The sequence below is a fragment of the Maylandia zebra genome, linkage group LG16 (genome assembly GCF_041146795.1).
Source record: "Maylandia zebra isolate NMK-2024a linkage group LG16, Mzebra_GT3a, whole genome shotgun sequence".
Taxonomy (NCBI): Eukaryota; Metazoa; Chordata; class Actinopteri; order Cichliformes; family Cichlidae; genus Maylandia; species Maylandia zebra.
Genome location: NC_135182.1, coordinates 27,996,698 through 28,055,730, shown reverse-complemented (window position 1 = coordinate 28,055,730; position 59,033 = coordinate 27,996,698). Strand labels below are relative to the sequence as shown.

Sequence of the window (59,033 nt, the reverse complement as noted above, 5' to 3'; positions counted from 1 at the left end):
GCAACAATAACTAAGGGAGGATTCAGGGTCACCTGGTCCAGCCCTAACTATATGCTTTAGCAAAAAGGAAAGTTTTAAGCCTAATCTTAAAAGTAGAGATAGTGTCTGTCTCCCGAATCCAAACTGGAAGCTGGTTCCACAGAAGAGGGGCCTGAAAACTGAAGGCTCTCCCTCCGTTTCTACTTTTAAATACTCTAGGAACAACAAGTAGGCCTGCAGTGCAGGAGCGAAGTGCTCTAATAGAGTGATATGGTACTACAAGGTCATTAAGATAAAATGGGGCCTGATTATTTAAGACCTTGTACTCTACCACAGAGCGAGCAAACACCAAGTGACAGCGCCGACTACTTTGCGGATTTGACCTATCTCAGGTTATTTTTTAGAACATAACTCCTACAATAAACGAAGGACCACTGTACACCTTTATTTTGTTTTATGGGCTCTGGGTTACTCATGTTTAAAAGAATGATTAAGAGACCAAAGACGGCCATATATAATTGTGCAAAGGACATGTATTCTGTGGCTGCTGCCTCTTTGAAACTTTTCCTGCATGATGATGCTTGATGATTGTGAGTTCATTAAAACTTTAAAACCCACAAGGCTGTAAAAACTGGAGCCATGGTGTAATGGTATTTCATATTTCATTGTGATTTTCTTTTTTATATGCATGTGTTTTGAACGCTGACCCCATAAAACATAGACTATTGGTTAATTTTTTATCTTTCCGCCCAATTTTATTTGGCTTTTAAACCGTGGGCATAAAGGGCAGTGATCCAAGCTCACTCCATCTCTTTGTCACATCCATTTTCCTGGACAGGTGGTGAAACTGGACTTGTCTCACCTCAAGGACTCTAAGAAGCCCCAAAGTGTGTGCAAGTTTTAAGGATCTGCTGATATTCTTCTTCTGCAACAACAATGTCCACGCTGAAGCCAACCACCATGCTGCCAGCTATCTGTGACAATGCTGCCACAGCCTGCTCGGGCACAGACTGCCTTGTTCCTCCCAGTAACTTCAATGCCATCCTGGGAGTAGTGATGAGCACGGTGCTCACCATCATGCTCGCAATGGTCATGTTCGCCATGGGCTGCACAGTGGAGGCTGCAAAGCTGTGGGGCCACATTAAGAAGCCATGGGGCATTATCATTGGCTTCCTCTGCCAGTTTGGCATTATGCCTTTCACAGCTTTTGCCTTGTCACTGGCTTTTGGGGTCCAGGCTGTGCAGGCAGTGGTCATCATCATCATGGGCTGCTGTCCAGGTGGCTCAAACTCCAACATCATCTGCTACTGGTTGGATGGAGACATGGACCTCAGGTGAGACTTTGGGCAGGTTCATTGCTATTTTTTCTTTTTCCCTTAATGTTAAAGAGCAGACTTCTCTGAGCCTTTTTCAGCTGGTGGTTTCTCCCTGTTAAAAAAGGAACCTTCTTTTTTCCCTACTATCACCAAGTGCTGCTCTTAGAGGACCACTATGTTTACTCTATGATAACTATTTGTTTCTCTTGTGTATGTAAACTAAATAGAATATTTTCATGTTTTTTGGATCCCAGAACACTCTTAAGCTATTTTAAGGAAGACTTTCTTGTTGTGTAGCTACCTGGCAGGAGAACACAATAGAATTAATGTATTACAAGTTTTTATTGGTCTAGAGTTTTATTTACATTTATTCAATGTTAATGCACTATTTAAATAAAACAAATTGTGTTAGTGTGTTTAAGCACAGCTAGGGACAAATGCAGGAAACTCATCTGTGTCCAAATCCTTCGCTCCTCAGTCTCAGTATGACAGCCTGCTCCTCTCTCCTGGCCTTGGGGATGATGCCTCTCTGTCTTTTAATCTACACCAGTGTATGGACATCCAGTGACACCATCAAGATCCCGTATGACAGTATCGGTAAGGAAAGCTTTCAAAGAACTGAAACACCTTAAATAATTTCAAACAAGTGCTCTCAATAATGTGTATTATCAGGATGTAACTGTGAATGCTGTTCCTGCCTCTAAGGTAACCTTTTTATAATCTACTTTTTTGCATCCTCAGGTATCACACTGGCAGCCCTAATCATCCCGATCGGTGTGGGAATGTACGTAAAGCACAGGTGGCCTGAGATGGCAAAAAAGATCCTGAAGGTAGGAATGCTCTACAGTTTATTGAATATAATTCTACAGGTTTAATGTTTTCACTTATAACATCTTGTGCCTGTGTGACATGTTTCTTTTTAGAAATAGCATGTCTACGAGAATATTATTGTGCAGCTCAGTTAAGACCGCTGATTTGTCTCTGTTGTCCAAACTACACCGCCGGATGGAAAGATGTTGAAGGAACAATAGTAAAAGAAATACCAGTTTCAGCTTTAATATCGGACATAAAATTGCAGAATAAAATACATATGGCAGATAAACCTATACTACAAATAATGATATCAGCTTGGAAAGAAGTAATAAAAATTGGTGGTTTGGAAAATGCCTCTAAGGTTTTAAGATGGTGTGCATATGATTCAGATTTTACTCCAAATCAATATGATAATAGATTCAAAAACTGGATTTCAAAAGGTATAACCAATTATTATTCATTTGTCCATAAGGGTGCATTTCAAAGCTTTGAATCTTTAAGGAGTAAACATGACTTGGGATCTGATGATTTTTTTAGATATCTACAGATCAGAAATTATTTTAATCAAAACTTAAAAGTGAACCTAAACGAATTACAATTTGTAGAAACATTCTTATTACTAACCAAATCTGAAGTGCAAAGTAAAATTATTTCTAAATTATATAACAGCATCCGGCGGTGTAAAAACGACAGCACTCTGTATATTAAAGCGAAGTGGGAAAAGGAGGATAATTTGACAATTACAGAGAAGTGTTGGGCTCACGCATGCAAGATACAGTGAGCTACCACTGGGTCTAATGTTTGGCGTGAATTTTGCTGGAAAAGCATTATGAGATTTTTCATTACCCCTGCTCAACAAAGATATCGAGGAATTGGTGATAAATGTTGGAGATGTGGGGGAGATGGAGCTAACCATTTCCACATCTTTTGGGACTGTAAAGATATTCGCCAGTATTGGTCTCTAATCCATGATCATTTACGTGTTTTTTCATTTGTTTTTCCTTCAACTTTTGAGACCATGTTTTTGTGCAATGCACCAGTGGATAAACTGAATTCCAACGACAGAAGACTCCTGTATATCCTTCTGGCCGCAAGTAAAAAGCCTCTTACGAGAAGATGGCTTAAGCCTGAACCACCAACGATAGAAGACTGGATACATTCTGTACAAGAGATCTATACGATGGAAAAAGTGTCATTTTCTCTTAAACTTCAGAGGGATACCTTCTACGGAATATGGTCTAAATGGAACGACTATGTTAAGCATATGAGGTGTGATTTTGTGTATGATGTTACAACCCTGAGTTCTACGTAAACCTACCTGCCCTGCTGCCTCCTAACCCTAGGTTTTTTGTTTGTTTGTTTGTTTGTTTGTTTGTTGTTGTTTTGTTTTGTTTTTTGGGGGGGGTGTTTTTGTTTGTTTGTTTGTTTTGTTTTTTCAGAAAAGAAGAAGAAAAAAAAAAGAAATAGCATTTCCATCATACATACTGGGGGGATGTGATATTTCCATTTTACAGTGCCGAACCAGTTAAATCACCTGGACTGGGTTTTAATGGAGTGTTTATGTTGTGCACAGGTTGGATCCATTGTTGGCTTGGTTCTCATTATTATTATAGCTGTGATTGGAGGAGTCCTCTACCAGTCGTCCTGGACCATTGCTCCCTCCCTGTGGATAATTGGCACCATCTACCCCTTTATTGGATTGAGCCTTGGGTTCTTCCTGGCTCGCTTTGTGGGTCAACCCTGGTACAGGTGAGGTGACAGCAAAATGTTTCTGACACAGCTACATTCAAGTTTGACTTATTGATGAGGTTCGTCATTGTTCCTTTATTTGTTCAGATGTCGAACCATTGCACTGGAGACAGGTATCCAGAATGCCCAGTTGTGCAGCACTATCGTCCAACTGTCCTTCACCCCAGAGGAGCTGGAAAAGATGTTTGCCTTCCCCCTCATCTACAGCATCTTCCAGCTCGTGTCAGCACTCATTTTTGTGGGAGGTAAGACCTTAAAACAAACAACACATACATTGGCCATTTTCTCCTGCATCGCTTGACTTTTTTTTAGTTCTTGGTCAGTGAATGCAGCTTCCTTATTTTCCTTCTTTTCCTCCATTGTGATGTTTTTTTGCTGTGTCGAGTCAACAGATTGAGCCAGGTGCTGTGCCATATAAGGATTAAATATTTAACCCAAGTTTAAAGAGTAACAGAATTGCAGTGTGCTTCATGTTGTTTCAGTGGTTTGCCTGTGTCAGCTATAAAGTATCGTAATATCCATGTCAGCACATAGTTTGAATATTTTTTCCACCAGTTTCTTTCGGGAAAATTGGGAAAATGGATGACTTTACCTCACAGTCTTATTACTATTTCTTTGACCATTGAATTGTCTAACTGTGAAAGCAAATTACATAAAGGGGGATGCTGCTTAGAATTCAAGGGCACCAGTCAAGGTTAATTCAAGTGTTTCCCAAGAGGTGTCCAGGTGTGCCAGGGACTTTGTGTAAACCAAGCATCATTTTGTAACAGAAAAAAAAGTAATGTAAGAAATTGAATTTGACTATATTATTGACTGACGCATTTAAAGCTGTGATTGAGGAGAGCATTGGAGAATGGCGGAGAAGATGAAGAAAAGCACCCCCAAAATCACCTACAAAAGCTACCTGTCTTTAGAAACTTCCTCGCATGAAGTAATTAGCAGCAGCTTTACAACCTGAGACTCCTGAATGGCAATGACTTTTCACAACTTCCTGCAACAGTGTAAAATAACAGCTCAAATAGACGTTGAGAGGATTATAAGTGACATGAGAGGACGATATATATGTTATAGGGTTACCTAGGCAACTGATATCTGAAATATCCAGTAGCAACCAACTGTCAGGTAAAAAGCCTTATGGCTTTAGTTGGATCAGAGATGTTAATGGTCATTAGCCCAACTGTGGCATTTGTTGGCAGGAATTAACTAAACATTCTCCTGAGAGAAATACTGGCTTTTGTAAAACAGTGCTGGACTTGAACCAGAAGAAGCAGGAACAATGCACTCTCAATAAGAGGTATTGTTCAACACCGCTTTCTCGGGTCTGCTTACTGTGTCTCGCCATGCATGCAGACATCTTTAGCATTACTTTTTTTTTTTTTTTGCCTGTCCCATTTGGTTCTTTAGCCATCAGAATTGTTGTATGAAGACCAACGAGGATACCCAATGGATGCATCTTTAGCATTACTGCACTGAAGCTCTAACACCTATGAAAAACTTTAAGAAGTGCAACATCTTCATGAGTTTTTATGTCACCTAGGAGATCTTTTGTTTTGTGGTATTTTTTGCTTGCTGGTTTTTTTTTCATCCCTAACTTATTCCTTTCACTTCAGGTTAAAACAAACCTCCTGCACATTTACCAGTGACGAAATGGACCTTCCACAGTCCCACTAATGCCATACCCCAGTGCATCTCGGAACACATTCAAAGGACAGAATTTGCTTAAATTAGCAATTCCTGTGTGTTTGAGAAGATGGTGCTACTTAATGTCACAGACGTGAGAATAGGCTTGCATTAAAATAGGTTTTCGTGTGAAAATGTGCAGTGAGGGAATGAATGAAAGTTATAGTTCACATTGTCTAAAATGACATACAGGGCATCTTCTGCAGAATACCTTGAAATTTTGAATTCTGTCTGTCCTGTGCACCAAACATTTGAGAACCACTGGTTTACAGTGTATCGTAGATGCTCACTTATACTTGAAACTGAACAGAAAGGAAAACATGGGATGCTTCAAATTTTCTTGTTATGGCATCTTGCATAGAAGTCCTGTTTATTCCACTTTTAAAGGTTTTGTCCAAAGGTCTTTGCTCACTGGTTCTGAATCTATGGTTTGTTTCCTGTCCAGGCTTCCAGCTTTATAAAAGATTTTGTGGCGGCTCGTCTACAAACAGTGACGCTACATACTTGGAAGGTCAGAACGCTGATGTAGAAGAGCAAAAGCACTGCCCACAGGAAAATGGTGGCTTTGAGGGCGATGAGAGCAACAACACGGGTGTGAAGGATAAAAGCACTGACAAAAGCACTGCGCTGTGATATTGCAGCTCTGAAAACCAGAGACTTTGGATTGTTGGTATGAGCAATAACAACTGCATCAGTGATCACAGCATTTGGACTCTACTGTGAAGACACACTGCACTCTGCAGGCTGTATGTGCACCACACTAAACCATTTGGAAAAGTTTTAGCTGAACAGGGTTGCACAAATTTCTTCCCCGGGACAGTCAGTATCTAACTTCAAGTGGGAACGTGGTGGGGACCAACTGCTGAATTATGTGTTATTTACTTTTATTCATATCTAAATATTTAGAACCACTTTGCCTGTACATTGTTAGACATGTGTCTTAATCAGTGCTTCAGTGATTGTAAACAGGGTGTTTGGGGTTTTTTGTAAGGTGACAGCCATAATTTATTTCATATTAATGTTATTTCAATAGCAACAAGAACACAGTGATGACAACAAAGAACAAAATGTGATATAATGATGTAGTTACAGCTTAAGAGAAATCTATGTGAGATCCAGTCATGTCAATGTAAAGCTGTTAGCATGAATTAACTGTGTAACAGCTCCATAAAAGTAGCAGTAGTAGTTAAACAGATTTTTATTATTACTATTTTGGTTATTTATTGTTAATTATTATTTTATTATTAAAATTGGTCAGTAAATCCTGTGGTTAGTTGTTGAGTGAGGAAGTAGCTAAAAGCCAAGTGTGAATGATTGAAATAATAATTTAATAGTCATACATAAATGGTTAATAAGAATGTAATCAGTCTTTGAAAGTCTGGGGTTTCAGTGATCAGTTTTTCTGTCCATACTCAAGCATCAGACTTTGAAATCAACATATTCACACTTTAATGTATGAGTCTGCTGTACTGCAAAGGGACTTTGTTTAATGAAGCAATTACAGTTTAATTTCATTTACTTGGACATTTTTTTTAAATGATGAACACAAACAGTTTTTAATGAATACATTTCTGTTCTCAGTTGTGTAGTTATAAATAAAGATTATTTGCATGTTATTGTTTTTGTGCAGTTGTTCCAATGTCCTTTGTCTTATTTAAAAAAAAAAAAAAAAGACTAAAGCTTGTCTTTGACCGTAGTGTGGTAAAATGTGAACAGCTGCACGTAGTCTTGGTTCAAGGTCACAATCATAATGTTATGTAAATAAATAGTCACCAAGTAGTCATGCTAAATGACGGTGGATACTAAGAAGACTGTTGAACAACAAATGCAACCCATGGAAAACAATAAAGGACAAGATAATTATGGCTGGAGTTATTGGATTATGTCAAGTTTCATTCATAACAGTGGCACTGTGTCACCCCTGCCATCTAACACCTCAGTTGCTTCAAGCATAGGCTTAGCATCTACAAATTCAATTTTTCAATTCAATTTTATTTATATAGCGCCAAATCACAACAAAAGTCGCCTCAAGGCGCTTCATAGATACAGAGAAAAACCCAAAAATCATATGACCCCCTATGAGCAAGCACTTTGGCGACAGTGGGAAGGAAAAACTCTCTTTTAACAGGAAGAAACCTCCAGCAGACCAGGCTCAGGGAGGGGCGGGGCCATCTGGTGCGACCGGTTGGGGTGAGAGAAGGAAGACAGGATAAAAGACATGCTGTGGAAGAGAGGCAGAGGTTAATAACAGATATGATTCAATGCAGAGAGGTCTATTAACACATAGTGAGTGAGAAAGGTGACTGGAAAGGAAAAACTCAATGCATCATGGGAATCCCCCGGCAGCCTACGTCTATTGCAACAATAACTAAGGGAGGATTCAGGGTCACCTGGTCCAGCCCTAACTATATGCTTTAGCAAAAAGGAAAGTTTTAAGCCTAATCTTAAAAGTAGAGATAGTGTCTGTCTCCCGAATCCAAACTGGAAGCTGGTTCCACAGAAGAGGGGCCTGAAAACTGAAGGCTCTCCCTCCGTTTCTACTTTTAAATACTCTAGGAACAACAAGTAGGCCTGCAGTGCAGGAGCGAAGTGCTCTAATAGAGTGATATGGTACTACAAGGTCATTAAGATAAAATGGGGCCTGATTATTTAAGACCTTGTACTCTACCACAGAGCGAGCAAACACCAAGTGACAGCGCCGACTACTTTGCGGATTTGACCTATCTCAGGTTATTTTTTAGAACATAACTCCTACAATAAACGAAGGACCACTGTACACCTTTATTTTGTTTTATGGGCTCTGGGTTACTCATGTTTAAAAGAATGATTAAGAGACCAAAGACGGCCATATATAATTGTGCAAAGGACATGTATTCTGTGGCTGCTGCCTCTTTGAAACTTTTCCTGCATGATGATGCTTGATGATTGTGAGTTCATTAAAACTTTAAAACCCACAAGGCTGTAAAAACTGGAGCCATGGTGTAATGGTATTTCATATTTCATTGTGATTTTCTTTTTTATATGCATGTGTTTTGAACGCTGACCCCATAAAACATAGACTATTGGTTAATTTTTTATCTTTCCGCCCAATTTTATTTGGCTTTTAAACCGTGGGCATAAAGGGCAGTGATCCAAGCTCACTCCATCTCTTTGTCACATCCATTTTCCTGGACAGGTGGTGAAACTGGACTTGTCTCACCTCAAGGACTCTAAGAAGCCCCAAAGTGTGTGCAAGTTTTAAGGATCTGCTGATATTCTTCTTCTGCAACAACAATGTCCACGCTGAAGCCAACCACCATGCTGCCAGCTATCTGTGACAATGCTGCCACAGCCTGCTCGGGCACAGACTGCCTTGTTCCTCCCAGTAACTTCAATGCCATCCTGGGAGTAGTGATGAGCACGGTGCTCACCATCATGCTCGCAATGGTCATGTTCGCCATGGGCTGCACAGTGGAGGCTGCAAAGCTGTGGGGCCACATTAAGAAGCCATGGGGCATTATCATTGGCTTCCTCTGCCAGTTTGGCATTATGCCTTTCACAGCTTTTGCCTTGTCACTGGCTTTTGGGGTCCAGGCTGTGCAGGCAGTGGTCATCATCATCATGGGCTGCTGTCCAGGTGGCTCAAACTCCAACATCATCTGCTACTGGTTGGATGGAGACATGGACCTCAGGTGAGACTTTGGGCAGGTTCATTGCTATTTTTTCTTTTTCCCTTAATGTTAAAGAGCAGACTTCTCTGAGCCTTTTTCAGCTGGTGGTTTCTCCCTGTTAAAAAAGGAACCTTCTTTTTTCCCTACTATCACCAAGTGCTGCTCTTAGAGGACCACTATGTTTACTCTATGATAACTATTTGTTTCTCTTGTGTATGTAAACTAAATAGAATATTTTCATGTTTTTTGGATCCCAGAACACTCTTAAGCTATTTTAAGGAAGACTTTCTTGTTGTGTAGCTACCTGGCAGGAGAACACAATAGAATTAATGTATTACAAGTTTTTATTGGTCTAGAGTTTTATTTACATTTATTCAATGTTAATGCACTATTTAAATAAAACAAATTGTGTTAGTGTGTTTAAGCACAGCTAGGGACAAATGCAGGAAACTCATCTGTGTCCAAATCCTTCGCTCCTCAGTCTCAGTATGACAGCCTGCTCCTCTCTCCTGGCCTTGGGGATGATGCCTCTCTGTCTTTTAATCTACACCAGTGTATGGACATCCAGTGACACCATCAAGATCCCGTATGACAGTATCGGTAAGGAAAGCTTTCAAAGAACTGAAACACCTTAAATAATTTCAAACAAGTGCTCTCAATAATGTGTATTATCAGGATGTAACTGTGAATGCTGTTCCTGCCTCTAAGGTAACCTTTTTATAATCTACTTTTTTGCATCCTCAGGTATCACACTGGCAGCCCTAATCATCCCGATCGGTGTGGGAATGTACGTAAAGCACAGGTGGCCTGAGATGGCAAAAAAGATCCTGAAGGTAGGAATGCTCTACAGTTTATTGAATATAATTCTACAGGTTTAATGTTTTCACTTATAACATCTTGTGCCTGTGTGACATGTTTCTTTTTAGAAATAGCATGTCTACGAGAATATTATTGTGCAGCTCAGTTAAGACCGCTGATTTGTCTCTGTTGTCCAAACTACACCGCCGGATGGAAAGATGTTGAAGGAACAATAGTAAAAGAAATACCAGTTTCAGCTTTAATATCGGACATAAAATTGCAGAATAAAATACATATGGCAGATAAACCTATACTACAAATAATGATATCAGCTTGGAAAGAAGTAATAAAAATTGGTGGTTTGGAAAATGCCTCTAAGGTTTTAAGATGGTGTGCATATGATTCAGATTTTACTCCAAATCAATATGATAATAGATTCAAAAACTGGATTTCAAAAGGTATAACCAATTATTATTCATTTGTCCATAAGGGTGCATTTCAAAGCTTTGAATCTTTAAGGAGTAAACATGACTTGGGATCTGATGATTTTTTTAGATATCTACAGATCAGAAATTATTTTAATCAAAACTTAAAAGTGAACCTAAACGAATTACAATTTGTAGAAACATTCTTATTACTAACCAAATCTGAAGTGCAAAGTAAAATTATTTCTAAATTATATAACAGCATCCGGCGGTGTAAAAACGACAGCACTCTGTATATTAAAGCGAAGTGGGAAAAGGAGGATAATTTGACAATTACAGAGAAGTGTTGGGCTCACGCATGCAAGATACAGTGAGCTACCACTGGGTCTAATGTTTGGCGTGAATTTTGCTGGAAAAGCATTATGAGATTTTTCATTACCCCTGCTCAACAAAGATATCGAGGAATTGGTGATAAATGTTGGAGATGTGGGGGAGATGGAGCTAACCATTTCCACATCTTTTGGGACTGTAAAGATATTCGCCAGTATTGGTCTCTAATCCATGATCATTTACGTGTTTTTTCATTTGTTTTTCCTTCAACTTTTGAGACCATGTTTTTGTGCAATGCACCAGTGGATAAACTGAATTCCAACGACAGAAGACTCCTGTATATCCTTCTGGCCGCAAGTAAAAAGCCTCTTACGAGAAGATGGCTTAAGCCTGAACCACCAACGATAGAAGACTGGATACATTCTGTACAAGAGATCTATACGATGGAAAAAGTGTCATTTTCTCTTAAACTTCAGAGGGATACCTTCTACGGAATATGGTCTAAATGGAACGACTATGTTAAGCATATGAGGTGTGATTTTGTGTATGATGTTACAACCCTGAGTTCTACGTAAACCTACCTGCCCTGCTGCCTCCTAACCCTAGGTTTTTTGTTTGTTTGTTTGTTTGTTTGTTTGTTGTTGTTTTGTTTTGTTTTTTGGGGGGGGTGTTTTTGTTTGTTTGTTTGTTTTGTTTTTTCAGAAAAGAAGAAGAAAAAAAAAAGAAATAGCATTTCCATCATACATACTGGGGGGATGTGATATTTCCATTTTACAGTGCCGAACCAGTTAAATCACCTGGACTGGGTTTTAATGGAGTGTTTATGTTGTGCACAGGTTGGATCCATTGTTGGCTTGGTTCTCATTATTATTATAGCTGTGATTGGAGGAGTCCTCTACCAGTCGTCCTGGACCATTGCTCCCTCCCTGTGGATAATTGGCACCATCTACCCCTTTATTGGATTGAGCCTTGGGTTCTTCCTGGCTCGCTTTGTGGGTCAACCCTGGTACAGGTGAGGTGACAGCAAAATGTTTCTGACACAGCTACATTCAAGTTTGACTTATTGATGAGGTTCGTCATTGTTCCTTTATTTGTTCAGATGTCGAACCATTGCACTGGAGACAGGTATCCAGAATGCCCAGTTGTGCAGCACTATCGTCCAACTGTCCTTCACCCCAGAGGAGCTGGAAAAGATGTTTGCCTTCCCCCTCATCTACAGCATCTTCCAGCTCGTGTCAGCACTCATTTTTGTGGGAGGTAAGACCTTAAAACAAACAACACATACATTGGCCATTTTCTCCTGCATCGCTTGACTTTTTTTTAGTTCTTGGTCAGTGAATGCAGCTTCCTTATTTTCCTTCTTTTCCTCCATTGTGATGTTTTTTTGCTGTGTCGAGTCAACAGATTGAGCCAGGTGCTGTGCCATATAAGGATTAAATATTTAACCCAAGTTTAAAGAGTAACAGAATTGCAGTGTGCTTCATGTTGTTTCAGTGGTTTGCCTGTGTCAGCTATAAAGTATCGTAATATCCATGTCAGCACATAGTTTGAATATTTTTTCCACCAGTTTCTTTCGGGAAAATTGGGAAAATGGATGACTTTACCTCACAGTCTTATTACTATTTCTTTGACCATTGAATTGTCTAACTGTGAAAGCAAATTACATAAAGGGGGATGCTGCTTAGAATTCAAGGGCACCAGTCAAGGTTAATTCAAGTGTTTCCCAAGAGGTGTCCAGGTGTGCCAGGGACTTTGTGTAAACCAAGCATCATTTTGTAACAGAAAAAAAAGTAATGTAAGAAATTGAATTTGACTATATTATTGACTGACGCATTTAAAGCTGTGATTGAGGAGAGCATTGGAGAATGGCGGAGAAGATGAAGAAAAGCACCCCCAAAATCACCTACAAAAGCTACCTGTCTTTAGAAACTTCCTCGCATGAAGTAATTAGCAGCAGCTTTACAACCTGAGACTCCTGAATGGCAATGACTTTTCACAACTTCCTGCAACAGTGTAAAATAACAGCTCAAATAGACGTTGAGAGGATTATAAGTGACATGAGAGGACGATATATATGTTATAGGGTTACCTAGGCAACTGATATCTGAAATATCCAGTAGCAACCAACTGTCAGGTAAAAAGCCTTATGGCTTTAGTTGGATCAGAGATGTTAATGGTCATTAGCCCAACTGTGGCATTTGTTGGCAGGAATTAACTAAACATTCTCCTGAGAGAAATACTGGCTTTTGTAAAACAGTGCTGGACTTGAACCAGAAGAAGCAGGAACAATGCACTCTCAATAAGAGGTATTGTTCAACACCGCTTTCTCGGGTCTGCTTACTGTGTCTCGCCATGCATGCAGACATCTTTAGCATTACTTTTTTTTTTTTTTTGCCTGTCCCATTTGGTTCTTTAGCCATCAGAATTGTTGTATGAAGACCAACGAGGATACCCAATGGATGCATCTTTAGCATTACTGCACTGAAGCTCTAACACCTATGAAAAACTTTAAGAAGTGCAACATCTTCATGAGTTTTTATGTCACCTAGGAGATCTTTTGTTTTGTGGTATTTTTTGCTTGCTGGTTTTTTTTTCATCCCTAACTTATTCCTTTCACTTCAGGTTAAAACAAACCTCCTGCACATTTACCAGTGACGAAATGGACCTTCCACAGTCCCACTAATGCCATACCCCAGTGCATCTCGGAACACATTCAAAGGACAGAATTTGCTTAAATTAGCAATTCCTGTGTGTTTGAGAAGATGGTGCTACTTAATGTCACAGACGTGAGAATAGGCTTGCATTAAAATAGGTTTTCGTGTGAAAATGTGCAGTGAGGGAATGAATGAAAGTTATAGTTCACATTGTCTAAAATGACATACAGGGCATCTTCTGCAGAATACCTTGAAATTTTGAATTCTGTCTGTCCTGTGCACCAAACATTTGAGAACCACTGGTTTACAGTGTATCGTAGATGCTCACTTATACTTGAAACTGAACAGAAAGGAAAACATGGGATGCTTCAAATTTTCTTGTTATGGCATCTTGCATAGAAGTCCTGTTTATTCCACTTTTAAAGGTTTTGTCCAAAGGTCTTTGCTCACTGGTTCTGAATCTATGGTTTGTTTCCTGTCCAGGCTTCCAGCTTTATAAAAGATTTTGTGGCGGCTCGTCTACAAACAGTGACGCTACATACTTGGAAGGTCAGAACGCTGATGTAGAAGAGCAAAAGCACTGCCCACAGGAAAATGGTGGCTTTGAGGGCGATGAGAGCAACAACACGGGTGTGAAGGATAAAAGCACTGACAAAAGCACTGCGCTGTGATATTGCAGCTCTGAAAACCAGAGACTTTGGATTGTTGGTATGAGCAATAACAACTGCATCAGTGATCACAGCATTTGGACTCTACTGTGAAGACACACTGCACTCTGCAGGCTGTATGTGCACCACACTAAACCATTTGGAAAAGTTTTAGCTGAACAGGGTTGCACAAATTTCTTCCCCGGGACAGTCAGTATCTAACTTCAAGTGGGAACGTGGTGGGGACCAACTGCTGAATTATGTGTTATTTACTTTTATTCATATCTAAATATTTAGAACCACTTTGCCTGTACATTGTTAGACATGTGTCTTAATCAGTGCTTCAGTGATTGTAAACAGGGTGTTTGGGGTTTTTTGTAAGGTGACAGCCATAATTTATTTCATATTAATGTTATTTCAATAGCAACAAGAACACAGTGATGACAACAAAGAACAAAATGTGATATAATGATGTAGTTACAGCTTAAGAGAAATCTATGTGAGATCCAGTCATGTCAATGTAAAGCTGTTAGCATGAATTAACTGTGTAACAGCTCCATAAAAGTAGCAGTAGTAGTTAAACAGATTTTTATTATTACTATTTTGGTTATTTATTGTTAATTATTATTTTATTATTAAAATTGGTCAGTAAATCCTGTGGTTAGTTGTTGAGTGAGGAAGTAGCTAAAAGCCAAGTGTGAATGATTGAAATAATAATTTAATAGTCATACATAAATGGTTAATAAGAATGTAATCAGTCTTTGAAAGTCTGGGGTTTCAGTGATCAGTTTTTCTGTCCATACTCAAGCATCAGACTTTGAAATCAACATATTCACACTTTAATGTATGAGTCTGCTGTACTGCAAAGGGACTTTGTTTAATGAAGCAATTACAGTTTAATTTCATTTACTTGGACATTTTTTTTAAATGATGAACACAAACAGTTTTTAATGAATACATTTCTGTTCTCAGTTGTGTAGTTATAAATAAAGATTATTTGCATGTTATTGTTTTTGTGCAGTTGTTCCAATGTCCTTTGTCTTATTTAAAAAAAAAAAAAAGACTAAAGCTTGTCTTTGACCGTAGTGTGGTAAAATGTGAACAGCTGCACGTAGTCTTGGTTCAAGGTCACAATCATAATGTTATGTAAATAGTCACCAAGTTGAACAACAAATGCAACCCATGGAAAACAATAAAGGACAAGATAAGTATGGCTGGAGTTATTGGATTATGTCAAGTTTCATTCATAACAGTGGCACTGTGTCACCCCTGCCATCTAACACCTCAGTTGCTTCAAGCATAGGCTTAGCATCTACAAACATAATATTGGTAATGATGTAGCCATCAGAGATTAGGATTATCAGTCAAATTCAGGGAATTGTTGATGACACGTAAAATAACCTTCAACAAGGCAAAAGGTTAAGTTTAACAGGTCCCTGAATTAAACTTAACTTTCGAGGACCTGACACCTTTACCTTGTTGAAGGTTATTTTATGAGGGCATCCCCCAACTTACATGAAAACTAGTTGTCTAGACAGTGGCCTGCATGGGTTTCTGTGTTGGTCAACTATCCATCCATCCATCCATCTTCATCCGCTTTGTCCGGGGCCGAATTTTGGAGAAGAAGTCACAGTGTCTTTATCCAACTAATTCCACTCCTTTATCAAACACACTAAACCCTATAAACATTCACCACAGGTTTTTGTGAAATTAAAATCTGTAAGAATGCCACAGCAGAGCAACCGGACTGGGATCATTCTGCTGCAATGCTGGAGGCAACCCGTGAATTTGTTTGAATGGCATTCAAATCCTCCATTGACTCAGCAGCAACTTCAGGCAATTCTGACTGAAGAGTGGGCTGCCAACCCACAAAATTACATCTGGAGGTTGTGCCTCTATGTGTCTGAACAGGCATATTACAACAGTGATCAGTGAGGATAGGGTGCACACTAATAACTGATTGTGTATTTTTTTATTTTTGTAATCTGCAGGGTTGTCACTACAACAATATACAGTGCTTATTTTTCTTGTTTTGGTCCTCCTTCTGTTTGTTTTGTCACTGATTAAGTTAGGAAATTCAGTGGTCATTTGCCTGCTACACAAACTACACCAGAGAATTTATTCGTGGTGCATTATTAAATCCTTTGACTGTGTATTTGCTCTCTAAATAGTGTCAAAAACATCAGATAATGTCGGCTAGATCAGTAGAGACTGATTATTAGCTAAAGTTAGCTTTATCTAGTTTCCACCCAATGAACTGTTTTTATTTTGGTACTGTTCTGGTCGAATTGGGCTTCGTTGTTTATTTTAAATTGCCTTTAAGGAGAGTGAACTTAAATAGTGAAAACAGCCCAGACTTATTGGAAATGCACAATGATATACTTGTTTTTGAATCTTTCATCAAAGCTAGTTCCAGGGTTTCAAATGGCTGGAGTACCTTGCTAAGAATGCATCTTTCTGTTTTGTTTATCAGGTTTTTAGTAAGAATCTAAATAACAACATTTATGAAAGGCGGAGTTAGGAGTTGGCAGTGTTTACAGCAGATAAAAACAGCACATTTCAAAGTAAAAGTGAAAAAACGGGTGCCTACAGCATGTTGTGACCATCACCTGTATGTTAGGGAAGCAAAAAATACCTGATGAGACTGACGAGAGACCAGATGATGAGACCAGAGATGGAAAGTCAGAACAGTTGGCCTTCTGTGTGAAGGAGGGTGCAGTGAAGGAAAGGTTCATGGCCCAAATTTTGATGCTGCATCTACTGCAATTGAGAAACTACTGGTAGAGAAAGGAACTGATCAACTGAAAGTTGAGTCTGTGCAACATAGAATTACCACAGACTTGCAACAGTCATAGATTGGGGCATTTGGGGGTGTGCAATCCCATTTTAGAAAACAGTAACTTGAACTAATATACACTATATTTTCCCTTCATATCTGCTTTGCTATAAACTGTTTATTAGCATCTGGAAAAAATTCTGATAATCATGATTGAGTCGTTCCGTTTTTCACCCAAGAGCACGTGTATTATATTAAAACGGATTTTTTAAAATCATTCTTATACATCATAGTCACCTAATTAGGTTGCTTTTGAAAATAACATTGTAATGTGTATCTAAAATGAGGTTTCATATCTCATCATACGCAGTACATTTGTTTTTTGCCGTCACGGACGCGTGGCCAATCCAAACAAATTCTTTCACTTCCCAGACCTGCGGTGGGAATTTACGAGGTGAAATCGAACGCACCAGCAGCCCGTTAGCAGTAAAGCAACGACCAAAAAAGAGACACGGCAGCGGAGGACTGTGCGTAAGTAAAACATCATTTTAACGCCAAAACTGGCTGTTTTTTTTTTTTTTCACATGAAGTGACCTTTTTATAACTATTTTAGAGCTCAGAGGCTTTTCGGCACTGAAGCTCGGACCTGCTTTGGTTCCGTTTTGATCAAACAGACGAAAAAAAAGTTGATCTCATTTCCTCTTCTCGAGCGTTACCGTTATCATTCCTCTGATAGATTTTCCTCGGGGTTTAATATGTGGGAAACCAGTAAGTTATCTTACTTTAGCCAAGTGGCTTTCCTTCGATTACATAAACTACTGAAAGCACGCGGGGTGTCGCTGCTGGAGATGTGAGCGAGTTGTGGGTTCACGGGTCGCATTCCCCCTGATTAAACTGAAGTGTCTAAAGTCACGTTAGGAACGGTTGTACACATCAGACAACTTCACGTTAACAGCCGCCTTGTACAAAAAAGCGCCTGTTGCTACTTATCTAATGTTAAACGGTTAGAAAACACTTTTTGTCCTGAGTATACACCTAAGATAAAGAAAGAGGGCAGTTAGCGTAGCCTTAGTCACCCAGACAACTTCATGTCTTATTATCTGTAACAGTCCGAGAATTTCAGATTCGATAGGAGTGAAAACATCACTAATGTGGCTTCATGGGAATACAGCGGTTCCATTGTGTGTGCTTTATCTGATTGCACCAGCTTGGGAAAAGTAATATATTACACATTTACCCAGAGGATTGGCAGAGACTGGTTGATTTAAATCTTTACCTCATATTTTAAGTTCGGTACCATCTATAAAGTGCATTTCCTTGGAAAGAATATATTACTGAATTTCTGATTAACATCCTCCCTAACAAGTCAGCTACCAGAATACAATGATGACACTATGTTGGTCCAGTAACTCCACAGATCACTTCCACTGTACTGATGAATGTTTGTAAAGCAGTAATAGCTTACTGCATTTAAAAAGAGGCCATGCAGTCTCTTTTTAAATACTTTTTAATTTGACCCTTTTTTAAAAAAAATCCAAATTATTTGTAGGTGATTATATTAGCTTTTTTTTTTTTTGCAACAAGCTAACAGTTACTCTGTGTATAGTCCTGAAGTGGCCTCCACACAGTAGCATCCACACAGGAAGTGATTTGGTTGTTTCCTTCCCATAACATTGTCACTGGCTGTTGGTTGGTAGTGGATAGGATACCAGGCTCTGGTTGCTTAGGTAACACTTGTGTATTTACTCCCCTCGTGTGTCAGTCAATGATATCCTTTGCACTCATTGGTGGTCAGTTCAGTCAGTCAGGACTAAGAAAGGTTTAACTGCCATTAACTTTACTGATCTCTGGTTTCCAGTTTGATTGCAGTTGCTTCCATAGACTCCCGGTCCCACAGAAGTCTGTGGGAAACTAGCCCTGACTTTTGTAAGCACTTTTCAGATTTTGTATCAGGCGACACAGGATAAAATATTTATTTGATCAATTTTGGTCATTTCGTCACGAATTGGTTGCAAAACTCTTCAGTTTGATGCTTCATAACACAACTTGATGAACCTACACCAGAGGTGCCTCTGTCCATCTTTTGCACTGTGTTTTATACTGTATAGAGCAGTGGTCCCCAACCTTTTTTGCGCAATGAGCCGGTTTATGTCAGACAATATTTTCATGGACTGGCCTTTAAGGTGTCGTGGATAAATACAACAAAATAAAACGAGTACCGGTACCCAAAAAAAATTATTCATAACACACGGGAAAAGACCCAGGGAAACCAAAGTTAACAATAAATACCCTGTAAATCATACATTTCACACCGAGCCTCAACTCTTGTGGCCCAGTACCAAACAAAGTATCAAAGTTGTTTGGTACCAGTCCGTGGCCCGGGGGTTGGGGACCGCTGGTATAGAGGACACTCCTTTAAACTAATGGAGATAGTGGATCTGGAGCAGATGCCATGGAGAGTTCAGCAAGGTGATTCACAGGCCTCACTGCACGTACTGTCTGGACTGGACCCAGCTGCGCTCACCAGAAACTGGACTTCGGTATTGAGTTTGTACTGCTGCATGGGCTACAGCATAGAAGAGATCATTTTTTCCCTGATCATTAAACGTGTACATGGAGCAGTCTGAATGATCTAGCATCAAAAAACAATAGGAGGACATTTTTTTCTCTTGCTTTGATTTTAGATTGGAGCTTAAAGTGGCTAAGTTTAAAAAGATCTCCTTTTATCTTGTTCCAACTTTGTTTCAGCAAGTGTGCGTGTTTTATAAAGAGCGGCGTTTATGCAGGTGAGCAGCAGACTGAGTTAGTGGAGCTACGAGGTAAAAATGCAAAGAGGATGCAGATTTTTTTACCTGTTCAGCTGATAGCTGTCCACGTATGGTCACAAATTCTGGTCATCTGAATTTTTCATAGTTGCACATGAACATTTCTTCATGCTTGAAGTTTTTTTTTCTCATCAGTACTGTTGTGTTTTGTCTTTGGGCCCCACATGGTTCTTTACGAAGTATAAGGTGGTGCTTTAATAGGTGCATGTTAAACTCGACTGCGATTGGATGATTTATTGGGTCAATGGAGCAGATGGGCTAGCGCTAGTTAGAGTATGCTCACAGTTTCGAAACATTGCAGTTTCTTTAACAGCTCCATCCTGTTTCATTTGTTTGGCTGATATCTTCACATATTGTAAATTCATTAACACAAAGAAATCTATAAGACTTAAATAACCTATGTAAGACAGAAACCAACATAACAACATAGGAACAGTTTTGCTGTGCTATTTTCACCACAGGAGTTGATCATGGTGCTCAAACGTTATTTAAATTCCAGTGGGCAGCATTGCAGCAACCTGAGTTTTCTGCGACTCAGATTTCTGTAATAACATGATTACACATCCTGCTACAATAACAGTATTTGTTGACTGAGTGAGGTTCAGTCACTGCAGGAGAAAACCTCTTCACTGAAAAAATCCTACGACAAATCTGAAGTCTCAGAGTTGGTTAAAAACGACAGTAGAGGTTTTTTTTTAGAGTAACTTGTTGTAATATTTGTTGGAACTGTAATTGAAATCAAAATACACAGTTATTTGCACAGCCTTAATTCGAGCTGCTTCATTATAGCAAATGATTGCTTTCCATAATTGGACCTCGAAAACCACAGATTCTCTGACTGTCATCTCAGCCTGAGCCGTGAGTGAGTTTTGGCTTTTAGAAAACACTTGAACAGAGGTGCATTTGAATTGTAACAGAAAACAAACGAGTAATCACTTTATCCTAATTATCCTGTTTTATTTAGAATCACTGGAAGACAAAATGTAAAAAGGAATTCCGATTAACCTTTCAGTGCTAGTATAATCACATGCCTGAAATGTTAAATTTAAGAATAAACTGTATTTATGCCAAAAGCTGGAACTTCCTGTGTTATAGTATCCAAAATATTAAAGAATGCCTATCACAGATTAGCTCAAATAAAATAGAAAAGTTCAGTAAAATAAAATCCAATAAGGTAAAATTTACAATCAAGAAGGAGTTCATTTACACAGAAAAGGTTAAATAAGATTAAAAAAAAACAAGAGCGTCATAAACCAAAATCTATATTAAAAACAGAGCAGGTGCTTTGATTTGTAATAGAGGACAAAAAGAGAGCTTAAAAACAAAAAAGCCATTGTTTTAGCCTGAATATTTTCCTTTTCTGAATTGAAATTAAAATCTCATGAATAATCCAGTTATGTTCTAACCAATATATGAATGAATGATATGAATGTTAAGTTAAGGATGAGGTTGAGTGCTTTTGTTATCAAAAAAATGAAATAAAAACAAAAAAAATATAAGCATTTGTTGCTGTTAGGGGCTTAGTGAATCCAGCATGGTATGGTGATAGGATGTAACGTATGCAACAAGTCTGGTCATACTACTAAATATTTCACAATCAATTATTAGTGTCATTATAACAAAGTGGAAGCGATTGGGACAGACAGTAACTCAGCCATGTAGTGGTAGGCCACATAGAATCACAGAGCGGGGTGCTGAGGCGCAAAAGTCCACAAAGGTTGCTAACTTCCTGCATAGTCAGTTGCAACTGACCTCCAAAATAGCGATGGGAATTCCGGCTCTTTTTAGAGAGCCGGCTCTTTTGGCTCGGCTCACTAAAAAGAGCCGGCTCTTTTGGCTCCCAACTGGCTCTTCAGGTTGTTTTGTTGCTAGAAAGGTAGAAGCCTGGGGGATGCTAGTGTTAATTAATTTATTATCAACAACAATATAAAATTATGCACAAAAGGAATTACTAATGTTTTTTAAAAAATGTGGTTTTATTTATATATGTTTATATATAAATATATACGGTGGCCCCTAGAGACAAAGCACGTACAAACTCTGAAGCATGTACAAACTCCAAAACACATTTCTAGCGTTAACTGAACTTCCAAAACAAAGCTACCTAGATCACTTAAAGTACACAATTGAAAGCATATGTGTATTGTTTGTGTATTTATACACAGGCAGTCATATATATTCAAATAATTTAAAAAAATGTTAATTTACTTGGTACTTCGTGGCTTGTGTAACCACTAGGTAACAAAAGCTCAACACTGCCCCTAGCATCCTGGAGCACTTCCGTTGTGTTTTGTACATGTTTTGGAGTTTGTACGTGCAGACTGCAAACCAGGCTTTGTCATCCAACACAGCGTCTAACCTCACAAATGTGCTTCTGGAAAAATTGTCAGAAATTCCCATAAACATGCTCTTAAACATTATGGAAAGCCTTTCCAGGAAAGCTGAAGCTGTTATAGCAGCAGAGGGTGAGCTGACATCATATTAAACCCTGCGTATTAAGAATTAGATGTGACCCTGAAGTTCACAAGGCAGATGAGCCGATGCTTTAGGAAATATAGAAAAATATGGTGAAAAACAGCTGTTGCTCCATTTGATCCTAGATTTTAAGGACTGCATTCCTGAATATTGCTTTTTTTTCTCCATGAACAACAAAGTTATGGTCCCATTTATTCATGTGACTCTCAAGTATTTGGACAACACTTGGCTAGGTGTGTCACTTAAGTGTTGTGACCTCAGAGCTGTTTGCTCTTGTGACAGCCTGATAAGACAGCGGTCAAGTCCAAACAGAGGAATACTAATGGCTTTGTAAAACTGAGTATACTTCCTCACTTAGAGATGGAAAATTACTGCTCACAGTGAGAAAGAGCAACGCTATTAAAACTCAGCTTACATGTTATGTAAAAGCATCCTTAAATGAGTCACTGGTGCTGTTTAGTGACTTGTAGTAATATAACTGATATAACTAAAGCACCACTGCTTGTTCATGCGTATATTACACAGTAAACCGACCTTATATCCATCTGTGTTCTGGCATTTCACGGAATGATCGATTAGCTGATGAATGATAAAATAATAACAACAACAATAACAAAAGTCAGTAATTTCATTGTCCATTGGAAAAAGAACAGCCCTTAATATTTTTTTATGCTGTAAAACTAAATTACATTTAAAATGAGCCAGTAGTTCACGTTTTAAATTTTGGTCTTTTTTATATTTTCAACTTTTTGAAGGTGGCCTTGGGTTAGAATTCACAGGCTAGCTAGGCAATTTTTCTGTATTGAGTTTCCATGTTCTAAATGTGCCTGTTTTGGTTCTCTTTAGTACTCTAGCTTCGCTGTCTCTGCCACAACAAGTATTTAAATATATGTTTTTGAAATGCCAAACGATCATGTGTGTCATCAGCCATCCAGGACACCATCTATTAAAGCCAGAGAGAACATGCTGAGCGCAGTGTTTCCCATAGCTGTATTAGTTTTTATTTAAGCAGGAAGTGAAACTCTTGAAAAGAAGCTTTATTTCCCTAGAGTGCTATGGGTGTTGGCATGTTTCAGGATACTGGGAGTAACTCCACCTCCAAGAGAATATATGAAGAAGCCATCTGTCAGGGAGAACATGAGGCTATCTAGTTAGCATCAACTGGACTTTCAAAATAAGAGTGAGGAGGATTATTCATTAGTAAAATAGCTAGTAAATGTGGGAACACAGAGACAGACGGCCACTCATACTCACATCCAGCCCTACATGCACTTCTGAATCACTAGTTAACCTCACATGCATCGCTTTGGACTGTGGCAAGAAGCTGTAGTACCCAAGCCACTGGAGGAACATGCAAACTCCAACCAGTAAGTGTCATGGTTGGCTGTGTGGTAGGCGGGCAAGCAGGAGTGGTGGATCCAAAATGCAGGACTCAGACACAGAAGTTCAACTTAAAGCGCAGCTTTAATGCTGGAAAACCTCTAACTAAACTCACCAAAAGACAAACAAAAACACTGGTGGACTAAAACACTGAAGCACAAAACACTGAACTGGAAACAAAACACTGGCAACACTGAGGCAAAACACACAGCTTGTTGAGGGTACGACGCAACACTGACTCAGAGAAACACAGGGTCTAAATACACTGGGAAGTAACGAGGAGAATGAGACACAGAAGGAGAGCACAGCTGGGGGAAATTAGAACTGACGAGACAAGCAAAGCAGGACACATTCACATAAGTCACGGACCTTCAAAGTAAAACAGGAAGGATCACACAGAGACGCGAACTTGACACCGTGGAGACAGCAACTAAGAAACACAGAGACATAAACCATAAGGCAGAGGACTCTAAGAACCGAGAGACACAGAGGGGAACCCAAACATGCAGACACGGACTTACACAGAACAGAGGGCACATAGAGAAACATGAAGGGCAAGGGATAGAAACTAGAAACCATAGCATAACTCACACCAAGTACAATAATACAAAACCCACAAAGAACTAAAATGCTGGGTCAGGAGACCCAGGACCCTGACAGTACCCTCCCCCCAAGGGCTGGCTCCCGACAGCCCAACACAAGAAAACGAAAAAAAAAAAACAAAAAAAAAACGAAAACCGCCGAAAACAGAAAACAACCCGACCAGGGCGGGCGGCGGGGGTCCAGGAAGGAGGGCACGAAACAAAAACACAGAAGCATAAGAAAGCCCAAAAACAAAACACGAGTCCAAAACAGAAGAGTTCAGGGGGCCGGCCAGGGGGCCGACAGCACAGGAGGCCAAAACAGGTCAGGGGGCCGGCCGTGCGGAAGCCAACGGCGGCGACGACGAAGGAGACGACGGAGCCGGTCCGGGGGCCGGCCGCGCGGAAGGCAGCGGCGGCGACTCAGGCGATCCGGGCCAGGCGAAGCACAGGCTGAAGACACGGAGGCTGGGCCAGGCGAAGCACAGGCTGAAGACACGGAGGCTGGGCCAGGCGAGGCTGAAGACACGGAGGCTGGGCCAGGCGAGGCTGAAGACTCGGATGAAGCTGGACCAGACGAGGGTGAAGACTCGGATGAAGCTGGACCAGACGAGGGTGAAGACTCGGATGAAGCTGGACCAGACGAGGATGATGAAGCTGGACCAGACGAGGATGATGAAGCTGCAGCAGGAGGCTGGACGGGCTCCTCGGACCCTCCAGCGGAGACAGGAGACGAAGGCCGGAGCGGTCCCTCGGACCCTCCAGCGGAGACTAGAGACGAAGGCCGGAGCGGTCCCTCGGACCCTCCAGCGGAGACAGGAGACGAAGGCCGGAGCGGTCCCTCGGACCCTCCAGCGGAGACTAGAGACGAAAGCCGGAGCGGTCCCTCGGACCCTCCAGCAGAAGCCACCACTAAGCCAGCAGTCATGGAGTCCTCTGGCAAACACGAAGGCAACTGGCGATGCACTGAGCACTGGCTCTGCCCAGGCAACGCTGACATGGTGCAGTTCTCAGGTGGCTGCATAGACTTCAGGGATCCAGAATCAGCTGGGGACTGAGACCTAGCCTCTGGGGAAGCCCTGGAGCGGCAAACTGTGCCAATGGCGGCTGAACCATGAAAAGCACCTTGAGATGAAATTAAACTTTCTCCCTGCATGGAGTGAATGAGCGAAACCGGTGATACTGGAGCCAGAGCTACGGGTAGCGGGGGCACTGGAGCTACTGGGGCCTGCGCGACAGGCGGCACTGGAGCCACTGGAGACTGAGCTGAAACAGGCACTGGAGACTGAGCTGAAACAGGCACTGGAGACTGAGCTGAAACAGGCACTGGAGACTGAGCTGAAACAGGCACTGGAGACTGAGCTGAAACAGGCACTGGAGACTGAGCTGAGGGAGGCTGCGGGGCAGGTGACACTGGTGTACTGGGGTGAAGGCAACGAGGATGCAGTCCCTCTCTTAAGGGAGGATGGAATGATTTAGTGATAAGGCTTGATGGGAACAGATGCTGATGCTGAGAATACCAGGCAGCGAGGGCTTCCAGGAGGGTAGCTGACCCTTCCTTGCCTGGACCGCCCATGCCAAACAGTTCGAAGCACATCCTGGCTCTCAGAGCTGTTATTAGTTGTTTTAATCTGTTAATGTCCAAAAAACCAGCTGTGCAGAGGGTGGAAGACAAAAAGTTGTCGAAAAAGACCACCTGAAGGAGTCTCTTGGGGGTGTCCTCAGCGTGGATTACTTCCCGGCAGTAATTCCACAACTGCGCGAAATACTGAGACCGTGAGTCCGCAGGATCCATTTGATGGTTGCGTCGTTCTGTCATGGTTGGCTGTGTGGTAGGCGGGCAAGCAGGAGTGGTGGATCCAAAATGCAGGACTCAGACACAGAAGTTCAACTTAAAGCGCAGCTTTAATGCTGGAAAACCTCTTACTAACTAAACTCACCAAAAGACAAACAAAAACGCTGGTGGACTAAAACACTGAAGCACAAAACACTGAACTGGAAACAAAACACTGGCAACACGGAGGCAAAACACACACAGCTTGTTGAGGGTACGACGCAACACTGACTCAGAGAAACACAGGGTCTAAATACACTGGGAAGTAACGAGGAGAATGAGACACAGAAGGAGAGCACAGCTGGGGGAAATTAGAACTGACGAGACAAGCAAAGCAGGACACATTCACATAAGTCACGGACCTTCAAAGTAAAACAGGAAGGATCACACAGAGACGCGAACTTGACACCGTGGAGACAGCAACTAAGAAACACAGAGACATAAACCATAAGGCAGAGGACTCTAAGAACCGAGAGACACAGAGGGGAACCCAAACATGCAGACACGGACTTACACAGAACAGAGGGCACATAGAGAAACATGAAGGGCAAGGGATAGAAACTAGAAACCATAGCATAACTCACACCAAGTACAATAATACAAAACCCACAAAGAACTAAAACGCTGGGTCAGGAGACCCAGGACCCTGACAGTAAGGCCCCAAACAGCTGTTTGATTCAAATTCAGCACTGTAACTGAGTAACATTAAACTTCTTATAGGCTTGAAATTTCATATTTCAAAACTGCAGGAAATTACTGGATAAATGCTTCCCACAGTAGGGGTTCAGTCTGGATTTAGCCTGCTTTCTTTGTAGATGAGAAGCTTGAGTGTCAGTTTGAAGGTTTCAGCTTTGGCTCCTTGTTCAGATGCTGGGTGCTCTCAGTCGGTACTAAAAAGGTATCCAGTTGGTATCCGGGGCTATGGCTCCCCACGCCCTCTAGCAGATCATTACACGAAGGAACCTTTTAAATACAAGCGCGCTCATGCTCACAGGTGTACACACGGGTGCTCACAGACACAAACTACACCCTTTTTGGCTCCTACTTCTCCTCCTGTGTGCTGTCAATCCTACATGCTGCACAATAATAATTAATATTTAGTATTTACTGTTATATTCACATAGATCATCGCAATGATGTTGTTTATTATATTGCTCTCTCTTTTTTGCTTGTTTTCTCTTTTGTCTTTCTCAACAGGTGATCCAGGTGATTGATATATGTATTTTTTGTCTGTTTGTTTTGTTGGTTTTTGTTTTTTGCCCTTTATCATCATTCCTCTTCCCCGCTGTTTTTCTTTCCCTCGTTCTTTCTCCCTTTTATTTCCCCCAGTCATGTCTGTCCCGTGTGTAGTAAGCGAAAATAAAATAAAATAAACAATAAAAGCAAAGGTGAGTCAAATAGACCAATACGGCAAGGCCGGGATGGTCCATTTGGTCAAGTAATTCTGTTGGGCATCTTTCTTTGCCTTTAGATGATAATTCTGATGGCAAAAGAACCAAACGGGACAGGGGAAAAAAAAAAGGTATCCAGTTGTTTTGTGCGTCAGAACAGTTTTCCAAAGGCTGCTGTTGTCACTGGCCATCGGGTAAATGCAGAACAAACAGGATTCATTTGAGGAGTAAAGTTAATGTGCACTCAAACCAAATGTCTTCAGTAAATTAATTCAGGAGAAAAAAAATTGTTCATTTGATAAGAAGTTTATCATTCAACAAGGAAGAAGGAAGAAGAACGGTATAAAATTCTGTCAATGCCACAATGTGCATGTAAATAAAAGTTAATTTTGTCTTTCTCAGGACTCTGCAGGCAGTCGGAAAAAAGATGCAAATGAGGGAAAAGCTCTGATGGGTTCTAAAATGAAAGTTAAATTAGTGTAGTTGCGTGCAGGATCATAAGTACTAGAGTTTTTGGAAAGTTGAGTAAACTATGATTATATTATCGTGTTATATTATTATTATTACACTACAATTCTGGCTCTGTTTGAGGAGCGGTGCTCCAAAAAACTTGGTGTAGTCCCTCTGCTCTTTTAAGATATGAACTCGTGAATCTCCACTCATGTTCTGGTGATACAGACAGTTTTTAAAGCATTTATTGTGTAGTGGTTTGCACATTAGCTTAGAAAGTAAAAGGTTCCAGGGTCAGTTCCAGCCACAGACAGGTTAGGAAGGGCATCTGGCGTAAAACTGCCCAATCAAACATGTGGAGCTTGCTGTGGTGACCCCTCGTGAATACGGAAGCAGCTGTTGCTTGGGTTTTTCATTTGTCCTGTCTCCTGTAGTGCAGCCTTTGTTTCATCCACTTTGATCAGGGCCTGTTCACACGGACGGAGATGAAACTCATCGTTTTGCACCGTTTAACAACTTACAGCATCCAGGTGGAGTCAGTCAGCGGCTCTAGTATCTAAAAAATGTAAACTTTTAACAGAAAGAAGGCTATTTAGTCCTGCATATCATCGCACAATGAAGCTAAAAAGGTGCTACCAGTCTGTAACATTTGTTCTTGGCACTTTTTAGCCATGATAGTGGGTCCATATAACGCACGACTGTATACACTTACTTTCTTTTAGAAGATGTTCCAGTGAGAGTGAGGGCTGCCAGGTATGAGTCAGAACAACCCCTGTTTGTGGAAACAGCTCCCCCTGAGAAGCAGCCTGTCCCCATGCGACCGCTACAAGCACGCCTGCTGCAGCTACAATGCAAACGTCTACGTCCTGGGAGGCAGAGAGAACAGATGTCTGAGGGACTTCTGGAAATACAACGTGGGTAAGGGCCCCCATCCATTAATAGCCATGCATATATAAAGATGCAGATCTATATAAAGACGGATGACAGAATACTTCCTTAGAAGCGATATCCTTGTGGCTGGTTGCAGAATAGCCACTAGAAAGACCTCTTTTTAAGAATTACATATTAGGCAGAGTAGCCAAAAACCATGTTCAGGTACTCATTTACATAAAGCCCTCTCTTCAAATGACCAATTAGTCTACTACTTAAAACAGCACAAAAGAAACAGACAAATGTTATGACTTAACACTTTGATCTTCACTAAGATCTGTCCTTTCAGGTATGGTTATGATCACCTCCTGCTCTGCCCTGGTGAAGGCTACAATGCTTCAAATCTCCATCTTTTATATGCAGTCTTTTATTAAAAGATAGCACCAACTATTCCTATGGTATTTGGGCAACGCCTTTGTGCAGATGTAGAAAGTGTTGCAAGTTGTTCAAGTTTATATACACACTGTCATTCATGAAAAAAGATGCAACATTTATTCCACTTAAACTTTGCAAAGGATGTTTTTTGCTGCATTCTTATAAAACAGCCTCCTGTAATATTCTTTTTGTAATCATCAGTTAACAACACTGCTGTGTTCAATATTTCAGTGTCTGATGAATGGACCGAGTTGAGCTGCAGTGGTGAAGCGGCACCAGAGGAGCTAGAGGGACATTCTATGGTAGCTCACAAGGTACCTTCAATTTCTTTAATCATTGGACATAAAGCAGAGAGACCATCTTATGACAGCGGTGGGCATGCAGAGTATGTTTAACAGCTTTGAACTTTTCAGGGTTTCCTGTACGTGTTTGGAGGCCTGTTGGACTCTGCATACACCACATGCAGATGTGCTCTCTGGGTGTTTGACATCGGTGAGTTTCACTGCAGTGCAGCATGGGCTGGCAGCCAGTCACACTACTGTTGTAGTCAATTCTCAGGCTCAGCAGGTAAAACATGTTGCTGCATGTCGATCCTCCTAATCCCTGTAAAACGTTTCATTCCTCTGTGTCACTAAAGCTGAGAGAGAAACCTGAGAGGGTCTCCATGCTCATAACCTCACGACTCTAAAGACAATTAGAAACAACATAAGAAAAGGTGATTTACCCCAACACATATTTATCAAATGGAGGAAAACTGCAGCTGTGTTCATTTCCTGCTCTAACACTTCCTGTGTTCTTCACTTCAGCTCAGTTTTTATTCTGCTTGTTCCAACATAACCTAAATTCCATCTCATGCACAGTTTTTTTCAATTCTCACCACTTATTGTATATAAAATCATATCACATCTGTAAAAAGCCCCCGAAACGCCCACCCTCAAAATCAATTGGTTCTTTTGTTTTCATAAGAACTACAATATGTTTAATGAAGCAATTGTTTTACACAATTGTTACATTTTACCGAACTTGGATATTTTTAGAAGTATAAGCTCTTGAAGTTTTCGTTCCACTCCAAGTGTCACGATGTAAAGAAAAATCTAGTTTTTGTTCAGCATGATGGGATCTGTCATGACTTGCATAAAATGCAGCAGTTTCATTTCTTTGACATAGAGCAACAGAGACAAGCATTGAAAAAGTGCATTCTGGGTAAACTTTCAAGGTTAACATCCTTGGATGGATAGGTCAATGTAGCGATAGCTGTGGAGTGGAGAAACAACACTGGTGTTACCGCAATCTCAATAATAGTTAGGACAGATCACACTGATCAAAGCAAGTTATGGTCCTGAAGATGTTTTTCTAAGTTCGAATCTCAATTGAGTTGAAGGTCAAGGTCAGGGGTCAACTTCTCTTAAAATCACCTATGCTAGGAAGCGGACAGGTAGCACAGGTAGCTGGTGGTATTTTTAAATATGTTATTTATTAAAAATATTTTGCCTGGTTACATTTAAGCATTAAAAACGACAGGATTAGGTTTAAAACTGTCTTGGTTTAGGTTAAAATATAACATTTACCACGTCTTTTAAAGCCTCTCTACTTTGGCCAACTGGACAGTTTGTGTCCCTGTAACAATAGATTTCATAAGACTGGGCTGCACAACAGTGTGTGTCAGTGTATTTCAGAATTATTGCAGAAGTGCCTCTCCTCTTTGTATGTTAGCCTTTACTTACTTTTTTTTGTCTTGGAGTAAGGCTGACAGATGTTGTAAAGATATCATATCCATTTTATTGTACGTCACTCTTTTAGTTTAATTTTCTTGTGTCATTTGTGTTTCAGCAAAGCAGAAGTGGGTGCAGTGGCAGGGAAAGAGGAGCTTGCTTCAGGTACCGAGTGCTTTTCATATCTAAATGATAACATGTTCTCTGTCTATAGAAAACAATCAGATGGTTAGATCTCATTATCAGCTTATAACAGAAATAATTAACCGCTCAGTCCTCGTGTGCTGCCGTTTGTTTTGTGTCACGCAGTCACAACACTTGGAAGCACATCAGTGAACACTGTGCACAGTTCCTGCCATCCTTTGCTTGTTTTAGCTTGTATCAGCAGAACAGAAGTCACACACTACCCACATATTTGTTAGAACTTTAAAGGTCAAATAAATTGATTTGCAGTGTTTCCCCACAGAATGGATATAGCTAAGTAGGAAGAGGATCACCAAAGTAGGAAGAGAAAGGTTAGGGTTAGGTTGAAGAAGCCCAAATTTAATGCATTTTTTGTGACTGTTCAATCAAGGTCATAGAAGTAGCTTACCATCTATTCTAAATGTATTTCTCTCTCTTTCTGTGTGCAGACCCAAATGCCGACCAACAGGAAGGGCCACAGCACCGTGGTGCTCAGCTCTGCCATGCTCATGTACGGAGGATTCATTGACATGAAAGGCACCTCCCAGGATTTCTGGAGTTTGGACTTTAGTGAGTTTAAAACTGACAAAAGGGAGAATTCAGTCAGCTCCTTCCATATAAAACTAACCAAATCTTAAAATTCCCACCTCACACCCTCAAAATCAGCTGACCTTTTATGGTATTTGCCAGAGTTACTATCAAAAGATTAATTGTAGCTTTTGTTCAGCATGATTTTTCTATAAGCAACTTTGAGCATTAATATAATGGGATAGATCATAAGTTCAGTAAACTGCATCAGTTTAGTCCCACTTGATGCCAAGCTCATCTTCTAGCTGTGATTCCATCTTGGTCAATATAATTTTATAAACTGCTCATATTTACCAGTGTGAATGTAGTTTATAGCTGTGAGATGGAGAAACAAATTGACAATTAAACTGAGCTGAACCGTTTCTAGGAGTGAAATCTCACCCATATTCAGTTAGAGGGCAGCATGTGAACATCATCAGCATTGTGACACATGCAAACACAATGTGAGCTGCAGAATGAGCATTAATTATAGATACTTGTTTGTGTGTGTGTTAATGGCAGATACCATGTCTTGGTCCCTGCTGAGTGGCTCTCAGCAGGACTCATTAGGCCCAGGCCCCAGACACAGTCACTCAGCTATAGCCTATCAGGGCTGCGTGTACCTGTTCGGAGGCTTAAAAGGTTTACGGGAGCAGAGAGACTTCTGGAAGTGGAATTCCAGCAGCCAGACATGGAGTTCACTCAAGTAAGTGCGGAGTTTGTCTGTATTTTTGAAAACTGGATGCAGTGAAAAAGATCAGTCTCGACATTAAAACCACTGACAGGTAGTGATGGGCAAACTGAGACATACAAAGTCGTTGTGCCAGCACTGGATCATGGTTTCAAAACAATTTCACAGCCATCTCCACAGCGACACCTGCTGGCTGCTTTTGTGTCAGTACTTGAACAGGCTATTCTGTGAAACAACACAGACAAGCATTGCAGATTTCTAGACAAATCTACATGTTATACCAGACTATCAATAGTTATGATCAATACATGTTTTGGAGAACTTCCTTTACAACAAAATAAGAAATACTTTGGAATGGTTAAAGACAGCGATGACTGCAATGAACTCTGTGTTTCAGCATTTTGCTGTGGTTGTGTTAACGTACATGAGGCTGTTTCAGTTACTTACTAATTCAGTGCAATACAAAACAAGCCAGTTTGTAAATAATGTATACTGAAAATAGCTGCTCTGTTCATCATGATGTCCACACAAGGTCTGTGGATTTGACTGCGGCTCATTTTGTAAATAGGTTAAGTAGAGGCCCCAATATCATTTATTCTCTTTGTGACTGAATATAGCTAATTACACTTATGGAAAATGAATAAAATAAGAGAAAAATGAAGCAATACTGTCTACATTTGTCATATGCAAAGATTTTTATTCACGACATTTTGAGTCTTTTTGGTTTTTCAGCTATTCTTAGGTGAGTCAGATGTTTTTTCATTATTATTAACTGACATCCCTAACCTTGGAAAAAGTCCATTCACGAGGCACACTTATTGCAGGTATACATAAGTCTTTTTTGCCATGATATAAAGGTGTGAATATGTAACACATCACTCCTGTGAATATACTACTGGATCATATGCCCCTTGAAGGAATTCATCTCTGTGGGTTTCACTAACCTGGCTGTCAAAAAGTTCTATGTTTTTTTAATCCTGTGCTGTGGTTATTGTTTTTGCTGCTGCTGACTCTTAAGCTTTCTGGGAGTTTTTACTATCATTATATTTGGTCTACACTCTGACAATAAAACCTAGAAGCTGTAGGTAAGCCGCCTGTTGAAACTATAGTTAAATGCACCAGCAATGAACCCAGACCCAGAGTCATTCTAAATTAGCTCACACTGGCTCTTACAGATGGTCAGCCTCTAAAAAACACAACTTTGCTCATTAGCTTTTTCAATTTAGGCCCAGTTTATACAGGGAGTGCAGAATTATTAGGCAAGTTGTATTTTTGAGGGATAATTTTATTATTGAACAACAACCATGTTCTCAATGAACCCAAAAAACTCATTAATATCAAAGCTGAATGTTTTTGGAAGTAGTTTGTAGTTTGTTTTTAGTTTTAGCTATTTTAGGGGGATATCTGTATGTGCAGGTGACTATTACTGTGCATAATTATTAGGCAACTTAACAAAAAACAAATATATACCCATTTCAATTATTTATTTTTACCAGTGAAACCAATATAACATCTCCACATTCACAAATATACATTTCTGACATTCAAAAACAAAACAAAAACAAATCAGCGACCAATATAGCCACCTTTCTTTGCAAGGACACTCTAAAGCCTGCCATCCATGGATTCTGTCAGTGTTTTGATCTGTTCACCATCAACATTGCGTGCAGCAGCAACCACAGCCTCCCAGACACTGTTCAGAGAGGTGTACTGTTTTCCCTCCTTGTAAATCTCACATTTGATGATGGACCACAGGTTCTCAATGGGGTTCAGATCAGGTGAACAAGGAGGCCATGTCATTAGTTTTTCTTCTTTTATACCCTTTCTTGCCAGCCACGCTGTGGAGTACTTGGACGCGTGTGATGGAGCATTGTCCTGCATGAAAATCATGTTTTTCTTGAAGGATGCAGACTTCTTCCTGTACCACTGCTTGAAGAAGGTGTCTTCCAGAAACCGGCAGTAGGACTGGGAGTTGAGCTTGACTCCATCCTCAACCCGAAAAGGCCCCACAAGCTCATCTTTGATGATACCAGCCCAAACCAGTACTCCACCTCCACCTTGCTGGCGTCTGAGTCGGACTGGAGCTCTCTGCCCTTTACCAATCCAGCCACGGGCCCATCCATCTGGCCCATCAAGACTCACTCTCATTTCATCAGTCCATAAAACCTTAGAAAAAACAGTCTTGAGATATTTCTTGGCCCAGTCTTGACGTTTCAGCTTGTGTGTCTTGTTCAGTGGTGGTCGTCTTTCAGCCTTTCTTACCTTTGCCATGTCTCTGAGTATTGCACACCTTGTGCTTTTGGGCACTCCAGTGATGTTGCAGCTCTGAAATATGGCCAAACTGGTGGCAAGTGGCATCTTGGCAGCTGCACGCTTGACTTTTCTCAGTTCATGGGCAGTTATTTTGCGCCTTGGTTTTTCCACACGCTTCTTGCGACCCTGTTGACTATTTTGAATGAAACGCTTGATTGTTCGATGATCACGCTTCAGAAGCTTTGCAATTTTGAGACTGCTGCATCCCTCTGCAAGATATCTCACTATTTTTGACTTTTCTGAGCCTGTTAAGTCCTTCTTTTGACCCATTTTGCCAAAGGAAAGGATGTTGACTAATAATTATGCACACCTGATATAGGGTGTTGATGTCATTAGACCACACCCCTTCTCATTACAGGGATGCACATCACCTAATATGCTTAATTGGTAGTAGGCTTTCGAGCCTATACAGCTTGGAGTAAGACAACATGCATGAAGGGGATGATGTGGACAAAATACTCATTTGCCTAATAATTCTGCTCTCCCTGTAGCTGTATTGTCCTAATCGCTCCAGCAGTTTAGCAAATTACAAGCTTGCTACATTGCTTTTCATTTTTTAAGTTAAAGTACTTTTTGCTTCCTAATGTTTCTTTATTCACATTTTTTTTTACCTGTGTTTTAATTTGTGAAACTATATTTTAGTTGTAATTTATTTATTTTTTTAGTTTTGCTTTTAAAGAACTTTGTGTTTCAAATCAAGAAACTAATTTGCTTCAGATGATTTAAATGATTTATTCCAGATAGAGTGGTGTAATGCAGAGTAATGAGGCGTGGTGTTCATGGCAAATTGTAAAGGGTGAGAAATGAGTCAAACCTTGTAAAACAAATGCAGTTTTTAGCATAAAGAGTAAAGCAAAGAGCAGGAGGAACATAAAGGGAAGGTCAAGACTCACGAGAAAACTTGACAAGCAGTCTGTTGCAGCTCCTCATCTGAATATTCCCACATAACACAACATGGCAGAAGAACCTGATCCAGTTGATGAGACAGAGAATCCTTCAGCAGCGGCTGAAAAGACTGGGATCACTTTTCAGCCGCTGCTGACAGGCTGACATGTGAGGTGGAAACACTGATTGTAGTGTGTCTGTTGAAAAAAAAAAAAGGAAAGAAAGAGTCCTGAGGAACCGTCTCTTTAATGGTTTAGTAATACGTAAATTTATGTATATAAAGAGCTTCAGATCACTGAGATTTACATCTGGAGACTTGTTTTTCTTTTGTTGTTTTTTTTGTTCTGGATGACTGAATATGTTACATGTAAAGACTTGTGGATTGATTCGTCTGGCGTTATGAACATGAACAGCAGTTTATCAGGACTAATGATTAGCCGGTCAGTAGCATAGTCAGGACTAACGTCACTTGTTTTTGCCCCCTGAGGCACAGGTATCATACAGCAAATGGAAAAAAAACAGACAGACAGTGTGACCCTAATAACACAATGTTACTGGAAGGTCTTGTGATTTCTAATGGTGATAACCTGACTTTGTAGGTTGTAAACCGTTACAGTTACATTTAAGTAAAGTCTGAGAAAAATATGAGAGCTTAAGATGCAGATGTAATTGTTTGTTTCTCACCTCCCCTCCAAACTTTCTCTGGTTGGTTTAGAGGCGTTTTATGGCAGGGTTCCTGAAATGAACTGACTGAGTGCTGCCAACTTACAGTGGGGCAAAAAAGTATTTAGTCAGCCACCGATTGTGCAAGTTCCCCCACCTAAAATGATGACAGAGGTCAGTAATTTGCACCAGAGGTACACTTCAACTGTGAGAGACAGAATGTGAAAAAAAAAAAAAAAATCCATGAATCCACATGGTAGGATTTGTAAAGAATTTATTCGTAAATCAGGGTGGAAAATAAGTATTTGGTCAATAACAAAAATACAACTCAATACTTTGTAACATAACCTTTGTTGGCAATAACAGAGGTCAAACGTTTACTATAGGTCTTTACCAGGTTTGCACACACAGTAGCTGGTATTTTGGCCCATTCCTCCATGCAGATCTTCTCGAGAGCAGTGATGTTTTGGGGCTGTCGCCGAGCAACACGGACTTTCAACTCCCGCCACAGATTTTCTATGGGGTTGAGGTCTGGAGACTGGCTAGGCCACTCCAAGACTTTCAAATGCTTCTTACGGAGCCACTCCTTTGTTGCCCGGGCGGTGTGTTTTGGATCATTGTCATGTTGGAAGACCCAGCCTCGTTTCATCTTCAAAGTTCTCACTGATGGAAGGAGGTTTTGGCTCAAAATCTCACGATACATGGCCCCATTCATTCTGTCCTTAACACGGATCAGTCGTCCTGTCCCCTTGGCAGAAAAACAGCCCCATAGCATGATGTTTCCACCCCCATGCTTCACAGTAGGTATGGTGTTCTTGGGATGCAACTCAGTATTCTTCTTCCTCCAAACACGACGAGTTGAGTTTATACCAAAAAGTTCTACTTTGGTTTCATCTGACCACATGACATTCTCCCAATCCTCTGCTGTATCATCCATGTGCTCTCTGGCAAACTTCAGACGGGCCTGGACATGCACTGGCTTCAGCAGCGGAACACGTCTGGCACTGCGGGATTTGATTCCCTGCCGTTGTAGTGTGTTACTGATGGTGACCTTTGTTACTTTGGTCCCAGCTCTCTGCAGGTCATTCACCAGGTCCCCCCGTGTGGTTCTGGGATCTTTGCTCACCGTTCTCATGATCATTTTGACCCCACGGGATGAGATCTTGCGTGGAGCCCCAGATCGAGGGAGATTATCAGTGGTCTTGTATGTCTTCCATTTTCTGATGATTGCTCCCACAGTTGATTTTTTCACACCAAGCTGCTTGCCTATTGTAGATTCACTCTTCCCAGTCTGGTGCAGGTCTACAATGCTTTTCCTGGTGTCCTTCGAAAGCTCTTTGGTCTTGGCCATGGCGGCGTTTGGAGTCTGACTGTTTGAGGCTGTGGACAGGTGTCTTTTATACAGATGATGAGTTCAAACAGGTGCCATTCATACAGGTAACGAGTGGGGGACAGAAAAGCTTCTTACAGAAGACGTTACAGGTCTGTGAGAGCCAGAGATTTTCCTTGTTTGAGCTGACCAAATACTTATTTTCCACCCTGATTTACGAATAAATTCTTTACAAATCCTACCATGTGAATTCATGGATTTTTTTTTTCACATTCTGTCTCTCACAGTTGAAGTGTACCTCTGGTGCAAATTACTGACCTCTGTCATCATTTTAAGTGGGGGAACTTGCACAATCGGTGGCTGACTAAATACTTTTTTGCCCCACTGTAATTCAAAGACATTATCAGAGGTGCACGTCACAGAAATCACTGCGCATTAGAGCTCTGAAACTGATGAAGGAGACTTGGAAATCAAGTTTGCATCCAGATCAAAGGGAAATTTTACTGTCTGCATATTCTTGGTGACAAACGTACCACAAATAGACTCACTGTTTTTCTAATCTGTGATATATCAGCTTTAATTCCCAAAGTGTGAAAAGAGCTTTGGCAAAAGGAAAGGAAAAAGGGGGCAGGAAGGTTGTAGTGTCTGCTGTGACACACAGATGTATCTGCAGTCAGTTTTTTGGTGTCCTCAAAACACACAAGAGTCAGTATTAAACTCAACACCTCACTTTAAGATGTTTTTCCACAGATCATTTGCCTCACCCCTCTTTTGTGTCCTCAGTTCCTCTCTTAGCGTATTAGTCTTAGCCCCTCCCTACCACAGAGAGCAGAGGAGGCAAGGAAGAGACACAAGGAGAGGAGTCAAGGCAGCTGGTGTTCAACAAAAAGAGATGTCCGTCCTTTAAATACGATGAGTGACACATCTGTCAGAAATAGATTTATCATCCCAGGTTTAACAGTGCAAATGATGTGTTTTATATCCAGGGGTAATTTTAATAAAGTAACATGGCACAACACGCCATATAGAAATATTATCACACATACGATCACACATGGATCAGCAGATTATCGATTACAGCTCCTGGTGCTCCCAGCACTTCCTGTCTGACCGGTCTGTTTAGCTCTGATGTTTTTAGCACTGACTGCTGAACTTATTTGGCATCATTTGGTGTGCTCTTTCCTGCTAACACCACCTGTGGTTGTTTTTCTCAGGTACGGCCCTCCTAAACTCACAGGACACTCAGCTGTCACCTATAAAGACTCAATGCTCCTTTTCGGTGGAGGCGAGACCCAGGACTCTCCAAAGAACTGCCTGTGGAGATACAGCTTCATCACTCAGACCTGGATGCAGCTCACCACACTCCCGGGCTCCAACCCCCCAGACAAGATTCACCATTGCTGCACTGGTCTGGGTCCTAGCTACAAAACCAGTAGCACCAGCAAGAGCTTCTGCTCAGACTCAGGACTCCAGCCCAGGTTACTGGGAGGGAAACTCAAGCCGTTTAAGAACAAGTGCTTCCCAGCACCAGATAACGCTATAGAGCTGGAGACTTTCACTCCAGACAGAGAAGCCAACAGAAGTTCTTCAGAACTGGAGACCAGCAGAGAGGCCTTAATAGAGATAGATGGTCAGCGTATTGGAAGCTGCCTGACATTTGAGAACAAAGCATTCATGAAACAATGGAGCTGCTCAGAGGAGGAGGCGCTGGAGGACAAGGATGGAGACATCACTCAGCATCTGCCCGACCTGCTGCTGGTGCTCGGCGGAAAACCTTGTACGAGAACCAGCCCCATCTCCATGTGGCAGGTGACGATAATTGACTGAATAAACGATTCTGTTCTCTGTGCGAGAAGCAGGTTTTAATAGGTGTTACTAGCTTTCTGTGAAAAAGAAAACAACATGAAATATTTTTATACTTTTGTACAGTTTCAGTGTTTTGATTTTTACATTTTTTGCAACATTCAAGTAAATTTTGGGGAAATGGCATTAGCATGAGCTGTGTCCTGTTAACAGTGAATGTGAAAAAACACAGTATCTGTTCTGTGTATCTGTTTATAGTTTCTGTAAGAACAGGGAAGGTATTGGAATCAGATCTTTAGTGAGCATCAGCCCAGAATTTCACAGTCATTTATTCCTGTATTAATAAAGACAGAATAGTGCATTTTTATTCTTGGTTGTACTCCCATTGTACACTTCATTAGGTACACCATGCTACCACCAGGGTGGACCTACTTTAGTTAATTGTTCATGGCACAGATTCACCCAAGTTTCTGCAAACATTCCTCAGAGATTTTGTTCCACATTGACATGACAGCATCACACAGTGGCTGTACAGTGAACTCATTGTCATCTTCATGATACCAGATACCAGATATGTGGCACATCATGTTATCCTGCTGGAAGCAGCCATCAGAAGATGGATACACTGTGGTCATACAGATAGGCAACAGCTATACTCAGGTATCTAATGAACTGAAAAAAGAGCAAAACAGAAATAAATGAAAAATAAGCATTATTTAATTAACATTAAAATAAGTATTTGCAGTGTAAGAAGGCTTTGGAGTGTCTGTATTTACCATTGGTACTTACTGAGGCAGGGACATCTAAAGAGTGAGTCAGCTCTTTGTGTTGTGATGGATTATTTTATTCTTCTGACCTCCTTAAATCTGTCCACGATCAATACCACACATCACATGAGACAGAACAGCTAATCTAAAGCTGAACACTTTCAAACAAAAAATCAACTGTAATGAGCAAACCTGCTAAGAAATACTCATTCAAAATACACAAACTCCCTTCAGGTGGTGCCAACAAAGGTGAACGTGTGTCTGAGTGAGTTAAGAATATTTCTACTCGAGTAAAAAATATTTGAAATTGTGTTGCATTCGTTCGTCAGCTGAGCTTCTCCCACAGCTCCTTTTAAAATGACCAAAATTGTTTCATTTATGTTCTCATATTTTTATAGAAATATAGCTTCATGACAGAAATTCTTACCTGTTCTATGAAAAGGACATTTAAACAATTCCCATTTGTTACTTCTTACAAAACAACTTCTTTGTTTTAATAAAAGTACAAAAAGTAAACTGAACGTATGTTTGAGTGAATTACAGTATGCTTATATTATTTAAGATGGCGACTGTGCAATACTTTGATAAACAACATATTGCACTGGAGACCTCACAGTCAGACTCTTTGTTACCTCCATGCTTTACTTTCAAACTAAATCCAAACATCTGGGCTGCAGATGTGGAAGATCGGCAAGATTTTTGACAGAAACAGAAAATCTATAGATCACTCAAATATCTGAAGAGTGTCAAAGTCATACCAAATTCTCTAAAAGGATTCTTTTTTTTTTCAAATAAAAAGTATTGCAAAAGTACATCGAAATGTCACCTAAAGGTCAGTGAGGAATATTAGTGAGTTGTAAAATAATAGTGTGCTGAGTGCGTCCTTATGCCAGGACACAAACTTAACAAAAACAAAAAGGAAATTGTGATAAAACTTCGAAACACTGAACCTGCCCGCTGATCAGCTCCTCTTACTGACCCCACAGCTGTGACCGTTTGGAAATGTTTTCACCTGCTCAGAAATTTGAACACAGGTCAGCCTGACAATCTTCTAAATCTGTTTGAAGTGCAATCAACGAATGCTTTCACCTAACAGTAATGTCAGCTACACTACACAAGAGGGCGCCACATCTCCACAGACTCCATCAACGAGCTCCAGAAGATGAACTGCTTACCTATGTCTGTTTTCACTTCTGACTAAAAATCCCTTTGGACTCACAGATGGGTTTGATTTCATCTTTTAAAAAAAAACAAAAAACGTGTGTCTGTTTTTAAAAAGAACTGTCGTTTACATCATGAATTCATGGCTGTTTAAAGGGGATTGAGCAGGTCATGAAAATCTGAAGTTTTTATTACATTAGATGCAAATATTGTCACCGAGGGGCTCCCGTACCTTCACTGTAACTGATGTAGTTTGTACAATGGTGCTGTTGTGTCCTGTTTGCTGTCTGTGCTTTATTTTTTGAGTAATGTGTAACACTTTAATGTAACTGCCTCAGAGTTACTGGATGTCTAAAAAGATCTCTATATGACCATTGGCGCTTTATTGCACTGAACTTTTATGACTTTTATGATTTTCTAAATTTAAACATGTTTCATGGCTGACCCTCTTTTTCCCCAGAATGTCCTGTTAGAAATGCCAAGGCTTCAAATGTTTTTCTTAATCCACTTCTGTAAATTGTCCCTGTAAAGTGCAACAAATCCTCATGTTTGAGGTTTGCTAAAACCCACTCTTTAAAAATGAAAAGTTACATATTTTTGAAAAATATCTGTGGACTTCAGGCTGGGTTTACCAAAAAAAAAGGGAAGTCAGAATGTAAACCTCAGAAACTTTGGATTTCCACTTGATTTTACAGAGAAGTTCAGTGAATTTGAACACTGGGTCTGCCTAGAATCTCAGCATTAATAAAATGCTAAATAGAGTTCATGTGGACCTTTATTGATCCAACTTTTATTTTCTCTCTGAAGTACATCTGTTCTGGGGTTACTCTGGCTTTGCGTGAGTACACCTGTAGGAGAGTAACTTAATCAGCTATTATGCTGCAGACCAGGCTGCTCTAATCCATCGCCGCCGCTGCTGCTCTTCATTTCTTTTGACCTATTGACCTACATTGCTGCTACACACATGACACACAGACGCTTCTGAAAACTACAACAGGCACTCTTACTGGGACTTAAAGGCTGCACAGTCTAATCTGACTGCTGTGCAACATACTGGCCCTCATTTAGAGCAGCAGGTGCCTTTTCCTTTGGAGATTGTAGTTCTAAAGACCCGATGAAAGCAATCCAACACTGATGTTTTCTTCTTATGTAGTTAAATTGAGAGGTTATTACCAAAAGATCACACACCCCTGTTCTCTGCTGGACATCGGGGCGGGGGGGCTGGGAGGAGGTGTTGGCCGTCCGATTGGGATCTGGGATGCGGGGCCTCCCCGCTGCTGCGGAGCCTGGGGCGGTCTGCTTGCCTCCACCCCGGGGGAAAAGGTAACATCTCCTGGGTCTAGGTGCCGTTTCCCCCTCCAGGGGTGAGGGTACCTGGACCTGGGGTATAGAGTTTGTTTGGGGAGTGTGATTGTGCGTACAGTGTCCATGTATGTCTATCCCTACGTTGAGTGAGTGCTGAGTATTTGTATATGTGTGCATGAGGGTGGGAATGGATGTTTGTGTCTGTGTGTGCCTGTTTGTCTGTGTTTCTATGTCAGGTTGGGTCTTACACTCCACCTCTCTGGGAACTCCCAGGCCCTCCAAAGGCCTATCTCCCCTCACCACACTCCCTGCGGGTAACTGATGCCCTCAGGGGTTGGTGCGTTGGTGGTTTTTGGTGTCCGGGGCTGGGCGCTCAGGTAAAGAACCAAATGGGACAGGCAAAAAAAAAAGAAAAAAAAAAGAGAGTAACTTAATCAGCTATTATGCTGCAGACCAGGCTGCTCTAATCCATCGCCGCCGCTGCTGCTGCTCTTCATTTCTTTTGACCTATTGACCTACATTGCTGCTCCACACATGACACACAGAAGCTTCTGAAAACTACAACAGGCACTCTTACTGGGACTTAAAGGCTGCACAGTCTAATCTGACTGCTGTGCAACATACTGGCCCTCATTTAGAGCAGCAGGTGCCTTTTCCTTTGGGGATTGTAGTTCTAAAGACCCGATGAAATCAATCCAACACTGATGTTTTCTTTTTATGTAGTTAAATTGAGAGGTTATTACCAAAAGAGTGAAGTATAAAATATCAAGTGTTATAAGTATTATAACATCCCTTTACAAATGGATTATTACATTTAATCATTATATTTAAAAAAAACAAAAACAGATGACATTTTTAAAAATCCAGTTTACATATTTTTTTAATGCATTCAGCATTAAAAGCTAAAATTTCAGATGTGATATTCAGACTCTTAGTTTTTTCAAAGCCTGTTTGACAGCAGTTACATTGTGGACATCTTGGTTGAGTGTGTACAGACTCTTGGATTTGGGAAGTTTCTCCCACTCTTCCTAGGAGATCATCTCAAGCTTGGTTGGGCTGGATGGGGAGTCTCCTGTCCCTGGAGAAATCGCTGTTGAACATCTAACCTTCAAACTGTGGATATGCTTGGCTGAAATCACCCTAGCAACCATATCTACTAGTTGAGGAATGCCTCCACAGCATGATGCTGCCTCCACCATGCATCACTGCAACGGTGGGCGTATCAAGTAAAGAGCAGTGCCTGGTGTTTTTCCTGGAGTTCTGCCAGCGGGTATAGTTTTTCTTGCATCAGACATGGCAGTATGTTTCCTTGTGTGCTGCTCATGGACCTTACAGCCGCTGTGATGTCACTCATTGGTTTCAGTCTCTAAGCTCCGAAGTATCCGCCATGTTTTGTTGGAGTAGAATTCCACATATTTTGAGGCCCGAGGCTCCAGAAAGATCATAGACTGTATGGAAGCATCACACAGATTAGTGTGATGCTCAGTAACATGCAATTGAAATTTTAGAGAATCACTCATTTAAACTGAAGTATAAACTTTTAGGATGGTAGGGTAGGTATTCTGGACAATGGCCGAGAGGACACCCTAGTTTGCTATTGAGGCTGCAGATGACTAGATGACTAGAACTATTCTACATACATGCATTGACAGCTGTAGGGCCAAACAGGCATTTCGATAATACTTAATAACCCCCTGCTGGCCCTGGGACCATTTTTGTACATTGTAGTTTTTCAGTTACAAGCCATTTGCACTGTGTTGAATAGAATATAGCCAAATTCTCTAAAAAAAAGTTTGGCATAATTTCATTTCAAAATTCAAGTCTGACTTCCTTAAATTAGCTTCAGTGGCTAAGCTAACAATACACATCCTCTTAGAGCCCTAGGGGCCGTTTGCGGCCCCATTGACTTCCATTATAAACGCTATTTTTCACTGCAGAATTATTACCGTTAATGTCTTGGTGATTACTTATGTTTCCGTTTCGTTTTGCAGGACGGGCCTTAGAGTTGTAATTTTTTTATTTGTCCACCGGGTGGCGCCCTTGCTCCACATTTGACCCCGGGCTGGAAAATAGTGGGCTGCTTAAACAGACCTGCGGGAAATGAAGCCTCATTTCCGGCGTGCAGCAGCGGCTTCGCCCGCTGATCAGGCGGGACCATTTTCGGCCCCTAGGACCGTGAGAGGGTGCATTTTTTTTTTAGTCAACAGGAAATGACGTATTTGTTGTCACGTGGTATCGGACGTGTGGGCTGGAAAAAGCAGTCCCCGGTGATCGTGCCCCGGTGATCGTCGCGACTTACCCCGGGACGATGCACTTATTTCGGCCTAGAGGAGGAGCATTTGCCGCCTGGAGACCATTTTCTGGTCCTGAAAAAATAAATAAAAGGCGATCGAAATGAATGTTGGTGCCAATCTTTAGTCCATCTAAAGGCCTAATTATAATAACAATTGAATATGACCTCAAATGTTTTTTTTGGAAAATATTCAAGTTTTATGTTTTTTGGGGCAAAAAAAGCAGTGCGCTCATGTGACGAAACCGGGATATAAAGGGTTAAAATCCGCGAAATGTAATTAAAACTTGACATGAATATTTCAAGGAGAAGTAGGTCTAAAAGATTGGCTAATTTAAAGTGGAATAAAATATTAATATATAAATTTTTTATAGCACTTTTTTGGGCGTGGTCGATTAGGACCGATAGTGTGTGCATTTTATGAAATGCGCTCCTGCAAAAAAAATAAAAGGCGATCGAAATGACTGTTGGTGCCAATCTTTAGTCCATCTAAAGGCCTAATTATAATAACAATCAAATATTACCTCAAATGTTTTTTTTGGAAAATATTTAGTTTTTTTGTTTTTTGGGGCTAAAAAAACAGGGCGCTCATGTAATAAAACTGGGATTTAAAGGGTTAAAACAACGAAAATATAATTAAAACTTCATATGAATATTTCAGGGAGAAGTAGTTTTAAAAGACTGACCAATTTAAAGTGAAAAAAAATATGAATATATAAAGTTTTTATAGCACTTTTTGGGGCATGTACATTTTTGTACACTAGGGCCTTAAAAGGATGCATTTTTAAGGGCCAGCCACTCACTTGACTTTCATTGGTCACTGGTACACTGGCAGCAGGCATGTCATACTTACTGACAGTGTTGGGAAGGTTACTTTTAAAATGTATTCCGTTACAGAATACAGACTACACTGCCCATGATGCTACATTCTTTAGAGCTATGCTTGTAGCATTCTGCCTGTTAGCTTAGCACAACAACAACAACGAAAAGGCGCTCTCTCACCCAGGAAACACACAGTCGCAGAAAGAGAGAGAGAGCGTCGCCCTGTAACCATGGCAACCGTAACGCTGCCGCCTGGAACGACAGAACGTAGCTGTCAAACAAAACCCAAACAGTCCTGACCCGCGACAAAATGAAACAGGAAAGTACCGCAGTGTAATCCATTTATTTCAACAAAGTAACTGTATTCTGAATACCACCTTTTTAAACGGTAACTGTAACGGAATACAGTTACTCATATTTTGTATTCTAAATACGTAACGGCGGTACATGTATTCCGTTACTCCCCAACACTGCTTACTGAGTCCACTTTTCTCCTAGAAATACTCAAAGGAAGGCGAGGAGAAGATAACTCAACTATGGATTTTATCACAGAACTCTCCAGAGAGCTCCTTGTCCTTCATTTACTGGGAATTGTGAGATAGTCCTAAATTTAGGAGTGTCTTTCTGTTTGTGTATAGCAGCAGTGTGTAATGAGGTCTTTCTGTCGATAGATGGCGCTGTTTGTCTGATAATTTGTGTGGTTATCAGCCCTGCGTTCTCCTCATTTAAGTTCCTGATTTCATTTATGGTTCCATCCACCTTTTTTTAAAGGTTGCAGTGAAATATAAATTCAGTCTTTAATGTATCTGATTAAAACTATTATTTTTTTCTATAGCTCACAAACACAAGTGAATGAATCAAAGATACTGAAAATGGTTCTGTATGGGCTGTAATCTGTGTGAAGTTCGAATCCTGTGTGGAAACACACGTTTGATGCTTTAAATCTAAAACGTTTAAAAATCTTTAGAAAGTAATAATTAAAATGACTAATTTCGGGGGTCTGACTGTGCGCGGTACCTCCGCTAAAGGGGCCGTTATAAAACTTCCTACATTTGGATATCAAGTGATCACCCACACTGAAGGCTGTAAGTCAAATATTGCCAAGACCTGAGGGAGAAAAATAATTATGCAACCGCTCCGGGGCCTCCGTGTTACCATAATAAAACCATGTCCCACAGTCGTGGATCTTTAGACGTAGTAATAATCCCTTGCGCGCTGTTGGTGGAAATCCCCACGTGGTGTACGAATTCCTGTATAAAAACTTTGGGTGTGCGGAGCCCCTGTTGTCGTGATTGCAAAGAGAGGAAAGGGTCTCACTGAGCATAATCTTGCAGGACGCACGGGAGCTTGCCACCCTCACCCGCGCACGGCGCACACACAAAAAGACTCGGGACTCACGGAGCGCTCGCGTTCTGCTTGAAGCTGCGGGACAGGAGTCTCCGCAGGCTGCTTGAATGGAGAGGAGCCGCCTGTACGGGGTTTTATTCACACTTGTGCTCTTTTGTTTTGGCAGATTACGCGTCTGAACGCAGCGTGGTTTGACAGAAGCGCATCAACAATCAGAACTGTCGTGCGCGCCTCTCGGTTACAGAGATGAACTTTTATTTTGTTGCTGGATAACGAGCTGGAAGCACAATGACTGGAATCGTTTAGTCTCCTGGAATACAAACACATGCTCAGTGGATTTATTCACTGGATGATTTCTCCCGGAACTTTAGTAAATGAAAAGTCGCTTAAATTTCGGTGTGCATTTTTAAAAGATTCACAATTTCTTTCGTAGCGTTTGGACTGTAGAATAAACTTTAAAATGAGCTTTTATAGTGTGGCACTGTCTTGTTTAGTTGCGTGCGTGCTGTGCGTGCGCAGCAGCTCGGTGACCGGGACAGAGACTCAAAGCTCACCCCAGGAGTCGTGCGCGTCCTGCGGCTTCAGGGGGCCGGATCAGTCGGAGCGCATGAACATAGATTTCCTGGAGGCGGTAAAGAGGCACATACTGAACCGGCTACAGATGAGAGAGAGACCCAACATCACCCATCCCATCCCGAAGGCTGCGATGGTGACGGCGCTGAGGAGACTGCACGCCGGCAAAGTACGAGAGGACGGCCGGGTGGAGATCCCCAGCTTCGACGGGCAGGCTGCCTTCAACAACGAGGTTCAGGCGGAGACATCTGAGATCATCAGCTTCGCAGAATCAGGTACTAATCAATAATTCACTGCACATGTCTAATTCGACCCTTGCCTGAACTCTTTCACCCTTTGAGTCTTAACAGGCAGCATGGCACCAGGTGAGTTAATAACTGACAATCCTTAGCAGGTGAATATATATATATATATATATATATATATATATATATATATATATATATATATATATATATATAATTTTTTTTATTTTTAAGCGGCAGAGGCACCCACAACAAACAGCCATAAACCAGCCATAAACAATCTGGTGCAGCCGTCATTTTTTCATCATCTTATTACGTCACACTGGCTGCTGATTTAAATCCTCCTGTTCTGGAAATCCAGAAGAAATGAAACCAAAGACAGAGTCCTTAAATTACCCCCTGTGTTGTCTAGGGGATAAAAAAAGCACCTCTGAATCCAGTTTCATCTCAAAGCTGAGCTCACACTCAATACTCCAATGTATAAAGCCCTCTTTTAAATACGGACAAAGTCCCTCAATTGGCCATTTATCCCTTCCTCTAAGAATGTGTATCTAACTAATTCTCAGAAGTCTAAAGAGACACACACACACACACACCCTCCTGTGCGCGCACACACCCTGACACACAGCCTCAAAAACACACATACACACACACACATATACACAAAATCATCGACAGAATGGAATAATTGTCACTTGGTGCTGTGAGTACCACGTCTCCAGCACAAACTGTTAGTTTAAGAGAAAGGAAACATAAAATTAAACTCACAAAAATAAGATGCTTTGTACACACACACACACACACACAGGTTTCCCATTGGCTCTGCAGCTACAATTAGCCTGAATGGACTGTGAGCTCCTGCCTTCCATTGGGAATGATCTGAGCGCCCTCATGACAAGGCAACAAAGGCCGGGCAATTATTATAAGAGCTCTGTGTGTTCACATCATGTCAACATGGAGAAGAAAAACAGCAGCGAAAACAAAAGAAATTGCTCAGAATAATGTATGAGACATCTGAGTCCATGCTGGGTTGGATGAGGTGATGGGACTGTTGGTGCTGTTAGTGTGTCTGTGTGTGTGCCCATATTGCAGCGTTGCAAAGCTTTAAAGGTTCGCTGGGCTCCTTTGCTGCTGCTTCTTCTTCTACTTCTGTGTTTTTCCTCGCTCTATTCTTCCTCACACCTTTGAGCCTTTGTGTGGCATTGTACCATGGAGCTGGCTCGGGTCCCTGCTCCCTAGACCCCGTCTGCCTCCCGGCCAGCTGGCTCGAGGCCCCCCAGATCGGATGCTGCCAGCCAGGGCACGGTTTAGAGGCGAGGTCTCCAGAATGCTCTGAAGCCAGGGGAGTTTGTCCCTCCCCAAAGATGAGGAAGCCTGAATTGTTGTTTTAGAACAAGGCGAGATGGGGGGTGAAGTTGGCATCTGTTTAGCCAACAGAGAGCCAGTAAATGGATGCTGATAGGTGTTTGTGTGCTTTGTTTTTCTGTGGGGTCAGCTTGTGTCCCGTCAGCGCAGGGTTAACCGCAGTGCCTTATCTCCGGTAGCACAGTGGTACAGAGTCTGCCAAGTGGCCTCGGGCAGGTGAGGGAGGGGATGCCAATCTCTCTTCTCCCCTGACATGCTCCCGTGGGCCCTCACTGAGGGATTCGGTGTCCCGTATCCACAGGAGCGAAGCGGGGAACACGGGCAGAGAAGAAGGGAGGGCGAGAGAGAAAGCGCTGGATGGAGAAGTTCAGATGGGCGCTTCTCGATTGCTCGCTGCCACTGCTTGGACCCAGTGAACTTGTGACAAGTGGTCCAAAACTCAGAATTAAGACTTCATTATGGGAGGTCACTAAGTAGTTCCTCCACAGGATCAGGTTGGCAGGTTTACTGCAGGACACTGCTCTTTCATGAGGAGCTGTCAGTCATGGCACTCCTGGACCTGCTCCAGCCATTTTCCACATTCACTCAGCGGGGTGTGTTTCAGTCAGTGGGATCGGCTGCTACTGTATAGCTCCTGATCCTATAAATGATTTATGCACAGTGATTAAAAATTCCTCTGTGGTAAAGCTTTAATAGCAGCAGGTCCAGCACATTTGTGGCTTTAACCTCTGGTCAAGAGTCCAGAGTCTCACGTCCACGCCTCCTCGGTCTGTGTGGAATTCCTTGAGAGCTGAGGCCTGAGGGGTGGCGGCCATATGACACGTTAGAGCCACGCCGTGTGGTCTTGTCGACAGCATCTTTGAGTAATGAGCTCTGAAGCTTTCTATCTACCTGCCTACTTGCCTGCCTCCATCCACAGCCTCCTCCCTGGCTCGGCAGCGCAGGTGGAGACACGCTGAAACAGCCCACCCAGGTGTCCTGCCTGCTGATAATCACTAACAACGTTTTTCCACTGTGGGGTCAGGCGAGGCGTGTCCAGGCCAGCTCCAAGCTGCTTGTAACACAGCATGAAAAGAACAGTTCATTCCTCCTAAAGAACCTCAGCTGAAATAAGTCATGCAGTGTTCAGATGTATGCTCTTACAGCGCGAGGATCTATATGGTCCATGACACTGAAGGAGTGATTGTTAATGCTCCACTCAGAGAATCAGACATATGCCACCTGTCTACAGGTAGAAGCTACGTTAGACGCTGTGGTTTCAGGCTTATTTCAGCACTTGAAAACCTTTGATATCAAGCAGAAGTCCATTCATGCCTTTGTAGTGGCAGATTAAACCTGCCAGTTGTCGTGACATTGCCGATTTTTCCTGTGGATTTTAACCCTTTACCATCCACAAAGTCACAGGGCAACCACTTAGGGTTAGGGGTTGGTGGCATTTTAGCTACTTCAGAAACTAGAAGACATGACCTTTCAGATCAGCTCTGTCAAAATGCAGTTTTTTGCAGTTTTTCTGTGAGTTTTATTTCCCTCTAACTATGCAACTAAGTGAAAATTCCATCAAAATAAGTTCATGTAACCATAACCCAGGTAGCTGTTAAAAGCAGGGCTGGATATGGAAAAAAAATCATATCAAGATCATTTTTTTTTCATATCAGTTGAAATTGATCTATATTATGATACAAAACAAATCACTATTTCTGTGAAGCCTAAAGGTTTCTGTTCACTCCAAAGTGCAGATATGAGGCTATTATATAAAATATAATAGATATTGCCCTTGCCCTATGACAGCTGGGATAGGCTCCAGCACCCCCCGCGACCCTGAAAAGGAGAAGCGGAAGCGAATGGATGGATGGATTAATACATATTAATTAATAGATATTAAATGTTTATGATCAGGGAGCCAGATAACAAGGATCCGCTGCTTAAATCCAACATTTTCCACTCTGCTTGCTGCCGTAATGTCTTACAATGTAATGCATTTGTGATGTCACTGTGTCACACTCTTTGGCTTTTGCTGTAAAAGCATGTTACACAGAGAAAGAGTCCTGGTTTGTATACAGTCTTGGATTGTGTGTGCATTTTGAAGGTAAAAGGTCAGCTGTGCACTGATGCCACTGCTTCAGATTGTATAAACGATTCATGGTGTTGCCTGCTTTTGTGGGAACAGTTTGTGGCGCATGCTGCTCTGCTTCTTTGTCAGATTTGAAATGGCCAACATGTCTTCACAGACCACCGGAATCCTCGGATGTTCTAGTGGAAAACGCCCGATGTCTGTGTCGATGACACTGTTTTTGTTAACGTTTGTCATTTTCTCTTTCATGTCACTCACACTCTTGTCATACTGCTGTGTACGGCTGAGTAGCTCAAAGATTAGCTGCTTTTTATCAATTTTATTTTAACCATATCTCAGATTGTGATTAAGGAAATGTTATTATCATTATTTTTATCATTTTCTTGCCCACCCCTAGTTAAGAAGTTAAAAAAAAATAGAACTGTTGTGTTCAGAAAATTGGTTTATTTATGATTTTATTCATCAGTTTTATTACCTACTGTTTCTCCATTTGAGGCAGAACGTCACCATTTAATGAATTAAACACGAACTAACTAGCAGAAAACCGTTAATAATTTAGTACTTAACCATGGTTATCTCAGTTTTGAAGATTCACTTTCCTTACTGGCTAATCTTGGGAAAATGTCTTAGATTGTGATTTGATCATATCACTCTGGGAAATTTGATAAACCAATTTAAAGACAGATTCATGAGTAATGAAATTAAAGCTTAGTCACAGGCTTACTGCAGATCCTGAGCAGCTACAGCATAAAAGCAGCTCAGTGATATCCAGCGTGTAAAAATTCCTCAAACTGTTCTGGCAAAAGATTTCAAATGTGACCTCTGAATACTCCTAAACCTAAACCCCTCTGTGCATACTTTTCCCAACTTGTCCCTAGCCCCGTTTACATCCTAACCTTTAATCCCTTCTCTTTCTCTGTCCCAAACCTTTATAACCCTTCTCTTCCCTCTCCCATTGTTTAGTTGTTCTTTAGTCATAGTACCATATGGTTTGATCATGTAATTAAGTTATTTATTCAAAAAAAAACCTGTAACAATACTTGTATAACAAACACAATTTTTATTTTCAAATCTTCTCTGAAGTTTTGTCAGTTAAGGGACAAAGAAAATAACAATTGTAACTCAAACACACGAAAAACTATTTACATTTTCCCCAGAAGAGTCTCTCTAACGTCTCATTATTCCTCTGTAAAACATAGGGGTTAGGGTTATCACCAATGATGACTTAGACCTCAGACCCCAGAGGGTTACCCATCATCAGTGATGATCCCAACACTAACCCTAATTCTCACCCAGGCAATCAAATTATTTATTTATTTTCTTTGCAATTGGTTCAAATATAATTCCAAATTACACACACTGAAGAATAGTCATGCTTTGTTTTTTCCAAATTAAAAAAAAGAAAAAGCACATTTTTACCTTTCTCCAAAATGTGGGGTTTGAGTTACCACCTATATTGCACTTGCATTTCGGAAGGTTAATACATACGACACAAGCCAAATGAAGCAAAAGAATACTGTCTGACAGGAAAATGAGAATACAGTGTTAGGGTTATGTTGGTGTAAGGTATTATGTTGGTGGGTTATGGTTTAGGTTTACTTCTCTATATCAGCAATGACTTGATCTCGGATGTTAAACTACACCTGAATTTCATCTCTTTGGGGAATAGGCTGGCCTGGAATCAAAATGGGACATGATCATACAGACGTCTTATTTTGCAGCCTGTCACTGTGTGATGCCCGTCTCTCTCTGAGCTCAGAGCTGTCAAGGCACGTACGGTGATGACTGAGGCGAGGTTAGTTACTTGTAGCCCTGAGGGGTCTTTGCATGAGCTGCTGTTCAGCTGATTCCTTCACGGTGCTGGCTTTGCGTCGATTTGAGCGTGTACTCGTTGTGCACCGTCATATTTTAGCCACAGGCTGATTGTGTGGAGAGTTGCTTACCGTGGGGATGGGTGGGTTTGTGTGAGCAACCAGCTGACGTACTAGAAAGTGGAGAGCTGGTCTGAACAGGCCCCTGTGTGAAGGTAAAGCTGCACTTTAATGGAGGAAAAGGCACCAGGCGCTTTAAAGAGGAGGCCCGTCTTTGGTGGCCACCTGTTGACACTGACACACACTAATCAGTGGGCAAACAAAGTAATTTAGCTGCTTTCAAAGCTCTGCATGAGCACATTGTGGCAAATCTCCTGAAACAGAAACCTTTCTAGTTACCTCAGGGTAATTTGGAAGACATCATTGGGCTGAAAAAAAAAGTAGTGCCAGAGAGAGCCCAGCGCCACCTTTAGACACCCAGGATCTCTTCATTGTGCTGCTGTAGAAAGTGGCCAGTGTCATGTAAATGGCTTTTATTTTTGCCTCATCATGCTTTTTGCTGGAACGCCACGCGTTTCAATGGTGGGCTGCAGCGCGGCGCTCTCCCACTGCCTCACACAGGGCTTTGTGCTGTCACTCTCAGGGTGCTCCCGCTGGAAGGAGGTGCAAAGGGGTAGCATAGGGTGGGAGGCGGGGCTCGGGTTGGGCACGAACAGCGAACTCAGTGAACCCCCCGCAGGCCTTAGCCATGCCCGCCACCCTCCCAACTTTTCCACTTCTATCCTTCCTCCTTCCCTTCATCTTCCTCCTCCCTTTTCCTTCTTTCGCTCTCTTTTCTTTTTGGTCCTGTCACTTACAAAAATGGACCTAAAGCCAACTGGGCCTGATCCCAGAACTGGCCTGTTACCGCTGGCCTATCAGGAGCTACCACAGAGGTCACCTGATGCAGTCATTGAGAGTTAACAGAGAAAACAAGGGGAAAACAGATCTGTGGAAACAAAGCTGTGCCCTTCTCAGGGGCTTTCTCTGTTTGTGTGTTTGTGTGAGCGTAGAAAACAGTCTGTAGGTCAGTAACCTTTCTCCTCGAGCCACAGAAGTGCGCTTGGTTTAAGCACAACAAAGACCTCCCAGCCTGTCATGGCTTTCAACGACCCATGCTCAATTGTCGAGAAGATGATTAAGCTGTCACATGTTCGCCTATCTCTCTTGGATCAGATGTGATATCACTTACTGAAATTACAAACTACAGCCATGTGATAACTGCTGAAGCATTTTCATAAGCACTGAGCAAACTGAAAACAATATAATGCTGCTGAAAGGTCCTCAGCTTTGGATCCTATGATTTGAGTCAGACATTTATTTTTGTTTTTGCACACTGAACTGACTAAAAGAGACTGTCGTCTACCTTCTTAAAAATTCTACCTCTGTGTAATAAATTCTTCTGTTTATTCTCTTGCTAACAGATGAACAAACACCCTCCAAATCCAACCTGTACTTCCTCATCTCCAACGAGGGAAACCAGAACCTGTACGTGTCCCAGGCCAACATGTGGCTGTATTTCCGTATACTTCCAGGTGGTCCTCAGAAGGGCATCAGGAGGAAAGTGACAGTCAAGATCCACTACCAGGAGGCCACGGCTATCAGCAGAATGGAAGGAAGCCCAGGAGGTGGAGGCGGCGGAGGGGGAACAGGTCGCTGGGTTCTGGTGGAGAAGCGGGTGGATCTGAAGCGCAGCGGCTGGCATACGTTCCCGCTATCTGAGGCGGTACGGGCAGTGTTTGGGAAGGGCAGCCGGAGACAGGACCTGGAGATCCACTGTGAGGACTGTGAGACAGCTGGAGTGGCTCCTGTTCTGGTGGACCCCGGCGACCCATCCCACCGGCCCTTCCTGGTGGTGCGTGCACGACAGCTGGATGGAAAGCACCGCATTAGAAAGCGGGGGCTTGACTGTGATGGCACCAGCGGGGGCTTGTGTTGTCGACAGCAGTTCTACATAGACTTCCGGCTTATTGGCTGGAACGACTGGATCATTGCACCAGCAGGTTATTACGGTAACTACTGTGAGGGCAGCTGTCCGGCCTACATGGCAGGCGTGCCGGGCTCAGCTTCATCCTTCCACACTGCGGTAGTTAATCAGTACCGCATGCGGGGGATGAGCCCGGGCTCAGTAAACTCCTGCTGTATCCCCACCAAGCTCAGTACTATGTCTTTGCTCTACTTTGACGATGAATACAACATCATCAAGAGGGACGTGCCCAATATGATCGTGGACGAGTGTGGCTGCGCCTGAGTCCACACTGGCCCGTCATTATCTGGACTGTCAGGAAGGCCTTTTGTACAAACAGGATGTTATTGTACGGTACACATATATATCTATACCTACTGTATGTGCAAGCAACACACACTGGTACCATCTAGCAAAAGCAAGTATCACTGTTGTGTCCACGTGTGTTTGCACGTGTCAGCACAGGCGTGTGTATTTATCAGAGTGAGCGACACGCTTGCCGCCCGCATTCTGCCCATTCGTTGGTCAGCGGCGGCACGAGAAGGGAACGCTTATCACCAAATGATACTTTTCTCTAGTTTGCCATTTCTAGTTAAAAAATAATGGCCCGTCATCTCCTCGTAAATGAAGATTTAAAACAAAACAAAACAAGCGCTTAAGGAAAGTGACATGATTGGCTTCACTGCCCACACGCCCCCTGCCCTGCTCCTCCAACCCTCTGAAGTACTCTGAGCACATAACAGACTTGTGTTTTTACAAAGCACTGACAGTTCATCAGCTTATACAATTCAGAACACCAGCACTTCCCTGCCATGCAGACAGACTCAGTCTGGCTGTCCTCTCTGGTGGAGTTAAACTGGCAGCGCTTAATGCCTTGCAGGATTACAGCCTTCACAGCAGCGCAGCGGCAGAACAAAGTCCTCCACTGAGCCCCCACCGCCACCTCTGCAGCCGCCACTGCTGGCGTTATTGTGGCCGTCACTCTTGTGTTGACAGAGAGAGAACTGCTTTCTCCTTCCCCCTGAGGCTCAGCAGAAGCCAGTCTGCAGACTTGGAGACTCTAGTTTTGGCCCAGTGGGTCACCACAGTGCAGTGCAGCACTTGCAGAAACTGAAATGCACACCCTGAATAGCACTTGTATAAATAAATGCCTTCCAAGGGGTACTGAGTGTCCTGTCCTATCGCTGAATAAGTGCCACATGAGCTATGCAATGTATAGTAACCTATACCCATACTCAACATGCTATTAGACTGAATCCTCTCCCCCTCTCTTTCTCTTCTTCTTTCTCTCTTCAGTCCTCAACTCTTTATCAATACTTGAAATGTAATCTTTCGCTTCCTTTCCAAAGCGAATGATTGTTGTGACGTTTGCACTGAAAAGTTGCGGATTTAGCGAAACAAAAACTGCCATTGAAAAGTTATTTTTATAGAAGTAAATTTGAATTTTGTTTCAGATGTATTTTAACTAATTAATGGAACCAAAGAGGCCACGATTTTAGCTGTAGTGCTCGGACGGCAAGGCCACCGGGTCACTGTGTAAAATACCGTTTGTGATCATTTGTAAAAGGCCTACCACCGCATCAGGGTACGACATTTGATTCTCCTGTCTTAGCTCTATTTTCATTCTCTGTTTTGTACAATGAGCAACATTTCATTTTTCATCTTTAATTCTATTTTTTGTTCCAGTTTTCTATTTAATAAGAAATGCTACTTTAGTTCCTGTCTAAGAAACATTTAGTCCAGTAAATGTCATCTGTACAGTTTATGTAAAATAAAATGTTTTCTTAAATATTTTGTAACTTTAACTTCCTTTCTGCATCATGTTTTAAGTGTGACTGTTTTTGCCTAATGACAACATTCATAATATATTTTATTATTATTATTATTATTATTATTATTATTATTATTATTATTATTATTATTATTACTACTACTACTACTATTGTTGCTGTTGTTGTTGCTGTTGTTGCTGTTAAATCTGCTAAGGAGCATTGGGACCAGTCATAAGGTAAAATTCAAAAATAAAGTCAAAATGTCAAGAAAAAAAGTTGAAATGATGAGAATAGAGTCAAAATAGTAATTTTGATTTGATGGACCAGATGTTTTTTTTTCCTCCACATTTCAACTTTATTCTGAAAATTCAAAGTAATAAAAGAAAAACTCTTCCTGTAGAAAAACTTCTTCACCTAAATGTTTCGCTAAAAACACTCTAGTTGTAACAGTTCTATGGTGTGTGTGTGTGTGCGTGTGTGTGTGTGTGTGTGTGTGTGTGTGTGTGTGTGTGTGTGTGTGTGGCCCCCTAACTGACTTCACTGTTGTTGGTAACGGGTGGCCCCCTATGGCTCCACCCCTGGGTGAAAGTGTTGGGTTTGTGCTTTAGTCTTTTCTGTGCTTTAGGCTGATATCCACCTAAACAAAAGGGTGAGGCTGAAGTTGCAAGAAAAACATGAGCACATTTCAATCTTTGTCTCCACTGGTTCAAACATAAAACATTTCTCTGCTGTCGCCTGCCAGGACCAAGTGTCTCTCATAAGCTGGAGCTGTAGAACAGTAATTACAAGCATGATTAACAGCTTCAGTGGCATCCACAGCGAGTGCCAGCGGACAAACCTTCAAATACCTGCCCGATTCCTCCTTGGCTGCAGAGTCTGTTGCCGTGCTTATTTGTCATCTGTCTGCACGGCGTGTTGTTTTAGTTTAGGATACTTGTGCACATGCTCATGCAGGCTGTTACATCAGACCTGTTTCCCTCTGCATCACAATGTTTCTATTTCCCAGCGTAGGTCTGCAGTTGCTACAATGTGTCAACACTTTATGCAACAGCACAAGGCTTGTCCGCCTGAATGTCTGTCTGTCTGTGCCAACACCTACCAACGGCAAGATTTCAAATAATGTTTCTGCAGAGCCTCCATCACAACACATCACATGTCCCTGTTAAAACATCAGCCAGATAATTGCTCTAAATGTGTCTATTAGGACCTGCCAGGAAGCGCAATGAGATTTGTTTACCTGCAGGGCAAATAGCACGTTAGGGAGGGATCAGTGTAAGTAACTTTTTTTACCTGGAACACCGCGTAGGAGTGAGAATAACCTTGAAGAGCAAGAGAACATTTCTCTATAAAGACAAATTATGAAAACAAATCAGTGTTATGGTGTATGACTGACAGGTGAAGAAGAGAAATGATCTGTCACAGAGTTTTTTTTGTTTAATACTTACTGGAGGAACCTGACAACGTGTGCAGAGAGCAGGGAGGTGCGTAGCTGTCTTGTCATGCTTTCCAGTGCATGCCAAAATCTCCACAGCTGGAATGTTAACGACGCCAAGCTGGAGCTGCAGGCCATTAAAGCAGAGCTGCATTCTGGGCCACACACTCGCTCCCTTAAAATCACATTACAGGTGCGTATTTTGTAGGCTTTTGGCATCGATAATCACTGGAGCTGTACGCACGTTCCCAAAGGCACCTTTAAACAAACATGCACATACACAAGTGCAGCCTCTCCAACCCCCGAGCTATCAGCTTAAACAAATATTGTCCTCCTTGCCCTCCCACATCTAAAACCGTCACAGGTTGAGGTCATGACAGCTGCCAAGTTGACAGGGTCAGCTGGTTTATCGCCGCAATAGCAGCGCTTATTCTTCCAAATCAGCCCTGGCCGCATTCACTAATGAATTTATGATTATTCATCGCCCGGGGCCAGGAATTCCTCTGTTTGTGTTTGTCTCCGTGGTCTGGAGGAATGCATTACATGTGTTGATGGGGATGTACTGATTGCCCACGTACCCTCTACAAAGGGATTGTTGGATGGTAAGGAAGGTTTTATACCCACCATCCTTAGGATGGCTTTAATCTCCATTAGAGGTGATAAAATCCTGACCTTTTTTTCCAGCCTCAAGATATTGTCTAGAGGGACTTTTATTCTACGGAGATATGCCATTAAATCTAAGACAGGAGGCTCATTCTGCCTCTATTTACCTCACCCTACAACCCATAGGGTTGTAGGGTGAGGTAAATAGGTGAATTATGTGGGATCAATAAGATGTTGAGCAGGGGTAGGAATTAATAAG

The 59,033-nt window shown here is 41.6% G+C and overlaps 4 protein-coding genes across 5 annotated transcripts; all 4 read left to right on the top strand.

Moving 5' to 3' along the window:
* Positions 1–849: 849 nt before the first annotated feature.
* LOC143413049 (ileal sodium/bile acid cotransporter-like) lies at positions 850–7,408 on the top strand. Its single transcript, XM_076875205.1, has 6 exons — positions 850–1,313; positions 1,774–1,892; positions 2,037–2,125; positions 3,682–3,857; positions 3,945–4,102; positions 5,983–7,408. The coding sequence occupies exons 1-6, from the start codon at positions 916–918 to the stop codon at positions 6,168–6,170; spliced, it is 1,128 nt and encodes a 375-aa protein (XP_076731320.1). The 5' UTR covers positions 850–915; the 3' UTR covers positions 6,171–7,408.
* A 1,336-nt stretch (positions 7,409–8,744) lies between these two features.
* On the top strand, positions 8,745–15,048 carry LOC112436194 (ileal sodium/bile acid cotransporter-like). Its single transcript, XM_024805493.2, has 6 exons — positions 8,745–9,208; positions 9,669–9,787; positions 9,932–10,020; positions 11,577–11,752; positions 11,840–11,997; positions 13,878–15,048. The coding sequence occupies exons 1-6, from the start codon at positions 8,811–8,813 to the stop codon at positions 14,063–14,065; spliced, it is 1,128 nt and encodes a 375-aa protein (XP_024661261.2). The 5' UTR covers positions 8,745–8,810; the 3' UTR covers positions 14,066–15,048.
* A 2,209-nt stretch (positions 15,049–17,257) lies between these two features.
* Positions 17,258–41,504, top strand: klhdc3l (kelch domain containing 3-like). 2 transcript variants are annotated; one of them, XM_004563098.4, is made up of 8 exons: positions 17,258–17,348; positions 28,476–28,671; positions 29,290–29,372; positions 29,472–29,550; positions 30,889–30,935; positions 31,403–31,523; positions 32,043–32,226; positions 38,617–41,504. In XM_004563098.4, the coding sequence occupies exons 2-8, from the start codon at positions 28,509–28,511 to the stop codon at positions 39,227–39,229; spliced, it is 1,290 nt and encodes a 429-aa protein (XP_004563155.2). In that variant the 5' UTR covers positions 17,258–17,348; positions 28,476–28,508; the 3' UTR covers positions 39,230–41,504. The 2 variants fall into 2 exon arrangements, with proteins under 2 accessions (XP_004563155.2, XP_004563156.2); XM_004563099.3 differs by having other exon boundaries at positions 17,274–17,348; positions 28,479–28,671.
* A 5,076-nt stretch (positions 41,505–46,580) lies between these two features.
* On the top strand, positions 46,581–56,756 carry inhbb (inhibin subunit beta B). The gene is made up of 2 exons (XM_014407620.3): positions 46,581–47,745; positions 54,426–56,756. Exons 1-2 carry the CDS (start codon positions 47,358–47,360, stop codon positions 55,250–55,252), a joined length of 1,215 nt encoding a protein of 404 aa, XP_014263106.2. The 5' UTR covers positions 46,581–47,357; the 3' UTR covers positions 55,253–56,756.
* Positions 56,757–59,033: the final 2,277 nt, after the last annotated feature.

What these genes read in the sequence shown, in the direction of transcription:
- LOC143413049 (XM_076875205.1), top strand. Translation starts at nt 916, where the DNA reads ATGTCCACGCTGAAGCCAACCACCATGCTGCCAGCTATCTGTGACAAT. An exon ending in GATCCCGTATGACAGTATCG is followed by an intron (nt 1,893 to 2,036) that starts GTAAGGAAAGCT and finishes TTGCATCCTCAG; the next exon opens with GTATCACACTGGCAGCCCTA. An exon ending in AGCACTCATTTTTGTGGGAG is followed by an intron (nt 4,103 to 5,982) that starts GTAAGACCTTAA and finishes TTTCCTGTCCAG; the next exon opens with GCTTCCAGCTTTATAAAAGA.
- LOC112436194 (XM_024805493.2), top strand. Translation starts at nt 8,811, where the DNA reads ATGTCCACGCTGAAGCCAACCACCATGCTGCCAGCTATCTGTGACAAT. An exon ending in GATGGAGACATGGACCTCAG is followed by an intron (nt 9,209 to 9,668) that starts GTGAGACTTTGG and finishes TTCGCTCCTCAG; the next exon opens with TCTCAGTATGACAGCCTGCT. An exon ending in GATCCCGTATGACAGTATCG is followed by an intron (nt 9,788 to 9,931) that starts GTAAGGAAAGCT and finishes TTGCATCCTCAG; the next exon opens with GTATCACACTGGCAGCCCTA.
- klhdc3l (XM_004563098.4), top strand. Translation starts at nt 28,509, where the DNA reads ATGAGTCAGAACAACCCCTGTTTGTGGAAACAGCTCCCCCTGAGAAGC. An exon ending in TCTCTGGGTGTTTGACATCG is followed by an intron (nt 29,551 to 30,888) that starts GTGAGTTTCACT and finishes TTTGTGTTTCAG; the next exon opens with CAAAGCAGAAGTGGGTGCAG. An exon ending in GAAAGAGGAGCTTGCTTCAG is followed by an intron (nt 30,936 to 31,402) that starts GTACCGAGTGCT and finishes TTCTGTGTGCAG; the next exon opens with ACCCAAATGCCGACCAACAG.
- inhbb (XM_014407620.3), top strand. Translation starts at nt 47,358, where the DNA reads ATGAGCTTTTATAGTGTGGCACTGTCTTGTTTAGTTGCGTGCGTGCTG. An exon ending in CATCAGCTTCGCAGAATCAG is followed by an intron (nt 47,746 to 54,425) that starts GTACTAATCAAT and finishes TCTTGCTAACAG; the next exon opens with ATGAACAAACACCCTCCAAA.